The sequence below is a fragment of the Anopheles maculipalpis genome, chromosome 2RL (genome assembly GCF_943734695.1).
Source record: "Anopheles maculipalpis chromosome 2RL, idAnoMacuDA_375_x, whole genome shotgun sequence".
Classification (NCBI taxonomy): domain Eukaryota; kingdom Metazoa; phylum Arthropoda; class Insecta; order Diptera; family Culicidae; genus Anopheles; species Anopheles maculipalpis.
The window spans coordinates 92,296,897-92,368,092 of NC_064871.1; the positions used below are offsets into that span (position 1 = coordinate 92,296,897).

Here is a 71,196-nt window from a genome sequence, read left to right on the forward strand (position 1 = left end):
GTCACAGGACAGCTCTCGGCAGCATATACAGTTGCCATTTTTCGAGAAGTTTGGTTACCAGTTTATCTGCCTCCTTTTCTTCCAGCCCCCACTTCCCCCTTTCGCCCTGACATTGACCCGCCCCCGTCGCCACACACATCCCATGCCGGTGCCGGTTCAGCCAAAGTCATGCAGAAATTCAATAAAAGTGAAAACTTTTATGAAATGTGCTCGTAAGTAGAACCGTATATAGAATATTAAGGACCCATAATCTTATTTATCTTCATCAATGTGTGCCGGATGAATAACTTAAACAGTCGGCCCAAACACGCTACGCTTTCGGAGGGGAAGCGTGTGAGAAAGGTGGGTTTGAAGTGGCCTACTTACAGTCGCATACAAGCGCACACCCATAGAAAAGGGATACGCGTCCTTGGGCAGAAATGGCCGTTTCCATATAAAATATGATAAACTCTGGACATGGGAAACAATGCCGGACCTGTACAATATCCTCGCTCACAAACTCAAACACACACACACACACACACACACACACACACACAGGCACACACCAAGGTCGGAAGGAGTTAAGTTGATAAAGTGTCTGTTTCTTGTGTTTGCCGTAGGATTTATGTTTAGCTTTGTATGTCGCACACACTGGACACAAACAGAAACTACACACATGAGCTTTTAAACAGCAAAAAAAAAAAAAAAGGACATCATACAAAGGAAACGAGCAGCACCAAACGTGACCCTCTGCTGGCAACAATTGAGCAACAAAAGCAAGCCAACGGAGAAAAACCAACGGACCACTTGGACACTTGGTTCCAGCAGTTTCTGCACTCAAGCTCAGGGGTGAGTGTGAGATGGGTTTTGTGCTGGCCGAGTTTTTGCCCGTGTCCCGCCTGTTCTGTGTGCAGTCGCCTGACAGACGGGGCAGGTCGGTTCGGTTAAAGGGGTTTAAGAATAAAAATGACAACTGTTAAATAATTTCCTTTTCAAGTTTCACTTCCGGTTTTCGGAGCAGTGGCGTGGTAACGTGTTTCGGAGATCGTCGTTTTTCGGTTTCGCTGTGCCTCGGCCTGCCGCATGCCTGTCAGCATGCCTTCTCAGTCTTCAAACCCAGCCTTCCTTTCGTATTACCGTGTGTTGAGTAGAATGTTTAATTGTCCGGTAAGGAAAAGTTTAGATGAATTTTCGTCTACCATGCTGGTCTGCTTGTCGGCACTCACACGGCACAAGCTCTAGCCAGGAAGAACCTTTATCCGGTTGTTCTGTTTTCTGCTTCGCTCACTGCTTTTGCCACCCCACTTAAAGAACTTTATTTAGACAGCTTTCGTCTAATCGCATTCTGTTTGAGCGATTTATTACGGTCGGGTGTGTCGGGGCTGATTTGAGAACAATAGTTATTTGCTCTCGGTCTTATGTACCGCCGAGCCGCGCCGTCCGAGCGCATTGTTTTGCGCCGCGTGGCGTATATCTGCAAATCCTGCACACATCCTGCTCCTGTTCCGTAGAGGTATAGGGCTTAGAATGTAAGGGCATCTCTTGTTGTAGCTGTAGCTAATGCTGCTGCTGCTGCTGCTGCTACCGGTGCAGTAATCGTACATGCTTTGATAATTTATGAACGAAGCGTTTGTTCTAAAGCGATCACGATAGCAGGATTAAATTTGATGCAAACTTTTTGCGTTAAATTGCTCGCTTTTGTATTGTCGCTGACCATGAGGCAAATGCAGAGAGTGGACATGAAGGAATACTTTTTTTAATTAAGGAAGCTGAAAGAAGCTTATGAATTAAAGTGATCACAAATGCCTTCATAAAATTAATGTTTAAAAAAGAAGGTTTCGGACGTACACGATCGATCTTCTATATGAATTCAATAAACTGGCCCTTCGTCTTTAAACAATAAAACTTTGACCTTGTCCTGGTCACATAGCTCTATGCCCTTATCGACCACTTTGCCTTCCCGAGGTAGCTCTTTGCACTCTTCTGGACTCTTCACCCTCACGAGATAGCTCTTCGCTCCCTCATTGACCGCGGAGCTTTCGTGAGGCTTTACCTTTCACATGTTGATGAGCAGTTGCCCTGTCGTCTTTAAAAAGAGCTGCTTTACACAACTCTACCGATCCAACTAAGGGTGCAACCAAGTTATTAAAGTGAAGAATATTTATTTAAATATTCTTATTTTCTTCACAATACATCGCCAACGAGCTCTGTCCTATAAAGCTCATTTATTTGTCTAATTTTAGCCTAAAAAATGTACGATCTTTTAAATAATTTTCACAAATTTGATTAACTTATGGTGCGTGACATGTAAATCCATCCTTCCGAAAAATGCTATTCCATGCGATATTGTCATTACATCCCCATAATCACACATAAATGAATGCAAAATCACGTGATTAACAGCTTCACCATTCCCACCACAAGCTTTCCACGACAGCAACAAACAAAACAAAAGGGCAACTTCCACAATAATGGCGCTTAAAACTCATTCGCTTGACGCTACTACACCGTATTCGGACCTCGGTGTGTTATTGAGCTCATTACAATCAATTTTCGTCAAAAGCCTCGCCCCGCGATTCTTGGGAGGGAGAGGGGAGAGGGGAGAGAAACAAAAAATTCATTTCATCGCCTCCCAAAACCCATAATGACCTCACCGAAAACGCTCAAACGGAAGGGAAAAAAAGCCCATTTCCATTTACCAAAGCGAGAACCACTTATTGCCATACTGAGATACGACGGGCACGATTAAACTCATCTCGTCTGATGATTTGATCCGCTGCCGGTACACTCGTCACGCACCAGCAGGCAACACGGCAAGGTCATGCCACTCCAACTCCTGCCGGAGCACGTGTGCACGGTGCACAGCAACAAAATCCCCTACCCGAATCCTCGAAACAATATGGAGTGCCAAACGGCAAACAATAAATAAAACCCCGGGACCAGAAGAGCGCGTAATTAATTCTCTGTTTTCCGCGCCCTTTTCACTCGCGGCTAGTGGAAATCTCGACACGATTTCTTTGCCTCGAAGCGTTGTGGCGTTTTGTGGGGAAGGGGAGGGCAGAAAGGGGTGGATTTTGGTGAGCCAAACCGTTTTGCCCGCGTGACCGAGGAAGGATCTCAATTCTGCAAAAATCGCGAAACCAATTTTGAAACCATTTTCCGGTTATGGATGTGTATTTTGGTATTTTGTAGACTTTTTTTTTTCTTGGGGTCTCCAGGAAGTGTTTTGTTTTGCATTTTATTCGCTGGACGTGTTGGTGTGTGGAGTGTTGAGAACGTTTCACCGTCTGCAGATTAATACGCGACCGGATGGTGGGTTCGTTGGTTGGTCATATTTATTTGTTTCTCTCCCGTTTTTTTTTTTCGCCCGACCGTCTAGATGGAAGATGGTTCCTTCGCAACCGCGATCATGATGATCTCCAGCACTAGCAACATATGCACGAGAGCGAGGCCTTTAAGAACTGACAGTATGATTGCCGCTATAAATCATCCGCACGAACATTGGCTAACACGAGTGTATCGAGCTGATACAGAATGGTGATGAAACCGGGCACGGCGGTAGGATTGCAGTATCGCTTTCCTTCGTTCGCCTTTCACTTCGAAAGCCAATCTTATCCCGGGGCTATAGTTTACTGTTTACCATATCTAAGCCGCGTACAGCCACATTTTCCATCGCCCTCTAACGGCTGCTACTGTCGTCACGGCAAACCGTACGCACATCTAGCCAATGAATAAATATTTGGCACAATTTTCCACGCCCTGCCAGAAAACGTTTGGAATGAGCATGCAGGAAGGAAAAATTTAATATTAAAAAGCATTACAATCCATCAATCATGTGCGCAACATGAGCGGCACCAGAAGCCCGCGCGACCGACCGCACGACCAAGATCCAACTACAATGAAGCAGAACAAACCGGGCTTGAGGTCGAAGGCAACGGCCAACATGACGTGCGGGTGACCGATGGAGCGGATTTTCATTTTATGATGCCTGTAGTATTACAAAAATTACAACCAGATGTCAAACCGCGATGGAACGGATTTCACCTTTCGAGTAGTCTTGGGGCGCACGCGACATAATGCCCGCCGTTTGCCATGGCGAGTACTGTTTACCGAGGTGTGAAGCATGGTGCTCCCTCGAAGAATCCATCCTTTTTTCCCATCCCCAAAAAATGGTACACATACGCTCGTAGTATCCGCTTAACCGGAACTGTGAGACGCTTTTCGAACGACACCGGAACTCACCAGAAAACCCGTAACGTCGGTGGCGCACGGGAAGGCACATCCTGGAAACATAAATCATTTCCTTTCGCCTTCGTAAGGAAGCGGCGGAAATGTAACCTTCTCACTAGATAGCGGGAAGATACTTTCCTCAACCAAGGGAGGGAAAGAAGAAAGAACAAAAATAAATTCACATCTCTGCCATTTTTCGTTACGAACGTGGGAGGGAACAAAATTGCGGCCCAAAATCTGAGAAATTGCGAGCTGTAAGGATTGGACTTTTGCGCCAAAAACCCTCTGTCGCCCAACCACAAATCGGAAAACGGGGGCCGGAATTGGTGCGCGTAACACACACACCGAGCCACAATTAAACGCCACGCTCGCCACTGGGTGCTTGGGTGGAAATTAAGTAATTTTGCACACTTAAGCACACGCAAAAACAATGAAACAAAAATGTGTTCGCCGCGGTCAGTTTAATGTATCCATTGCATGCGATGCACTTTTCTCCATGAATGGTTTTTGTTCCTTTGTATGAGTTTTTGGTGAGTGGAACTGAGTTTGTGTGTGTGTGTCTGTGCGGCATCAGTACGGGGTATTCCACGCAACGTACGCCCACATTGGTAATTGAAAATTTCCAATTATTTTCATTTCACGTTAAGGTAGGAAATATGCAAAGCCGATACGATTCGGAACGGGGCGGATTAAACGGAAGAAATGGTAGGCGGATTAAACGGAATAGGCATAGTAATTGAGCCAATTACGTATTACCTCCTGAGAAATATGGTCGCTTGTTTTAAATGAGCTAAGGATGTGTTGGGGAGCACAGTTCCGGGTAACACAAAGTCAAGGAAAGCCAGCAATGGAAGGCCCAGACCTATCGTGGCTCTAGAGCTAATTGTAGAAATAATATTCTTCATAAGTTTTTGTTCATGGAAATATGTTTTTAATGCTTTCAACGTTTCATGTCTAACATTAGCTTTTTAACGTTTCCGGTTTCAAGTAAATTTTAGAAGAAGAAAAATACGGTGTTCTTCCTTTTTATTAAAAATCCATTAAGCCACACCGGATTGAAAGCCGATATATTTCAATTAGTTATTCTAACCTCTTATGTTCTATCTCCGGTCCTCAAGACGGTTTTAGACAGCCATTTCTAATTGTCTTGACCCTTGCAATTATGTGTATTTTATGATGATCAAAAGACGATCAAAACATTTAGGACAATCAAATAAAAATTGTCTAATTCATCTTCTTCTTGGCTAAACGACCTGCTGTAGGTAACGCAGGCCATCAAATGGCGTAGCTAGAAAGTAAGTCTTCACTACGGGCATACGGTCCTCCGAATGGGACTTGCATTCTGGTCCTGCTTTAAACTGGCGGCTACGACCGGGTTGCCTCTTCACCGGACCGCTTCATCAGAATCTTCTTCTTCTTCGCCTGCTCAGGATTGAGCACGTCGTGTCCACATGGCCAGCTCTCCAATCAGTTTCCAGGAAACTAGGTCTAGGGCTGCAGTCCTCCATCCACGGCTGCATCCGATCACTTCTTGGTGGGACATGAGTCCGGCATCCTCATCACGTGCCCCAGCCAACTTTTCCTTCCGGCTTTGACTACCGGCAGGATATCTGCACCGCCAAGCAGCTCAGCTAGCTCGTGGTTCATTCTCCTTTGCTACACGCCCTGTTCGCACACACCGCCAAAGATAGTCCTTAGCACCCGCCGTTCGAAAATGGCGAGTGCATTGGCGTCCTCAAGATCATTCATCAGGATCATTCGGATTTTTTTTTTATAAAAATTTTTTTAATTAAAAACAACTTAAAAACTAGCTAACAAAAGAATAGTGGGGTACATGAAGGGACGACGTACAGGTTGTACAAAGAACACTTAAGGATATTTTCATCAATCACAGCATTGTTGTTTGCAACAATGTGGATGATGTAGTTTGCAAACAAACGTAAGATAGGAATCCTCTTACTTATGCTAATGTGACTTAAAATAGGTAAGAGGAGGGAAGGGAAGTTGAGGTTGTTATTTGGAACAATGGCTTCCACAGCCTGCATCAGTATGCTCCAAGCACTAGACACCCTGGAGCACAGGGCAAACTTGTGCTCCAGAGTCTATGACCGGGAGCAGAGTGAACAGGCTGAAGGAGCCCGATTCATCCTGTCGAGCAGCATTCCGTGTGGCACCTTGTTGTGCACCAGCAAGTACAGCGTCGAGCGTTGGTCGGATGAAAGTTTGTAGCTGGTGACGTTTTTCCAAATCCATCGCCAATCCGTGGAAGGTGACTTAGCCACTTTGGAGTCTGGAAGTCTGTCGACCATCATTTGCCGCAAACTTTTGGTTGAGACTGTAGGTACCGGATGGTATGCGAGCTGCTGGATTACCATCCGAAGGCACGGATAAGTTGTGGCAATGGAGCCTATATTCGGGGGATTCCCAGCACAATCTATGTGCTGAGCCCCGATTTTCAGGCAACCCTGCTCTGCAACGTACCTATTCACCAGCAACGCTGTTGTGGTAATGGCGGGAATGTGAAGATTGAGTTCACCTCGGTTGCGTGGAAGGGCCAAATGGGTTAATGGGATTCGAAAACCCCCAGATCCGTCCCACAGGTAAGACCAGGATCAGCATCAGGATCAGGATCATTACGCCTTACTTAAACTGTCGGTAATACATAAGATTTACCGTTGAGGCTCATTATATACTGCTTCTTCTTGGGCTCTACGACAGTTCTGCGTGCGCAGAGACGAAAAGAGACAAGCAGGACACGATATCCGCACCCAGTCCATGCTCTAGAATTGGACTGTAAATATTCTTTATGCACCAGCACCAGTTAAGTGTCAGGATCAAGTCAGTTTAGATATTATCTAGCAGCATTGAGAAATAGTCATCAAGAATCAAGACTATTGATCTTGACTTAAACCTGATATCAGATTTATTGAAAGCTTTTAAGTTATTAAACCTCCTATAGAGGCAATTAAACCCGATTAGTGCACCACTATGCACCAGATCACACAAGACTGAATTATCAATCCAAGATATCGAACGAGAGATGGTTAATGAAATTATGGACTTGCTATTTGCTAAGCCTTTTCATGCTTGTAAATTTATTCGAGGCTCAAAAACTGCATATAGACGCGATTCATTGATCATCTCTATGATTTAGCTGGTTAAACGAGATTCTAAAGCTGTCACATACTGCTTAATCATATGTTCTGATGAACAGAAGTAACTTCTTTAACAAGAATTAACAGCAGGTGGAATTTGAGGAAAAACAAATTCCTGTATTCTGCGTTAGCAAGAAATCATAAATCATCAAAGTGTTCGTCCTGTTCAGTAAACAAAACTTTGAAAAAAAAAAACACACACAATTATAAATCGATTGCATTCTGTAGGTGCAAATTCTTAGAAACTAAGCCATTCGCCATCATTCCGTGAACGTATTATGCATACGTTCGTTTGCACATTACACCCACGGAATGTTTCGGTAAAAGGTCATGTGTGTTTGTGTGCACGTTTGCGTTGATTGGAGAATTTTAATTGATAGTCGCCGGTTAATTGATTGACCACGTGAGAACCAGTCATGCGTAGGTATTTGCATCAAACGCATGCATTACACTAATGAATTCCGGTCCCGTGGATTGGGATTAATACGTTTGCTGCTGAGAGCATTTTGAGGGTCCCAGCCAGCGGTGCAGGGATAAAGCGACGCGTATCCCAAAACAGGATCAGGAACAGGAACAGGAACAAAAAAATTGCACAGGCAGCGCTTGTTACACTTATTACTGGGCTTTTGTTTTTCCTTTTGGCGTAATGCATTAAAGTTAATTAATCGAGCAGCAATCGCGAACGTTTGGTTTTCGGTCAGAAGCAAGTAAATAGTTTTTTTGTTTTGCATAACCCTGAATTAACATTTATTTACCCGAAAAGCCTGAAACGTGTAAGTTTTTAATTGAGATTGACATTCGGTTATCTTTAAAAATTTGTCAAAATAGGATCGATAATGAGTGTTCCCAGTAAACCGGCGTTCGGGTATGGACGAACCGATAAGGCACATGGTTGTATTTTAACCTATAATTAAAATATCACATTGCATTGCATCAACATTGCATGATCGTAAGCATGAGTGAGCAATGATGCTATCGAAACAACTTCCCGAGTTTTCAAACAGTACGGAAGGGCAGTGTTCAGTTCCGTAGAAAACAAGCTTCTAATTGTATGTTATCATATTTATGAAAAAAAGCGTTTTTTTAGCGATTCCATTTTGCAAACTCCACCCTCTCTGCATGGGTTCAGGACTTTCATGAACGGTTTCGACCATTTGTAATATACTAAGAACAGTTCTTTCGCGTTACTAAAATGGCGTCCACACAGCCAATAGTAAAGGACCACTCTTGTTTCCCATGAACAGCAACAACAAAAAATCCCGACACACCCAACCGGAGACGTTGCCAATTTATACCACCATTGTGTTCTTGCAAATTTACAGTTCATCCAAAGAACAACGAAAGCTCGAGGCTACCGTACCCATACAAGCACTTTATCAAGTATATCGCAAAACAGTTAACACACAGGGCAGGAAACTTACCTTCGCATCAAGCGCTTGCACGAGCATCCATCATTTCAACACCTCCAACGCTGCCGCCCCCATTCCTGGAACTTTGTCTTTTTGTGCTGCTAGTGCCACTGCTGACTGCTGATGAATGAATATCTGGATGGCCTGCGGTTTTGTGTAGAGAGTCTGCTACCGGAAATTGGTTCCTATCAAAACACTGCCACCGGCACCGATCTCGTGCTTTGGCCGTTGATTGATCCTAACGAGCATTACGGTAGCATCCTGCCACACACGGTCCACGGCTTGCTTCTGCACCGCTCGCTAGCCTCAGGCAAACAGGAATCCTCTCCAAATGCATCTCCACTTTTCTGTACTATGTTCTGTGAAGCATGGAGCATTTTTCGACAATCAAATCCCACAGTTCATGGCGAGTCTTCTCCACAACCAGAAGCATAAGAAACATGTGCCAGCAAAACATCGTCAAGCTCGATAAAGCAGAGCAAAAAAAAAAATCTCTGTAACTAGTGTCACTGACAACATTGGCCACAAGAGTGTGTGCGTTTGCCTGTGTGGTAGTTAACATAAGGGTGTGTCTTTATCGTACTGCATGAAGAGAGTCTCTTTTTTTTCGCTGCTGCTGTTGTTCTTCCCTCGACTGTTCCTAAATTGGGCGCTTGGTAGCGTTTCCGAACGAACGGTTTTTGGAAGAAGAAGTTCTTCCCACGTCTGGATCTTTCCCAGCAATCAACGAACGATATGAATCACAAGACTTTATCTTCGGCCATCTGTCCCTCCGAAGCGGGCGAGCGCACGAAAGGAAACACAGGTAATCCGAAAGGACGAGAAAATATGACTATTAAGTATAAGTATTTATGAGTGGTATTAGTTGATGTATAGAAGCGAGATCCGTATGCCGGGTAGATAAGCGGGACGGCCAGCGGGTGAAAGTTTTCGTCGTACGCCCTATCCAATGGACAGGTAGAACGCTGCCCTAAACCTCCTACCAAACCCCGTACATGATAGCATCTGGTAATCGTTTTCTTACACCTGCCGCGGCTATAAAACCTTGTAGTCCTCGCGCTCGCTGTGCTCTCTCCGGTTCCAATTATCGTCCATATCGGTGGCTCAATTCCGTGCTAAGAGTGGCATCGGGCAGATGATGTACACACCATCCGGATCGTAGGAGCAGGATAGGTTGAATGACACACATTTGGACATAGATACCAAAGTTGTTTCCTTTGTGTGTGGGGCGTGTAGCATGCGCTTTGGCTATCGAGTCGTAGGTCGGGGTAGCTAGTCGAGCTCATCACACCACACCAGACGGTTCTAATGTGTAGCAATCGAGCTACCTCGAGGACCAAGAACGACAAGAACTGCTAGAGCATTGTGTGGCATGTTTTTTTGCTGTTGTTGTGCGGCACATGCAACAAACTCATGGACGCAGTTAATAAAACTATCGACACAAACGATGTTCTGCTAGTGTAAGTGGCTTAATTTGGGCAGGTCAACATTTTTTTGTGAGGACTAATGGAGAAACGATGGATTGGACGAATCGTGCTTTTGTATTGGACATAAAACTACAATTTTACTGTCAATTTATTGTATTTATGCAATAGTTTAAATGCTGAATAGCTATTCCTGGACAACTAATACCTTTTGTTTGAGTTTTTTTCTTTATAAATAATCATCTGTTAGCATATTAATACAATAATTATTAGAGAATATACAAAGGTAATATTTTTCGTAATTGTTCGTAATGAAAAATTTAGAAAACCGTCTTTTCATTTCAGTCCAACATCAATAGGTTTGCAACGTCCATTTTGAATTGAACGGCCATCATTCTCAGAACGACTAAACTCAATCCCAGTCTGAAATGCATTTCAAAATGACTTTTACTTTCGTTCCTGCAACTAACTATATTAGAATATGCAAGAAAAGATTTAAAAAAATCCTAAAACCCCAGCCATGAATGTACGCGACAAATGCCTAAGCAATTCCGTATCTCATATCTGGCCCTTTAAAAAGCTCACTGCTACCCTGCGTTCGTAAGCTTCCTGCAGGTTCCGCCACACAAAGGGGAACGCACTTCACAACACATTACACATCCAGATACGTCCTGATGGAAAATGGCGAGTGCACTTTCCATTAGAGAGATGTACCCGGTCCCGACGCAACAGTGCCCTGAGAAAAAAAACAACCTACCGATGAAAGAAACCATAAAAAAGGGACCGATTCCACACCCACAAAAGCTCATCGGGAAGAAGAACACACCCACACACTCACACATACACAAACAAATACAAACACCCATATCTAAACTGGAAGTTGGTAGGACGGGAGAATCTCAGTCCCCCCCCCCACCTCTTTTTTCTCCCGCGTTACAAGCGCTTTTATTCGTTTCGGTATCGGTTTGTTCGTTTGCCAGCTCGCTTCTCGGATTGTTGCAAAATCACTTTGCCTTCTTGTGCCGGCGGTAGCTGGTTTTTCCTGGGAAAAACTTTTGTTGGGGACCCTTTCGTTGGCTTTTTCCATTTTTTTTTACTTTATTTTAACTACCCAACCACCTAACTCTCTGCACAGCAAAAGGAGATCATTTTTCATTCGAATTGAAAGACGAGCTTTCAACGTTATTTCCCCGACACTGATGGAGGCGCCTGGTGGTGGTGGTGTATGGTGCCGAGCTGGTTGTACACTTCGATTGACATTGTTGCAAAAATTGACCCAACCGGTGCCGGCAAATCGAGCTGTGTGTTGAAAGGGTTGCAAACTTCAGGCGTGTTTCTGTGTGTGTGAGAATATTTTTTCTATTTTGTTGTTTCTCGCCCAAAACCCGTTGGATAATGCAAACAAGTACGCAAGTAAGCTTATACACACGATCACGCTTGAGCATGACAATTTGGATGGAAAATATTTCGTTTCATGATGATATTCTTTATTGTTACATGTCGAATTAATTCAATGAAAGATGTTACTGATTAGGTTTACGTTTGCCAAAGAATTAATTGGGGAAGTACCAAGAAAAACAAACGAAACACATTGAAACCATTAAAACAAACTTGAATCCAGCCACATCCAACGAGTCCTTTCCCGCCTTCGTATAGGTCATACCTGCCTTAAGCACTCCTACCTCCTAGAAAAATCCAGTCCTCCACTCTGCAGTTTCTGTGGTGTTGACATCACCGTCCGCCACATCCTCACCGATTGCCATGGATACACGACACACCGAGCCACCTGTCAACTAGAAACTGATTTAACGACAATCCTATCACCCGACAAACTCCAGCAGAACCGCCTCATTAGATTTTTACGCATCAGTCATTTATACAAAGAAATTTAAACAATTTAAGTTCAAACTTATACGATACCATATGCCATAATAGTTTTCATATTTTTATAGGCAATAGTTTTCCATAATATTTAATCCACATATGCCATAGTTTTTTATTAGATTAAACCATCCTTTTTTTATACAGTAGAGGGGCGAATGTAGTCTCTAAGACTCAAAGCCTCTATAAATAAACGAAAAAAAATTAAAACAAACTTCATACGGACAAGAGATGAACCGCAAAATGAACTGCTATCATGAACTGGAACTTCATAAAATGAACACTTAAGTAATCTGAAGCCATCAGTAAATAGAAAGGCTAAATATGAAAATATCCAAACAAACATATCATAAAACTGTTTTTCTCAAGAAATGAGAAGAACACTCACACACACACGCTTCCTCACTCTCTCAAGATACACGAGTTGACCGATAGTGTCTTAATAGATTCCATTCAATAGCTAATGTTAGGGGTTGGAAGGTTTACGATCATCCCCATTCATCCCTTACTAAACACATCGTTGCGGGAAAATCCGACACAGCCGTGCGAACAGACAGAGCCGAGAGACTGCCAGGAAGATGGCCGATAATTAATGACCGTTAAATACCATCAGCTGTTGCGATAAAATAATGTACGTCTTGCTGAAATCGGAATCCACCGGCCCGGCACGTTTCAATTGATCCACATTGGGGCCTCGTTTTTTTTTTCCTTGTCCCTCGCTAGCTTTGCCCACCGTCGTCACCCGGTACGACATGTCGTCCAATCCCGTAAGCCAATTTGAGCTGTTAAATTTATTTAAATCTAATTAATTCTTCGCATTTAACCCTTGGGCCGTACAGATGGCAAAGCCCTTTTGTAAAGCGGAACGGCCCATGTGACTGGATGGGTTGAAGATTGGAAGGGCTTCTCCTAATTGATATTGATTCAACCGACAACCTCTGCGCACCATCGGACACCACCACCGCCACCGGGTCAAAGCCATTTACCATTTCGTAGGACATTTAGCATCGGTAAAACTTTCCAACTGAGGCCGAGGGGTCTGGGATTTTGCATGCAATTTGGTGTCCGTTTTTCTGCTACTGCTACTGCCATAACCTCCATCGGCAACTAAAACCTAATGAGATGAGCTGCAAATGGATATTGGGGGATAGTTTTTGTCGTTCGTTACTTTAATCACTTTTCTGGCGGGGTGCGGGAATGTGGGCTGTAGGGTGGTTGTTATGTTGGGCCATAAAATTGACCAGCAACCACATAACGCAAGCGTACGAGGCAGTGAGGAAGCCTTTAGAAATCGAGTTCAAAGAACTCATCCTAAATTTAGAGGGACTTTGATGGTCATTTTGAAGAAACTACAGTAGCTGGACGGTGGATTAGGAGATGCAAAGAATTTCAAATTTGGTTGCAAGTTGAAATTATTTCGGGAGTCACGATACGGCATTTTTGAGTGATCTTAAAACAGAGAAACAGCAAGGTTGGGATAAAAAGCCTTATGGTAAAGGCGCCGGGGATTCACACGGTAAGATTTGACATAACTGTTTGACATCTGAACTGTTACGTGGAGGTTGCAATGATGTAAATGCATCAATAGCATGGCCTCCTAGTCAAGAACTTAAATTGACAGACGCTGCCACTTTGTAGATCGCGTACTCTGTTGATTGGTAGGGTATACAAATTGGTGTCTTCGATAATTTTGACTTTACCAACAGCAATATCTTTTTCTGAGGGCTTCCTGTGACCGAGTCGAGTGTGGGAATCAAATTCGAACCCTTTTTCCTTAGTGTGGACTAACTATCCAACTAATAATTGTATCTATGGTGGTATCAATAACTTACTAGACAGTCATATGGCCGGAATGACCTTACAAAACAAAGAGAAAAAATATCCTTTTTTGATACGGTGATGTTGATGCCAGGCTCATCCTCCTTCAGGAAGGTGCTCGCCAATGATTTGATGGGCACGCGGCGTAGAGGAACAGAACACACGTTATCTGGTAAAACCTGTTGAAGATCAGAAGCAGAAGTGCAACCTTAGACTGAGTTTTCTGGGAACGAATTGGCGACCTCTCCATGTTATCATGACGTACGCAACCCTGAGTAGGCTAGTATGGAGAAGACTTATTGATACCTCGTAGTTGGATACTCTGTCCTCACCATTTCTGATTCTATTTGAACTCCACTCCTATCGTGTGAAGACTTTCCGTATTGGATGTTTAGAAAGATCATTAATTTTAGTCTAAAATATTCCAGAAACTGCGCTTACTAAAGTGACATTTATATTATGCGAAGGGCAAACGATGCAACAAACATTAGTCAACGTTCCAAGAAATTTCAGACATATTGATAGCTTTGAAACTGTTCAAACAAAACAACAACCAACAGCGTGACCTTTTTTCCCCAACCTATCTTTTGGCCTTTTGTTGTGATGCACAAACACGAAAATTAATACAAAGTAGCGTGTTTGCTTGTGTTCGCTTTAAAGACAAACACCCCCAAAAATTTCACACGTGCTCCGTCGTAGCGGGAATCGGCCCGGCCGTGCAACAACAGCAGCAGCAGCAGTTTGTGGTTGATTTTTACGATCGGAAAATCTCATCCCACCACACACACAAACACACGTGCCCTCTATCTCCTCCCAAGCTATCTGCAACTATCTGCTGAAATTGAATCCGTTGTTCAACATTCACCGAACTGACCTCTTGACCCCAGGCGGGTTAACCTCACCAGTACGGCACACGGAAGGCCAGCGGTGTTTAAGTGCGGTGTCGAGCGAAGGTTACATACCAGGTTGTAATGAAAGTTTAAAGATTCATCCACCTTATCCCTAAACCCCCAAGCCACACAGCCCAGGAAAGAGTGAGAGCGAGAGAGAAGAAAAAGCAACGCAAGTTAAGCTTTAGAGGGCTCTGTTTTTTTTTCTTTTTTGAGAAGAAAACTCACGTGCATGCCATTAAACTTTCTTCCACCGCAAAAACGCTTCGTGCGTCTACCGTGTGCAGTTCGGGTGGAATAGCAAACTGAAACCCCTTTTCGTGGATCGTAGTTTTGCGTAGTTTTGTTGAAAGTAATCCTCAACCCCGACGGTTAGAAATTGCTGGATTAGATAAAGTAAAAATGTCTCCATTCCAGTTTTTTTTGTTTGTTTGTGTTTTTAAATTGGATTCCAATATTACGAGGACTTTGCTACACGGCTCTATCGGCATGGCGTATTGAATATTCATTCATATCAGTGATCCCGATCCCATCCCACTAGCGCGCCGGTCATCCGGATACACGCTAACACATGGATGGCTCCTGTGGCGTGATTTTTGGGTCCCACTTTTTTCGCTTTTCTCCCTCTCCCTCTCGCTCTTAAAAAAAATCTCCCCATCCCGAAATCGATCTGCTACCGTGAAGTGTCCCGGCCACGATTGGAGCGAACGCAGGAACAAATTTAGTTTGAACAAGTACACGACAGGTATCGTGTTATGCCTTTGTGTGTCGGTTTTTTTGCCCAAACCCGACAGCTAACAGCCCGTGGAACGGTTTCCCGTGCCCTGTCATCCCTCTGCGCTGGGTTGCAGCCCTTCAAACAGTTGCCCATTCCCGAGGAACAAAAATTCCCCCTTTTTACCGATGGAGTTGGTTATGGAATGGGAGGGAAAAAAAGGTATCGAGAGCTCCCAAGCATTTTTTTTTTTTTGGCAAAGTCAGCATTCAGCAGGTTCACCGAACCTACCAAAACCACCCTGTAAGCTTTGCCGGTTAGTGAAGCTAACCCCACCGCCCGGAGAGCTAAAACATGCAACCTCAATTTCGCAACTAGCAAACAAACCGTTAAAGCTGAGCCGTGAAGACGCGAAGGCGTGAAAATTTCCTTGCTTCGCTCACCATTAACGTCAGCATCGGTTTACACGAATGGAAATCAAATAAATCCGGACATGGCACTTGACGTTTTTGGCCCCTCGTGTGACGGCAGGTATGGCTGCGTGAACCGCCTGGCTGCTCTTTTCCCCTCCACATTTTACCAGTTTTGTTTCTAACTTTTCCTGTGTTTTTCTCGTTTGCTTTTATTTTGTTGCCTCGCTTCGAAACAACCTCACGCCTCACGAAGAGGGTTGCGAGAGATTCGTTCCACATGATCTTTTCACAATTTTACTCACCACATTTTCACGCTTTGTTCGGTTTTTGCGCACCCGTTTCCTATTATTTCCCGATGTTGGGATGTTGGTGGTAAATCATTCTCGATTTTTTTTTATTGTTTTTTTTCTGCTTGTTTATGCGTTTTTATTTATTTTCACTGCTCGGTTCAGCCCTTTCCTTTCAGTGGACCTGGTGGCTGGTGGCGGTGGGTTCGGTTTTGGCTGGAATGTGAAATGCTTGAATTGCTATCCAACAAACTGTCGAACGTAAAGTAAGTGTCGGTGTATCGATGAAGTATATTATAAATTGAATATAAGAGAAAAAAACACCGATGGGAACCACCCATACACACACGCACGGGAGTGCAAAAAAAAGGAAGGTTTTGAAAAACTTATTCAATAAAACTAGGCAGATAGTGACAAAAAAAAATTGACTACGAACCCATCTCGAATAAACACATCTGACAGGTTATTGCTTTTCCGTTATGTTTTTAGACATGAACTATATAAGTCCCCTTCGTTGAAATCGGATAAGCACGTGCAAAACACAAACAAAAACTGTGTGAAACATGAATAGGATTTAGAGAGATTTTCATTAAACATGATGAAAGGTAAGCGCTTTTTCGATTGAATTGTATTCTCTTTCGATAGTACAGGCAAAAACATTCATACTTTTTTTAGCAGAGACATAACGAAGCTCCAGCATTGAAGCATGTGGAAAGGTTTGTGTTGTATTTCTATTAGCTGTCTATGTGTCTATTGCATGCAGAGAAGCCGGTAAAGCAATGGAATTGTTGTACAATAGATGAATCAGGTTCCAGAAATTTTTCATCAACCCAAGCCTCCTGAAATTAATAATTAAACTAATTACACTACAACCGCATTGGGGCTTTAACCTGCTATAAACATCCTAGATACCAGCTGCGAAGAGACTGAGGACAATACAGTACCGTGGCAAGAAATTCACCGTAGCTGCAATCCGCTGACGATGGTCAATTGATCTAAATGCCATTGTTCTCCCGTACACCAACGAGCAACAATAGGACGGAGATTATTAGATAAAAAGCAAATATTAATCTTAAAAGACCATAATAGGGTCAATAAAGTGTCTCGTCACTTGTTCGGTGGACATAGTTGCTGTATGTGATTGGACAGACAGAAGAAAGTGAACATTGACGGCTAAGCCCGTTCAATGAGAAGGATCATCCAGTTGTAAAACTGTGAAAAAGGGTTCTTCTGCAATAACTTGTCAGGTGGTGTCGGAATCGGGGTGCCGTGTTGCACAAAAAGTTGCGTGGTTCAAAGAATTTTCCGTGAGTTTCGGGGACCACATAGGCCCGCAGAAAATTGGTGATAATTCGCTCAGTTTCGGTCCGATTTCTGTTCAATAGCTTACCCGATTCCTCCATGCGTCTTTAGCCTGCGAATTTTTTTAGGGAACACCTCACCCCGATCCCTCAAGCTTCGCTCAGTTATTCTACGAAAAATTTCCTTTGTTATAAATCCGATTACATGGCTTCACTTGGATAGCAAAATCGGAAACTTACCGAACTTAGATTCAATGTGATAGAGGGCTCCAATTTCCACTCCACTTATGGCGCCCCAGAAATACTATATTCGCCATTGAATATAATCGGTTGACGGCCAACTACCTTGCGCGAATCAACAACGGCGACGACAACGTTTGAGTTTTCTGCAGCGAGTTGAAAACTCTGGCAAACTCCTGTTCGGATCAACGTTCAGAACTTATTTTCTACTAATAAAAATCTATCTTGACATCTGTCTGGTTGCCGATACCGACAATTAACCTTCGATATGTGGAGCTTTGGACAACTTCTGTTTGAATGTTTATTAGCCCAGAAGCATTTAAGGACTTTGGATAGGCGTACTGATTAGTCCTGAAGTTAGCTTTAAATAATTTATTTCAACACAAGCTGTGGAGAGATAGCAACAGTTATCAAACATATGAATCAGACTTCATCAGGAAACGAACACGCTACGTATTTGCTTACCCTCATTCAGACTGGATTAATTAATGAAGGGCTTCAGATCAATCATGATTTGGTAGTATTTATTTGTACCGTTGCTACTAGCTTACTGAAACGATAAATTAACCCACCAGATACCGTATGGTTGTCATAACTCGAACCAGATAGACAAAAAAGGTCAGATAAATTTTCGCACAGGGGAGTAAAAAGCATACATCATTCGTACAGCAAAACAAAACAACCTGGAGAAAGCTGATCGTATGCATTTTTATGATTGGTTTGAGCTGTGGGGTACAAACACACAAAAGCTATGGGCATAATACTTCACAAGCAAAAACAAAACGGCAGGCCCAAATATTACCAAACAAACAAAAGAAAAGCTTCCAAAAATAAAGAGCTGTGCACCCCAATGTGTGTGTGTGTGTCAGCCCATTTCGTGACGACTGCTGGTACCATCGCCACATCCATCCCGCAATCGGCTGGCAATCTGTCGCGCGTACTTGCGGATGCGTGGTAAAATATTGTCCAAAAATGATTGCACAATTTCGAAACTTCAAAATGTTTTCATTCGGACGAGCAGTGAATGCAGATAAATTCTCCCAAAAGTATTCCCACCCTCACCGGTGTGTGTCACCGGTGCAACATCCGCCCAATCGATCGCAACGGGGATCGAACCCGATGGGTTGCACTTTTTGAACCGGTGTTTCCCATTTTCCCGTCGTCCATGTTTTGTTGCACGCTCGTACATTATGGCCGGCTGTTCCGTTTCTCCGTTCCATATGGCAACGGGTTTTATCTTGCCAGTTGCAAAAATAGTTTTATCGAAATAACTCGTAACTTGGCCGCGTGTTTCCAGCGCGTTGAGCGTTGTGATTCTTTTCATCCTCAAATATCGGAACGTTTGTCGGTAAGGTTGTGTCCTTTCGCGCATCAGCAGACGACGCTTATCCGATTGCAACGGGGCATGGGACCTGGAAAACGGTGGCGAGGGGGGTGGGGAATCATGTCTCATTCCATCCTGCCGGGTCGAACGTCACGGATATACATATATACACACACACACAAACCGAGGAATCGTAGCACCGCGTGTAGATGGATTTTTCCAAACCACGGTTCCTGCCTGATGGGAACGCAAACCCCACCGCGTTTGGCGTTTGACGATTTGCCGTGTTGACGTATCGTGGATTGGCTTCTCGCTCGAAACAACCATTTGCTACGGCTGCATCGCCGGCATCGCGATCGCGTGTGCACGCATTTGTCTGTCCCCCCTGTTTTTTTGTTTTGTTCCACTCTTGCTGTCGCTGCTGCTGTTGTTAATGCTGTTGTTTACCAAGCGCTAAGCAAATCGGAAAATGGGGTGGAGGGGGGGGGGAATGAACAGACATTGAGTGGAAGCGGGAAGTTTCGCGCTAGGTGCCACGATACAAACGGATAGCCGCAGACAACCGGTAGCAAACAAACATAGCCACAACCCACCCAGCCAGCAGTGTGGCAGCGTTCGGTGGTGGGAAGTGGCTTTCTGTCGCGCGTGTCCACGGTGAGACACAGCTGGAAAGGAACATGGGAGAGCAGTATAGAAGGATGTGAAGAAAAAAAGACGAGGGAATTAGAAGTACAGTATGATGGGTTATTGATTGTTATTACTTCAATCCAGCAGTCGTCCACAATCCATCCGCAAACAGAAAAGGGGTTTTGATTTTTTTTTTTTGTTTGCAGATTTGTACATTTTATTTGCTGTACATTTTTTTTTGTGATTTCTTTGTGACTCATGCGTAGACCTTTTGATGTGAGCGGGTGGGGCAAAATGAACAAAAACAACTGCCCCGGTTTAAGTGGGTAATCGTTTAGAAATCCGATTATGTCTGTATATGACAATGCAATTTCCAGTGAAAAGACAGTGAGGAAAGCTGATTCAAATGAAGTGTGCCTTTTGGGTTCGATTTCTGGCACAAGCTGTTTGATCAGACTATTTCTACAATATTCTTAAAATATTTATTTTTTACCTATTCAATTTTATTGCTTTATTTACTCAAATGGTCGTGGGTATGCTTTCAATCCGATCGCCTGAGACCTGAGTCCTGTTTTAGCTCTAAATTGTTCAAAAGTCTGCCATGCTCTAGCTTCCTCAATTTCAAGAACTCAAGAACAATTTCCTCTCGAACGCGGCGTATGTAAGTTTTCTTCTTCTTGGGCTGCTAAGGCTAAGGGAAATGATCAGGTCGCTGATGCTTTTTCCAGGACATTCCGTCCAGGGCTGTAGTCCTCCATCCACGGCTACATCTAATCTCCAACCATGAATATTGAAACTATTCTTCGCGACAGATGTTTCGAGTATAAAAGATTCATCAATCTTTAGTAAGCACAGCTAGAAAACAACATAGAACGTAACTCAACATCTATTTGGGCTTTGGTCCCAGATAAGTAAAGCTTTATACAACTTCACAGGTGTGATCACCAGTGGCTGTTCTTCTTCTAAGCGACCTGAGTGGCTGCGTGGAGCCCTGGCTCAAAAGGGACCGTATAAGGGACCTAATATCTTCATGTTAAATGCTCCGGTCACACTATGAATCGTCGTTAAGGGTAATCAACTAGTTGTCATTCTGAAAAAACTTGGGCGCGATCTTACCGACCCGATTGCCGTTAAGATGCTCCTTACAGCTCCTTAGTTCGGTCTGTGGTGGAATATTCATCCGTGGTGTGGTGACCCATATCGGCACGCTCGTTGGCGCGCCTGGAATCCATCTAGCGCAATATTTACACGGTTTGCGCTGCGTGGATGGAGTGTCCTGAGGTGGACTAGTCGCTGAAGTCGCTGAAACAGCGGAATTGTAACGCGCAGAGACTTTTTGTCGCAGGTCTCGCCGGCGCTGCTCTGTGCTATCAACAATTACGCCCCGGCAAGATCGCTCCGTGCTAGATCACTTCTTGACGTAGGGGCACGTCGTACTCGTTTCCGTTCCTCGCCATGTGCCGCGAATTTAACGCTGTGTGTGATCATTTTGAACCAGACCTGTCGCGCTCTGCGTTCCTTAACTGTAGACGTACAGTGCGGCCAATTACATGTTGAATGTAAAAATGTAAATGTTAACTGTAATTGTAAAAAGTAAAAAAAAGACGCTCCGAGGGGGCCATATATGGTCCGTTGCATGAAGATTTCATGTCCTCCCTTCGGGACGCCCCAACAGACTTTCCGCCTGGGGCCTCCGAAAGGCTGGATTCGCCTCTGGCGATCACTTATCTGTACATTACCCTTGCATTGAACATTGCATGTTTTAGCAGATTTGTTCGTCTAATCACAATCATTATGGCGATCTTAGTGATCTTTGAACCGAGCCTAGCAGAGTTGATATACTGAAGATGGTCCTCGAGGTTTCCATTAGTTGACTGACGGTTCACCAGCACCAGGTTGAAGAGTAAACAGATAAGACAGATCGCCCTTAATATTCCATCCACCTTCATATGAATTTATAATGCTTACAATAACATAGTTTTGCCTTGGCATTGCAGTAATATGTGGCTTCAAATTCAATGAAGAGACGGCAAGAGTATAGCTGCTGCTTCGCCATTTTATTTTCCAGAAAGTGACCACATGGAGAGTATATTATATTAAAGGCCTGGACAAGCTGGACTTAATTTTAGTCCCAGAAATAGTCCTAGACACGGTAGAGTGTTGTGTCAGACTTTTGATCGTCATCTTTCACGTTATACATTGAAGAAAGTAAATAAAAAGTAATAGCACAGTGGACATTTCTACCACACTTCAAGCAAAAGTTTCGCTCACTCTCACCCTCTCTCTCTCTCTCTTGATTAATTTAATTTCGTGCATGTTATTCAATCACTTGCCCTTCGGTCGAATATCATTTCTCATCTTCATAATTTAATTTTGCTCACAAGAAAGCAGAACAAATAGTCAACCAAGTCAACATGCGAAATCAACTTTTCGTGCCAACCGTTATCGTGGCGGGAATGGTACCTAAATTAAATGCTTTCTTGCGTTGGTGCTGTGTCACAAGACGGTGAGCGTGTGTGGGTTGTGTGACGCCGAGTGCACGCGGGCTGCAAACAAATTACAAGAAAGTGTGAATTACCGTTCAGGTGAGCGCCCTATGACACACCAACAGCAACGGGGGGATGAGGGCACTTGTTTATAATCGTAAGTGTGTACCAGGGCGAAAACGAACCACTACAACTAAGTGTAACCATAAGTTAAATTAGCACCAGTACTGTTCGTGCGCGAGCAAGTGCGCACCTTCCGTACAATCAACTCACGCATTTGGCTCAAAACCACGCCAAAGTGTCCTTTTTTCCTCGAGCAGCCGGTCGACGGCGATACCGAGGCGAAAAGTTTCAACGACAACAGCACCAATAACGTGCACACTGTTTTGTCAAGATAAAACTTTTCTCCCTCCCCAAACCTTCCCGTGCCACCCGTTTCACTAGAGCAGTCCCGTCCCAAAGTTCGGAATCGGTATTTGTCGATGGAGGAAAAAAAAAAGCATGGAAATTCTGCACGGCAAAAATAACGCTGGAATGGGGCGGGAGAAAATTATTGTCCATTTTGGCCCCCGTAAGTGTCCAGAGCGAATGTGTGTGTGTGTGTGTGTGTTGCAGCAGCGATCGAACGGAATGATGCGGGCGTGTGAAACCTTCATGAACTTGTAACATTAATATTGCTTCATGCTATCATACACGTAACATACAAAGTCACTCCGGCATTGGAAAAGTCGGGCCCGGGCTTTGGTCGGGGCGCTGTTGGACTAACTTTTGCCATTCCGGGAAGAATGTCAAACAGTAGATACATTGGAATGGAGCGGTAGGAGAAGGAGAGGAAGTGAAGAACAGAATCATAATGATCCTATCGCACTTTTTTGGCCAAACTCTCCCACACACATACACACTTAAGTGGGAAGCGATGGTAAGTAAGGGAGTAGGTGGTATTACACTAGCCCTGGACGGAAGCGTGTTCGTGTTTGTGTTTCTGCTCAGCGCAATAGTTTCGCCATGATGCATTTTTCATACTATGTTCGTAAAGGATTATTATTGCTCATACATATTGTTTCCCCAGAAAAGTGTGTCTGTTTTTTTTTTGCTTTGTTTTGATTTATTTAGTTTAATGTTTAGTGGCAAAAGTTTTTTGAACAAAGTTTTTAAGGCTTACCAGTAGCCGGTACTTGGTTTTTCGGAGTAAATCTTTTGAATAAAAAAACATTAACATTAAATAATAAATAGCTCTTTTCAAATATTACTATCGTTGGGTATGTGGAGCTTCTCTTTAAATAAACACGTTATTTTGATCTGACTCATCAAAAGCTTGAAATGATGTTATTTTTTGCATGATTTGTAATTTTTTCCATTCCATATTTCGCATTTTTATTTGCCCTTTCGGAAGAGATTAACGACATTTTGACCAGTTTGGCATCTGCAGCACGCCATCAGTGCTGGGAGTGCTGTTTTATATTCGAACCATGAAATCCAGCAGACACCCAGCCAGGGTCGGCTATTAAGTTGCTCCAACAAGCAGTGCTCCCGGTCCCGGAAGCAAAGCGGAAACTGCACTGACCCTCGCTTTTTTTTTTGTCCTTCTCTTCTCACTCACTTTCCCACACTCAACTCAATTGTCGTTTAAGGAAAAACGGAAGCTAGCATGAACAAAAAAAAACCTTCTTTATCCAGCAAAAATATGTTCCAAACTCACCAACAGCATGAGTTCGATCATTCGCTGCGTGCATGAGCACGGGGCACTCGTGTGCATGAGTTTGCATTGCTGATGTTTTATTGATTTTATCCCCAACTCTGGCCATCTTCTTGGTTAAACCGCCCTGTAATGTTCAATAAATGGCCACCCTTGGTGGGTGGAACATCTTCCTTCCCCCCTTCCGCGACACGAACATGGGAAATGAATTCGGTTCAATGCAAACAAATCACCCTCACCGCCTCAGATCTGCTTCAATGGCAGCGCGTGAATCTAAAGTCCATCAAATGTAACCGAATGGCACGCCTGAAGGTATGCAAAAGCGCAAAGGTGGAATAATTATTCCATCAAATGGCTACAAACTATGGTTTAATTAAAATTTTACCTTTCTCAGCAGAAGCCTTTGTGCTTTCTCCTTCTTCTTCGCGTTCCCGAATCCCGTTGCATTGCTTGAACCCCGCTCGCCCCACACGAACAGCGGGGGGGCGGTAACCCTTCAACGGGCGGACCATGCCAATGGTTCATGTACACGTCCGAACGGCAACCGTGCGTGCTGTCAGTGGAAAATTGCTCTGACAATCGGGACAGCAGCAGCACAGAAATAAGTAACATCTGTGGTACAAATTTCCTGCACCATTGTGTCTGTATGCCATCCCTTTTTGGGCCAAGCGTAAGATTGTTTTAGAGCAGAAAACTCAACCCCGGGGCCACGCCAGCATCGGGCGGGGTGAAAGTGGACACAATGGTGTAAGCGTGGAAGCTCATCTCCTTAGCCCTTGGGTGGACAGCAGCCAGCATTCGGATGTGGTTTGATGTATGGAGATTATTAAAATATAGTGTTGGTGAATTTAATTTAATTTTTTTTCGTACTTCCTAGTTTTACTCAACTTTGCATTTCCTCTTTCAGCTTCTTTTTTTCTTTCTTTTGTTTTCCTTTTTTTTCTCCTTATTGCTCTTCTTTCTTTCTTCTCCTTCTAGTGCTGATTATAATTCTTGTTACATATTTTCTCTTTCGCTTTAATATTTCTCATTACCTTATTTGTGTATATTGTAAAGTTTACTGTTAAAGCTACTCTTTTATGATTGAGTGTTTCAGTGATCTGTTGTCATCTTTTGCTTCATTTTTATCTTCAAATGCTTTCCCATTTGTTCTTATTGTTAGCTGACAACTGTCCTAAGATTCACTCTCATTTTTATGGAGCTGTGGTCCAATCGGCTTTATTATTTCCTCTCTATCTTATGCTGCTATGTAGTGCGTTACACATTGTTTTGCCTACCAATTAAATTCATCATTCCTCTCCGTCAAACCCAAGATGCAAGCGTAACGTGTCAGGCATATCAAAATTTATTACTCATGTTTTCAGTTCAATTTAATCACATAATCTGTTCTACGAACACTAGCCCAACTTTACGATAAAACAACCCCATTATACCAACCCCAGCACCCATCAAGCCGCACACACACGCAAACATTAAGGGTTAACCGAAAGTTTCATCCGCTTGGAAGCTGGAAACTATGGAAAAGGCTTTCCAGCGTGCAGTGCGCGGCGCGGCCACAGCACCCCGAACAAAAGTCAAAAGAGTAATTCATAACTTTTGCCAAGTATGTTACCGAACAGAACCTTGGCAGTTGCTGCCGCTCGTTTTGCCACCGTGTGCCGTGATCGAGCTGTAGATGTAACCCGGTCTCTACCGCACAGCTGGTGCGCCCGTTTGCACAAGGAGTGGTTCATTTTAATTCAAAATTTAATAAGATAATACGTTAAAATTAATAGCCCCAGTGGTGGTGCAGTGTAGAAGCCTTCCCGCGTGTGTTTGGGGGATGATTCACCCTTTGGACACCGGAGGATGACACGCATTGCCGGCGACAGACGACACGGCGCGGATGGGTTGACAATTTTTATCCAAAACCAGAATGATTAATTATGCATCGTTTATTAAAAATCGGCCTTTGCCCCGTGTCTAAAGGTGTCTTCTAGCGAAGTTAGCCACCCGGAAGAAGGCACCGGCAGGGCCATGTAATGGAGGGGTAAAGAATTTAAATGACAAAAAATACCAAACCGGTAAAAATGTTCAAGAAAATTAGAAGAAAAACACACACACACACACACACCATGGGATAACATCAGCAAGGATCGCTTGGTTTGAGTTTGTTCCTTAATCCCATAACTCATTGCGGAATGAGCGGGCGCGCATTGTACTGTCAGTTTCGTTTTCGCGTTGGGTTTAGGCCGCTGTTGGCGTGTTGGGGGCCAAACAAAAACAGAAACACCCACACACACACACACAGGATCAAGCGGTTTTTACTAATCGAAATCATTACAGCACAACTTTTCCACCTTTAACGCTGGGATTTTTTTTTGTGTGTTGAAATTATGCCCTTTTCTCTGGTTCTCGATCGTGGGAAGAAGACTTGAAGCGGAAGTGGAAGACGCAAAATAGGGAGTGGAAATGATGAGAAAAAGTTTGCAATTGGTAGAAAAGCACAGAAACAAGAGAAAACCCCTCGTTCCACAACTCAAACCCGGCGCATAAAGTGACAGGCCTTTGGAGTTTGTTTTCTCTGCGTTGGAGGATTGGCTTTTGCCACCTTTTGCGCCAGGTGAACAGTACAATGCTCACCGGCTTCGGCTTCAACTTTAACTTCGGATGCTGTAGACATGAGGATAAAGGCGTATCCTCTAATCCCAAAACCACTGCCACCGCTTCTTTCCCCCGTTTGCTCGCGTCCACCCCCCAAAAAAACACACGACATGACACGATTCCGGCTTCGCACACCAACCAACCAAACTGTGAAGCTACTACAGGTTAATTGCGTTTGTTTGTTTGTTTGACTTTTGGACTTTTCCCAGGCTTACTTTTGTTTATTGAATACCATTTTGATGCCATTTACGGTAGTCGCTGGAAATTGCTTTCGGTTGTTGGTTTTGTTATTCACTTGCCTTCTGTGCTTTGTTTGTGTGCCCGTTTTCCACTCGATTTGGGATTCGGTTCGCGACGCTGCTTACCGACAATGTGAACGCTACTGATTAAACGATTTTCATTGAAGGGCGCTAGTGGCCTTAAGTTTGATAGACTTTTGAATGGGGAGGGGGGGGGATGCCCGGTGTGTATGAGTTGCACTTCGGATTCCGGTTCCTTTTCTATTTAACGACCAGTACAATGCAGCTCGACTGGGGCAGAGATTGCAAACTGAGGTTTTTTTTTTTTTTTGTTGTGCAAAGCGAGAAAGTAATAGTAGTAATTTCACAACCGCTGTTGTGAAACTGTCGGATTATCTGTACCCGTAATCGGTCTCATTAAGATGAAATGGGGCTCAGTTACAAATTGCTAAATCATGAGACAAATTACGGGACGCTGGTTCATTGTCAGTTTGTAGTAGTGTCGCTCGGTTTATCGTAATGGGTGTCTTTTCGATGTCATTCATAATGAAACATTTTTAAAGAGTATTAAACTGTTTTTAAAGAGTAAGAGTACATAAATATTAAATGACTCTTTACCGGGTATTTTATGGAAGTTAATTTTCAAATTTCGAGAGCTTTGAGCGATTTTTGTTCCAATCTTTGACACGTTTTATGTAAAGAAAATTGGAAAACTATTGGACAACACTGATGCAAGTCAAAACAGGTCGAAACAGGTTCCACAGGTTGAGAACAAACTGCACCAGAAGCTGCCAGAACATCAAGATAGCGAGGGACTAAAGCCAGCTAGAAAATAGCCGCAATTTACTAACTTCATAAAAATCACATTGGTTTGAAGTCATTTCCTTCTCGAAACCGCGAGAAGGTGCCTTATCGCGGGAGGGCACGAACGATTCGCTGATAATTCCAACCGTCATCCAAGATTTTATATCCCTATTTTTACTGAGGGTCTGCATCATTACACGAGAGGACACCAAGTCCCGAGTGTGCCTGAGAGTGTCGACTGTGTGTAAGGTTTGTTTATTTCGGGGACTTGAGCGTGGCTTGTCCGCAGATCTTGCCTGCATAAATACAAGCGTGCTACAAGATTTTATAGGTAGACTCAGCTCACAAAACTCAAAAAAGGTCCGAAAGTAGGCATCATTCCAGCCCAGCCCAGCAAATCACAAATAGGAACATTGGGCGATCTTCCAATACACCACAGAAGATGATTTATGTCATCCGAGCATATCGCTGGAGTTGCGCATCCAATGCAAAATGATTAGACCTCATCCTAGACAGCATCTGGAAGAACGCAAGTTCTCCTGGGATGCCGTAGAATAAAAGCTTCAAGGACACTCCGGAAGGAGATCGAATTCAAGAACCTCTTGCAATAAAATTCATGTCTTCAACACTTCTATTTCATAATTTTCTTATCGATTTTTTACTTAATGTTGTTATTTTTTTCTGTTATTTTTCCAGCAGAATATCAACCGTACAAGTTTTCTATTTCTTTACCATTTCACAACAGTTAACAATTATTATCGTTAACTCGTTAACAATTATTATCCTCTTCACACAAGCTGCACTTTCCGCTAGAGTTTAAGTGCCCGTAAATTGAAATCGCAAAAAGCACTCAAAAGAAAACGCGACATTCAACAGACAGACAGACCCACTGGCTAACCCTAATTGTCATAGCCCGACAGCAACAACAACAAAAAAAAAAAAAAAGGTAAATCTTGGGAGCCAAAAGCAAGAAACCAGAAATTGGTAGCCACAAAACATCACCTGCCAAAACGGAAGGCGCAATAAATGAATGAGTTTAGAATCTTTCCCACCGGCAAAACCCATCTGGGACTCGACCATTCGACTCCATTTTCCGAACCAAACCATCAGGAGAGCTTTCCATCAAAAAGATTATCTTGTACCTTTTTTTTTTGGGGTGGGGGGGGCGGTTTGTTTTGTTATGATAATGGCAGAACGAAGGTGAACTATAGACAAACCCCCGAAAATACATCATCATGAACCTCATGAAACCAAGCGCGGTCAGCATTAGTGCAGCGGGATGGAATTTATGTGTTCTTCACCCTTCCCGGCGGTGTCGGAAAATCCTAACGCCCGTTCTCGTTCGTCCCGAGGAAAACCTCAGCAAAACAAAGACGAAAAAGGAAATACAGACATACACACACACACACAAAACGACAAAACCGGTTGAACACAGAATAAACGGCTGTCCGATTACTTTATTTGAACCTTACCCTTAGCCTCCCTTCCACATAATAATTAGTTACATTCTTTTCCTGGGGTTTTTTTTTCCTATGTCCGTGAAGCAGCTAAGAACCGCAAGGCAAGGCAGGCAAGGCACTAGAGAAATAGACCGGGGGAAAAAAACTAAACCTCCGAAACATATGCTAAACTGAAATGGTTCCGCAAATGGAAGCATATCATTTGAAGCTTCGCTTTTTTCCTCTGTTGCTGATCGCTCTTTTGCTATCGGTCCGACGTCGCAACGACGGGCAAAGCGAACCAAGCCAAAACCTTAATGGCAAATCACGAGGACACTTGATTCTATCGGTTCGCCTGTTCGCCGAAGCGCACATGCAACACACGACGCTTCCAACCAGCACTGGCCGGCACCAAAGAGAGTAGGTGGACCGAAGAAATGTATATTAACAACAGTAGCACAAGAGAAAGCAAGGGCAGAAAGAAATGGAAAATTGCAACACACAAAAAAGAAACATCAGGAAAAACACTGCTCCACCCCTGGTGGTGGTGGTGGTCCGCCCGAGAAAATGGTGCAATTATTCGGTACGCTCCATTTAGCATATTAATAATCTACGTTTGGCACGAACGAAACCCGAGCTCGAGCTAGTTCCTGCTTGGTTCTCGCTCGCCATTCTCGCCGGAGGAGAGCGAGCGATTTAAGCGAGAACGGAAAATGCGCGTGCATATTAGTGCACGAGGGCAAAACTGGCCAGAGCCGGATAATGCGCATGGGTTTGAGTAAAAAACAAAAGTGAAATAAAAATTCCAAGCCCATAAATATTCTGCACACTACCCCCTAAAGCTGATGTTTCGTAGTGTGGCCCGGGAAGTGGCCAACTAACACATTCGTGCCTAGAGCACGTAGATATGTATGTGTGTTTGTGTGTTTTTTTTCAGAGAAGGAAGTCGGAAAAATTAAGTAAAATTCCTCTCACTCAGTCGTTGTACAAGTGAAAGGGGTGAAGTGAAAATAAAGGGAGCAGGTGGAATGCCTTGCACAAAAGCCACAGATGGTGTCATTAAATTTAAATTTGCACACATACAAATACACACACACACAGAAGAAAAAGAAGAAAACAAGAAAGAAGTACCCAAAAACCCGAGTTCTCAGAGTTTTGTTGCTGCAGTCCAAAGCAAACAACTCCAACAGCGGTTTTCTAGGTTTGTGGAGAGCTTAGAGAAGAACCGTATTACCTTTCCTGGGGGAGGAGGGGGGGGAAGTATAGGGTGGCAAGGTAGCTGTGAAAGAGAGGGGGAGAAGGGGTTAAGGAAGGAAGGAAGCGGTAATTTGCTCTAAATTTTGCTTGTTTCTTAACCGAAATCCGCTGGACTGGCTGCTGCTGCTGCTGCTGCTACTACTACTGCCGGGTGGCCAACGACACGACACAAGCAAGATAAAATGGTACTATCCAGGGAAAGTACCACAGCAGTTGTTTTAACGTGACTTTTTCTTCTGCGTCTTCTTCTCCTTTCTTCCTTCTCCCACGTGATCAAAGCGACTTGGTGGTCTTGGTGCAATCATTGTGATCTCTCTCGCGCGCGCACCCTGCCTTGGGTTTTGCGGTTTTGTTGTGAAGTTGTCCTTGGAGGTTGTGTGTGTGTGTGTTCGTGTATGTGCGGGGGGGTTTTACTACGCTATGGACAACAAAATTAAGTGCCACCATCTTCGTTTGCTTTATCAATTTGGCATTAAGCATTTGTGTCCCGTTTCATTTCGCATTCGTAAATGAGGGCCGCTTGTAACAAACCGTTGCAGCTGCAACATAGCAGGAAAATTGCACTCAATGCAAGTGCAGCGTCAAACGAGTCAAGTAGTGATACAAAGTTTTCGTACTAGTTTGGCGTTTGCAATAAGCAGATGTTTTTGGAGAAGATTTATTTTATAGAAGAAACAAGATAGGATGCCTCTTTTTTTGTTCCCTTCTCTCTTTCCAGTGTGCGTCGAGAGCTGAGAGGGTGCGCCAACTTTCAAATGTCATGTGCCGTTGCATTGTGGCACGTTGCGGTATTCAACCGAACCTGCCCTGGGTGAAACTTTGCATCAGGACTTTTCAAACTTTATTCAAACTTCTGCGTCATGGGACGGGGGGAATGGCTTTCCTTTGCGTGATCCTTGTGGTGTAATATGCTCATACATACTAAAAGAGAACTATGTATCAAAATTACTATCTAATAAAGGGAATTATTTCGTTCCTGATCATATGAAGATGAAGCTTTTTCTTTTTGGTTTATTATTTAACATTTTGAATGGTTAAAATATTGACAAATTTTAGTAAATATTATGCCCTGGCCATCACTGTTAAATAAACAAAAATGTTTCGTTAGTGAACAATTGTCCAAAAAATGCTCACCAATGGAGGCGCTCGGTGTCTTACCCATTGGTAGTTCAATGTTTTAAAAAATATTAGTGAATTTTTCATGCAAAAAAAATGAATAAAACTGAAGCAGAAAATATGCTACGAACGCTCCCGGAACGAACGAATCCAACCATAACTCTGACCGGTTGCCACCTTCATACACAGAAATGCTTTCGCACCGAGAGCAGCATTTCAATAATTACATTCTAACGTACGACGGTGTCGAGGGCGGGTGTTGGTTGTTCAAACCAACCGAAATAACAAAAACAACAAAAAAAAGGCCGTGTACCAGAAATGTGCATTGGTTCCCAGCGACACATATCTATCTCGGGGCCAGCGTCTGCCAGCGCTCGGGCACGTATCGTGGCACGTGTATCGTACAAGGGTTGTTGAATAGAAAAATTCATAGCTGGAAGTAGCAACAGCAACACACCAAAAAAAACACACACACACACATATTGTCCCCTCCGAAACATTCCCGTTTGCAAGTGTGATGTCATATTTTCGGACCAGAACAAACATCCCAACCCGTTTGGGGTGGGTAAATGTAACAGCGAGAGGAAACAAAACAATATAAAATGAAAATAAAACGAAGTAAGACACGAAAGCTCGAGACAAAGTTTAATTTAAACTTATCACTCACGTGGGGATATTCGACTGCTGTCTGCCGAAACCAGCATCAACCTTACCAGAGCGTGGCCAGAGCTGGAAGGTGGGAGTGAGTTTCAAAATCGACAGCGGGTCGGTAGGTTTTTGCAGATGGAGAAAGAAGCGTACCGTACGTGGTGTGTGCGACTTGTGTCTCACCCGGGAAACTCTGGGAACCGAGCAGATTATTGCTTGTGCTTTGTGGACAAAATTTTGCACAGCAGCAAACTAGAACCCAACAAAACACGGAACAGTAGCTTTACACATCGTACGACCAATCCTGTTTCATAATTAACCTTTGACTGGAAAATGGTCGTTGTTCTACAATAATGGTATGCCCATTTTCAATAAATTAATGGCATCTCTCCGTGGCGGATTCGGAAAAACAGAAGAAAGACACGCTACATCCGCATCTCTGTGTGTGATACGTGTTGAAGCTTTTTCCGATTACACACCGAAGAAGGTAATAACAATCATTCATTTTACACCGGCTGTGGTTTGCTTGATGGCTAGGTGGCTGTAAGCGGCACCAGAAGCAGCAGCCAAACCCAGCCAAAACCCATTAATTAACTGTGATGAAGCTTTGCAGTTTACACATCTAGATTAAACCGTTTGAAAACCACAACACACCGTCACTGCTTCAAACATTTATGAGGGGATTTTTTTATTACTATTATGGCTGTTTCATTCACCATTCTAGGAGGGGATGGAAAACACATGAAGGAAGGATTAAGATTAATTTTTAATCGGTTGCGTTCGTAAATGATTGTGCACAATTTAGTTCTTAAAGCGTTCGTTAAAGCATTAATACAACGTAAAAACTATAGTTAAATTTTAATTGCTTCCAGGAGAAGCATTTCTCATTTTCAAATTAAAGCAAACTGCTCTTCAGCAGCAACCGGGCCACAATCTAAAACCAAACCTTCGCAGAAGACTCGTGCGATCTTTGATAAACTTTTAACCAATTGCTTGATAATACGCCCCACAATTCTCTAGACACTCTCACACGTGCTACACAATTCTAAACACCAGAAATTAAGTTTCTCCTTCCCTGTGGGATTTCTTACCAAAAACTATCCCATTGTGACAATTTGTGGCCCTTATCGGCGTCATACGCCCTATGGCTTCATCTTTGTTCCAGCTGCTTCCAGTGTACGTTTAGAAATTGGTTGGGATAAATAGACATAATCAAACAAGCGGTACACATCGTGCGACAAACCATGTGTTAATAACGAAATTTTCACCTAGATCTTTAGCAAAAACTACAAAACATCTGTCGTCTTCATTTGCCAATCTGCCTTTCTGGTTCGTTAAAATATTTTATTTAATTTTTTTATGAAAAAATTTTCCAAAAACTTTGAAACTTTGGGTGTTTCTGTAGCTCGGTTTGAAAAAAATTAATTGATTGAAATTTAATTTTAAAAACAATTTTGCTTAACTTCCCTAACGGGCAAACCCAAAACACTAGGCACCAGGCGTCTCCATCGGTCGCTTCCTAATTGAAGCTTTATTTATCTCGACTTTTTCTCATTTATTTATTTAACAAAAAATCTAATAATTTGTCTGTCAAAAAGTAAGCAAAACTTCCCCACTGTGCAACCTTACGAAACGGGAAAGCGCACTGTACTGCGGCCATTGCAAACGCACATCCGAGACCCTGCCGACTCCCAGAAGCAATTTCTTCAGGAAAAATCACGTACATCCCGCCTGCCTCACAACTGCTACACATTCCAATCCTTTTTCTCTACTTTTTTCCTTGTACTTTCCGTCCCGAAGCCATACACTCTTCTTTTCTCTGCTCGGTTGCGGTAGCGATTCAGTCAGTATTAACCCAACCTAGTCCAGTACTGAAGCACACGAAGGCCAAGTGGAGGGTTTAATTACGATTATTAAATTTTCCCGCTCCCCCCTTCCCACCGTAAGATCTCCCATCGTGAAGTGCACACGCGTCACGATCACGATCGTCGTCGACGCAGCTGTGCGTGATTTGCGACGGCTGCAGCGGAAATGAAAATGCCACCAAGCGCCGCGAAGAGATGCCTTATATTCTTCGCTGCAGCTTGTGAAGCAGAAGACGTCGGTCTTATGGTGGTGATGTTCCACGCGTTCGCTTTCAGACGATCGTTTGTCTTCATTCGGGCTGATGCGATGGAGAAAAATTACCATCATCACTTCATCAAACGCGGTAGTACTGGGCGGGTGCACCAGTTGGCTGTGGAACGCGCTTGAGTGAAACGAAACAAAGCTGAGATTGGTACAGCGAGAACAAAGAGCAGGGGACGAACGCTACGAAGCACACCGCGAAACAATACTCTCGCTGCCGGGCTTCTGGGTGTTGGTTTCGCCTCGCACATACGCGTCGAGACAAATTATCGCAAAAATGGATCGACTTTTATTAAATTTCACCCCTTTTCTTTTCGCTTTATCGAACGTGCCTGTCGGACGGTGGCGGGATTGGAACGCGACATGATTGATGGTGATGGTAGGTATGGCCACGGCCAAGGTTACGGTTCTACCGATTGCGTCTAATTTTTCTCCATATTTCGATTATTGTACACCAAAATGAAGCCACCACCTGCTTCACAAAGCAACGTCAACAACAGCTATTAAAAGAACGCAAATCTAACCAGATAAACATTTTCTTTCGGAAAAGTGTGGAAACTATCGTCTTCCGCTAACTTGCCCCATAACTCGTGGCTCAACGTAAGAGAAGAAAAAAGTACATCTAGCGCTTCTTCTGCTAGCATCGCGTATTTCTTTTCCATCCAATTGAAGCTTATTTTCTTTTACTCATGTGTGCGTGTGTGTGTGTGTGAGGAGTTTTTCCTCCATTTTTTGTGTCCTCTCAATTTCACCTACGATATTTATGGTAACCTTTACCTAAACGGTTGGTCACAACTTAGTGTGCACTTCGTGTTTCTTTACTTTAGTCGGCTTCCATTTTTTTTTCCTTTTTTTTGCCTTCGTCTGGTAGGTAAGTTTTCCTCAGAAACCATTTTCCCTACATCGACAAGATGAAGGATAAAGTTTGCCGCTCACTATCGCTACGATCATCGGGCGGTGCAGCGGATAGGCTAAAGTGCAGCAAAGTATCCTTGCAACTCCCCCGAGCACTGAGGAACAGCAAGGGGAGGGTGGGCAATTGATGCTGAGGAGGGAAGCATTAGTATTGATGTTTCACTCGTAAGTAGTTTTCTTACGGCAACTACCACCACGGCACCGGTGGTGCGAGTGCAATTTTTCACTCCATTCTTTTAAGCTCTGTTTTGTTCTGTCTTTCTCTCGGTGGTTGTGAGAGGGTTCGGATGTCGGCATCACGACGACAATCCTTTAACGTACGTTTGATCGAGATGATCATGAGGCGGTTTGCTTGACAGCTGTTAAAGTTGCGGGTTGCAACTTTTCTCTGCCCGTACGAGGTGCGCTTGTTGGAGTATAAGTTTTTCGGGAAAGTTTTCGATACGTTTTACCTTTGCAAGAGCATGCAAGCTTGTGTGTGTGTGTGTGTGTGTGTGTGTGTGTGTGAAATGAAGTCATTTGCTCTTAATTGATTTCAGTTTGCTTTTTGTTCACTGTTTGTCGTCAAAATACTATCTGTTCGAAATTCTGAAACTGGGTGTGATAGAATGCGTGAAAGATTAACACAACGATTGGGGGAATTTATCCTGCATTGAGCGGGATTAATGAGTGGCGGAACTTTTTGCCGGTTCGATTGTCGGTCTCTTTTAATTTAAACTTGCTTTTGTGGTTCTTTGTATACTTATCTGGATTATTGATGCCAAAGAATATGGGATAAATAAGGGGAAAAAGAGTCAAGATCACAATACTATCTCAGGGTTTAAAGAACATAATGAACGTATTAGTTCAGCAACATTCTCTTGACTTGATGAATGACTGAATTGGATACGCTTGTCTCACCTTCATGTGAGATGGAGTAACAAAACTTCAGGAAATGTTCTCGTCTGCTGACTGTTGTGCCCCTAAAACACTTCTAAATTTCTTCTCTGTGTAGTGTCGTAAGTCGTATCAAGGTGTGTGGCTTGACGAGACACTCTCGTGCAACTCCCTTGTCCATGATGTTATCAGCAAAGCTAACAAATCACTGTGTCTAATTGTTACTCTAACGTCCTAAGACAGAGATGATCCCGCTGTATGAAGTTCCTGTATCTCCTGGTCTTCTCCAGACGCGACCACGATGGCCAGAATGGAGAGCTGTTCGCCGCTTCCTTACCGTTTATCATCTAGTTCTCCCTCACTATTCTGTTCGCTGTCGGCTCCTTCGGCTTGAGCTTATTGAAGAAAGACATTTTCATATACGGTTTCATCGCAGGTCTCCTATTCCTTCTTTCTGGTTTATTTAGTTGCAGTTGGATATTTTATCTTGAGTACAATCTCAGAAGATGTGGGCGAAATTTGAAATCGATCCTAATGTGTAAGAAAAGGATACCAACTACTATATACTAAAAAAATATATTCAATTCAAACAAGTCCATTCCAATGATACCGTTCACTTCTCATTGATGATGATGTGAACACTTAAATATGTGTGAAAATTTTTCAATTGAAAAAAGGATAGTATTAAATGTTGGAAATTTGTCATTTTTGCAAATATAAATTCAAATTATTTTTAAAAAAATAAAAGTCCTCTTCTGGTTTAGATCAAGCCCACTGTCCGTGTTTAGATCGTTTCCAACACTCCCGTCACTTTGACAACCGCTACCGAAACAGATCTAAATCTGACGAACGAAGAAAATATCCGATTCAGCTGAGACTGCCAAGTGTTTTTATCAACTTGTGCAGCATTTTTCGGTCCCCGTAAGCCTATTCTGTAAGCGATTTCCTTCCGTTTGGCTTTTCTGCTACACCTTATCCTATCCTCTCGCGCGTAGGGTGTGCGTATATTCCTCAGTTCGTGCCTAAATACACTGTCCGATCTTACGTAATTTCACTGCCACCGGGAGAGCGTTTGTAATGTTTTGATTGTGTGATCCGATTTTTTCTTCCCGTCCCGCAGCGCTGCAACAAAATGTCGGGTGTTTTCCGTATCGGAGTGCGCCTGGTGAAGGGTGCGCCGGTGGCCGGTTCACCGGTCAGTCCGTTCTTCATCGCGGCACGCAACATTTCCGGCAAAACGCTGCGCGGTTCGAAGCTGAGCAAGCCGAAACCGTTCCCGTACCTGGAGAAGCAGTACACGGCACTGAATGCCTGTATGGACGTGCTGACGAAGAACACGACCAGCCGATTCGATGAAAACACCAAGGTGTGTGTGTTTGGTAGAAATATTCTTGAAGAACCGATTAATGAACTCCGGCTTTGTTTTAGGTCGTTGTGGTGGACGGTCCGATCGCGGCAGGTAAATCTGCTTTCGCGAAGGAGCTTGCAGCCGAGCTGGAAATGAAATACTTCCCGGAGGTAACGATGGACAACTACTACATCAATCCGTACGGTTACGATCTGCGTCAGCTCGATCCTCAGCTGCCGGTCAACATGCAAAGCTTCGATGTGACGAAATTCCACCAGAACCCAACCCATCGCAATGTGGCCACGTTCCAGGTGCGCATGATGGTGGAACGTTTTTCGCAGTACGTGGACGCACTGGCCCATCTGTTCAGTACCGGTGAGGGTGTTGTGCTGGACCGTTGCGTGTACTCTGACTTTGTGTTCATGGAAGCGATGTTCCGTAATGGATACATCTCGAAGGGAGCCCGGTCGGTGTACTATGACATCGTGAAGAATACCTTCTGCGACTTGATGAAGCCTCATCTGGTCATTTATCTGGACGTTCCGGTGAATGTGGTGAAAGATCGCATCAAGAAGCGTGCAAATCCAGCCGAAGTCGGATCAAAGGCCCTTACCGACCAGTATCTGAAGGATATCGAAACGATCTACAAACAGCAATATCTGAAGGACATAAGCACGCACGCCGAACTGCTGATCTACGACTGGTCGGACTACGGTGAGACGGAGGTCGTTGTCGAGGACATTGAGCGTATCGATTTCGATCGGTTCGATAAGGATGATCCGAAGATGCGCGACTGGGTAATGGAGAACGAAGAGGACTGGACCGAGGCCCGGTGCCGGTACATGAACAAACCGGACCTGTTGAATTCGATGAACGTTCCACGGTTTGACGTTCCCGAGCTGACCGTCTCGCCGGACGACTTTAAGGCCTGGTACGATGTTTGGTTCTCCGCACCGGGTATGTCCTACCGCAAGGGCTACAACGAAGAGTGCGGCGATACTGGCATCCTCACCAAGATGAAGACAGACTTCCGCAATACCCTGTAAAATATGTAATCCTTCTTTCGGAGGAGACGCGCAGTGTAATAAAATTAAATTGTTAATCCTAAAATATCCAGAGGATTGATTGTATTTCGTTCGAAATTAGCAGGATTCTTGCATCTGGCGTCGTTCGAAGTAACGTTGACGGGCTGCTTCAAACACATCACCCACGGTACGCTTCTTCCAGATGTCGATCGGTGGTGGTTTGGGCTTTTTAATTTCCGGTTCTTCTGTATCTTCCTTTGGTTCCGTTTCTGAAGGCAAGTCCTTCGAAGTATCCGCCGACTTTGTGTGGCCATTCGTTTCCTTAACGTCTTCTGCGCTCTCGCTCTTGTTTTTATCATCTTCCTCACTCTCAGAACTATCGCTACTGTCCGAATCGATGCTAAAATCTGAATCCGCGTCTAGATTTGATTGCAAATGTGTCCTTTCCGTTGGTTCACGATCCTCCGTTTGGTCGTCATTTTCATCGTCCGACTTTCGCTTGCGATATTTACGCTCCCGCTGATTCGATGGCTTTGGTCGCTCATCACGCTTTTCCTCACGCTTTTCCACACGCTCTTCACTAGACGACCTGGCTGAATCCTTACGACCTACCTTCTCTTCCTTCACCTCTTCCTTAACAGCTTCATCCTTTACTTTCTGCTCGTAAATGTGACGATAAAATCCACCCAAATCCGATTGTTTCGTCACATCACCGATCGTTTCCAGGTACTCTTCACGCTTCTCCTGCTCCTCCAGCTTCTTCATCTCTTCCAACTTGGCACGATAAGCGGACGTGACGAACGATTCCTTATCCTTGAATTTTTCACCCTCCGCGTCACGCTCCTTTTGTACCTGCCGTTCGATACGACGCTCCTGTTCCTTCTTTCGCCGTTCCGCCGTTTCCATCAGCTTGCCAATGTACTTCGGTTTCCGGTCGACCGTTTGTTCCTTCGCTTGGGCTGAGCTTTTCTCCCTCTGCTCTACCATATCGTCGTACAGCTCATCGTACTGGTAAATGGTTGGATCTTCTTCGACTGCCTTTTGCTGCATCGCTTGTGCTTGCCGCTTCTGTACTGCACCCAGCTCGATGCTTACCTTGCTGGTACCGGCGTCATCGGAATCGGAATCACTTGCGAAGGCTGCATGTTTCTTTACCGGACCGGAGTCGGTGCCACGTTCAATTAGACCGTATCTACGAGGAAAGCAGCATGGTTGATTATCGATGCATTTATAGGTAAATAACAATAAAATAGACTTACTTTTTGGACATTGTGGAATGATGCTGGCGAGAGGAACGTAAACAATCTGATCCGGCCAAACACAACAAGAAAACACAATGTTGTAATGAACAATTATTTTGACAGCATAATGGAGATGATATTTTAGATGCTTTTAGAGAGTTTTCATAAAAATTCTTGTAAAGGCAAACATGAATAACAATTTTAAGAAAAAAATCAAACAATATTTTATGCTTTTTGTGCTATTTGTAGTTAATGCATGCCCTAAAAAAATCAAGTAATTAAATTTACAAAATTGTTTTCTTGATCACCATAACCAACCACAGTGTGCTGTGATGTCAAAACTACACGAATCAACCACAGCTCGCTTGCTGTCAACTTACATAAGCCGATTTTCTCATTCTCGCCGAACGCAGAATCACACATATTTTTGTCCGGAGGTGTACGAATATTTTGGAAAACTCCCGCGATGGCTTCTCGTCGTATTGCTCAATCGAGCGTAAACTGGGCGGCGCTGGCGGAGCGTGTACCGCCGAACCAGAAGCCCAACCTGGCGGCGTTCAAAACCAAGAGCGACAAATATCTGCGCAGGTTAGTGAAAAGATCCGGTCGCCCTCGGTCACACACGCACATCCACCATCATCCATCCATCTGTCAGTGTGGGTCGACAGTCCGTCGGTCCCCCCAGTGCAAAAGTCCCTGTGTTTCGTAATCGTTTGATATTCATAATTTTTCCCTTCCGCAGCGTTGTTGCTAATCCGGAAACTCCGCCAAAGATTGACTGGACGTTCTACAAGAAGAATGTCCCGGTCGCTGGTATGGTTGACAAGTTCCAGAAGGCGTACGAAGCCCTGCAGATCCCGTACCCTGCCGATAACGTGACGAAGCTGGTGGAGGCGCAGGAGAAGGAAGTCCAGCAGGAGATTGCCAAGTTCGTGAAGGATTCTGAAACACGCATTGCCGATTTCACGACCCAGATCGCTACCCTGAAGGCGCTGCTGCCGTACGATCAGATGACGATGGAAGACTTCCGCGACTCGTTCCCAGAGGTGCGTATTTTCGGGGTTACCGTGTATTTAGAAGTTGTTTCTAATGCATTTTCTCTCTTCATCTCCCCCTAACAGCAAGCTCTGGATCCGATCAATCGTCCATCGTTCTGGCCACACACTCCGGAGGAGCAGGAGCCTGGTGCACCGAACGCCGAGCCGCACCATTAAGCAAATGCTCGCCCCACAAAGCTTGTTTGATGCAATCCGGGGTAGTTCCGGTATAGAAATAAAGCAGATTGCTGTTTACTAACACCCGTAATACAGCCCGAGTCGACTGAACAACCAAGGAAGAGGAATTGTGCAACTAGAAAGAAGAAATGTTTTCAAATCTGCCGCAGTAAACTTTGCTTCGATCGATTTATTGTTCTTCCTGTGTTTCCCCTTCCGGACTTCGCTTGCGTTTGCGTAAGTTTACGGCAATCTCGGTCGATTTGATGTGTACCTGTCTTTCCTGGAGCCAATCATCGAATAGTTTGTTCGTTTTGCACCCTTCGTTGTACAGTAAGCGTTCGGTAAATTCAAATTTGCTGCTCGTGTTCAGGCTTTCAGTTCCTACGTTTTGACACAGATCCTTCAGTCCCTTCATGCGCTCCTGAGCCGTAACGTGCAGCATTTCCGCCACACTGTTGGTGTTATCGTAGCGTGTAAGGTACATGCCTAGCTCGTAGTAGAATTTGCACAACGCACCCAGTTCCACGTAATTGGCATCGGCTTTGTAGATTTCTTTATACGCCGCACTGTAAATGTCCGGTATCTGCGCTCTGCGAGTGAAAGAATCCTTTTAGAAGAATGGTCAATGAATCAGTGTCGGGGGAAGAAAACAGACTTACTCAAAATGAGGGTTTCTCTCGTCTTGCTGTAGTACGGCCCAAAGTGGAAGCTCCAGTGAGTGGTTGCTGCTGAGGTTGGGCGACTTTCCCGAAGGGTCCAAAAATCCTGCCGGAAATACAAGCATCCCATTCAGTACAATACAACACAACCAGCATATCGAGTTCTACCTTACCCATCATGTAAAGATCCTGCGTAGTTCGGCATGGTATCCGTTCCTGGGTGACCGTTATATCGTCCAGGCTATAATAATTCGGTCTGTAGCTGGGAATATTCATAGCGTTGCGTTGCGTTGTTGAAAAAAGTGCACTCACAGACTTTTTTGTTTTGATCGTAACGATTTTTGCGCCCTTCCACCCTCAGCTGTCAGCTGTTGTGCGTTTCGAAGCCCCGAGTTCGTTTCTCAAGCGTTGTGCCTGCTCTAAGCACTTTTCAACCCATCTTCCGTACGTTGTCAAATTGCTGTCACCCGTGTTTTTTGCACATTGTTTAATTTCTTGTGGCAAATGTGGTGTGTGGAAGTTGTTTCTCAGTGCCAATAATCTTTCGCCCTACGCCGCAAAAAAAGCTTATTTAATCCCGAAAATACTACACAAAACTTTTGTAAACTCAAATAATATAGAGCTGTTTGAAAGTAGTGTTGAAGCAGAACGTGCATTTATCCCGCATAACCGATTGCCATTCCCGTGCTTCTCAATCACCACGTGTTTTTTGCGCAATTCTCAAGTGTGAATTGACGAGCAGCAATTCGTGGCAGGTAAAAGCGAAAGAACGTAATTCCCCACCGGTACACCGTAGAACACAACGATGGAGAACGGAACTTCCAACAATCTGCAGGATGGACTTTCGTGCGAGGAGCTGTTCAAGAAAAGTGATGGTCTGACGTACAAGTAAGTGTGGCGAAGGGAAGCGCCACCCAAAAGGGGAGGCCCGCTGTTAACATATGTTTTGGTCGGTTATTAATTTCTTATACATTTTCCCTCTTCCTTTGCATTACATTCCGATAGTGACTTTATCATCCTTCCCGGGTACATCGATTTTACTGCCGAAGAAGTGGATCTTTCATCACCGTTGACGAAGAAAATTATGCTGAAGGCACCGCTCGTATCCTCTCCCATGGACACGGTTACCGAAGCCGAAATGGCAATCTCGATGGCGGTGAGCATAAACACTTTTTCTCTCGCTCTCTCTCTCCCACATTACTTGCGCTCTTGTAATGTTTTTCCGCGCATAATATGCACATGTGTGTTGTGTGAGAAACGGGCAGACAAGCAACAACAAAAATACAGGGTTTTCCTTGGATACTGTAAAAACAAATGATTTTTGGGTAAAAGATTCGAGTAACTCCCCCTCCCCCACCTAATTGATGGCGAAATTTGTTCATCACTATGCGAAAAATGCCAAAATATAAATGCAAAGCGCAGTATGTTATAAACAGGAAAACCCTGTAATAATTTAAACCCCATGACCCGGGACTGAACTTGTTGAGTTTTGGCAACCGTTCGTTAAAAGGCTTCCCCGGCCGGCATTATGTTAGACCGAGCGATACAGGGAGAGAAACTGACAAAGAATCCCTTCAAGTTGCCACAACTTGCCATAGACAGCCAGATGAGACCGTTTACTAATTTTCTAACTCTATACTTTTCACCCCAGCTGTGTGGCGGAATTGGCATTATCCATCACAATTGCACGCCCGAGTATCAGGCAAACGAGGTGCATAAGGTGAAAAAGTACAAGCATGGCTTCATCCGTGACCCGCTCGTCATGGGTCCGGAAAATACGGTCGCCGACGTGCTGGAAGCGAAGCGCAAGAATGGCTTCACCGGGTACCCGATCACGGAGAATGGTAAAATTGGCACACGCCTGGTCGGCATCGTTACGTCGCGCGATATCGACTTCCGCGAGCACGATGTGGACATTAAGCTGAAGGACATCATGACGAAGCTGGAGGATCTGATAACGGCCCCGAACGGGGTGACGCTGCAGGAAGCGAACAGCATTATGGAGAAAAGCAAAAAGGGTAAACTGCCGATCGTGAACAAAACGGGCGAGCTGGTGGCGCTCATCGCTCGGACAGATCTGAAGAAGGGGCGTACCTATCCGAATGCGCTGAAGGATAGTAACAAGCAGCTGCTGGTGGGTGCGGCTATCGGGACTCGTGAGGAGGACAAAGATCGGTTGGAGCTGCTGTACCAGAATGGGGTCGATGTGATCGTGCTGGATTCGTCCCAGGGCAATTCGATCTATCAGATTAATATGATTAAGTTCATTAAGGAGAAGTACCCCTCGCTGCAGGTGATTGCAGGGAATGTGGTGACGCGACAGCAGGCCTACAATCTCATCACGGCCGGATGTGATGCGCTGCGTGTGGGCATGGGTTCGGGATCGATCTGTATCACGCAGGAGGTGATGGCTTGTGGATGTCCTCAGGCGACTGCGGTGTATCAGGTGTGCAATCTGGCCCGTCAGTACGGTGTGCCGGTAATAGCGGACGGAGGTATTCAGTCGATCGGCCACATTGTGAAGGCACTTTCGTTGGGTGCATCAGCTGTGATGATGGGTTCGCTTCTGGCTGGAACATCGGAAGCACCTGGCGAGTACTATTTCAGCGATGGCGTCCGTCTGAAGAAGTACCGCGGTATGGGTAGTCTGGAAGCGATGGAGCGGAAGGATGGTAAGGGTGCAGCCAGCTCGCGGTACTATCACACCGAGATAGAGAAGATGCGTGTGGCACAGGGCGTCAGTGGTAGCATCGTCGATAAGGGTTCGATACTTCGCTTTGTGCCGTATCTGCTGTGTGGACTGCAACACAGCTGTCAGGACATTGGCGCACGTTCCATCTCAAACTTAAGGTAAGTGATGTGGCGAAAAATTATTCTGGAGCTGGAGAAAATTATACCATTATTTTGAACGAATATTACAGAAAAATGATCTACAGTGGCGAGCTGCGCTTCATGAAGCGTACCCATTCGGCCCAACTCGAGGGTAACGTGCACGGTCTATTCTCCTACGAGAAACGTCTGTTCTGAGACCAACCCAACACCCAGGAGCACCCGTGAGGGTCCGCCCAAGTCGCTCACCTGCGACCCTTCTGACCGGTTTGGTTAGGGTCCCCCGGGTAATATGAGCGGAGGACAAGCAGAGTGGCACAATGACACTTACGCGGTTAACACGGAACGTTTTGGTGTCTACGACCGCCGCCACTGTTGGTTAAGAGGAAGTTTTGTAGTTCGTAAAATGTGTAAGCTAAGGATTATGGTGAGACCCGTGCGTGCAATACGCCGAGGATTTAATCGCAAAATAGGAGGAAAAAAACAAGATTTAGTTTTAAGGATCTTCATTACCATCCACTGAAACCACTACACGGAACAAAGGAAACAATCAACCGGAATCGGAAGGGCATTTTGCGTTTTTTCCCCCCTCTTAAAACTGCCCCTTCTCCATGTTGGAGAAAGCACTTAATCAACAAGAAAAGGCTACGGTTTAGTAATGTCTGTAATTTCCAAGTAATTAAATCATAATTTACTTCCAACCATACAACAGCAGCAAGCAGTTGAATGTAGAAAAAGATAATGTAAATTTATTAAAACAAAACTCTCTACTGAACAACTACCGTGACGAAACAGAAAAGCTTCGAATCTGTAGAGCAAAAAGGGGACCCACCTCTATGTTCCATATGGCCTTCACACAGGTGTAAAACACTTTGCAAAAATCAATTTCATACCAGCTGCTGTCCGTTTTGTGGAGAGAGCATATGTTTTTAGCAGTTAAGAATAGCATACCGTTTGCATTTTTTGGCGAATAGAAATCCGGCATCCTCCCGCCTGTCCGTTAAATGGATCGTGTGACTTAGTGTGGAGCGATATCAGCGCGATATTCCGACCCAATATGACCGTAACACATTGCAGATTTATTTATGAACTTTTGGCTATGAATGTAAATTGGTCCAAACAATGTGCTATTGTACAGAAATAGTGTGAAAGATACTTAATTGGAGCTTGTACTGGAAAATAAAATTTGTGTCTATTGTTTTAGAATTGGTACCACCACAAACAAAAAGTGGTGCGGAAAATTGTAATGGAAATAAATGTTGCAGAAGGAGGAAGGAGCTACGAACCGATTTAAGATAAAACTAATTGATCCGTTTATTTCTTCGTGTTGGTTTGATCAGAAAACCGGGAGTCCGAAACCGAAAGAAAGGGCACGGTGGATCGAAAGGATTTTCTAAAGTTCAAACGCAGTCGTTTTGTGGTTTCTTCCACGAGGTTCTAAAGGCTCAAAGTATTTTAGTAGGAAATTTAGTTCAAAGTTTTAAATGAATTTTACTTCAACAAGATTCATCACCCAAAACACGCTTGCTAGCGTTCAAAGGGTTCCGGAGGTCTACAGGGATCCGGGTTTATAAAACGGGGTCCCAAATTTGAATCCTTCCGGTGTAAAGCACGCACATGGTGGGTTCTAAACTTTTGATTTGAAGCATGAAAACACGAGGGATTGATTCCCATAAAGAAGAATCCTGGTTGTTTAGTGGAACTTCAAGAATTAATCATTCAGATGTGGAATACAATAGACCTGAATAGACCGAAACGTTGACAACTACAGTACGAAGTTTACTTCATTACGACGTCCACAGACTACATACAGGCTCATGGCGAGACATTGGCCGGGTTAGACGCTTCAGCCTCGTCTTACAGGATTTGTACAAGAAGCGCCGTTTGGGAACCATTCAACCTCAAATTAGATGCTGATTATTCGGCTAAAGGTAAACATTTTCACCCAAAATATCTCCAACATATTAGAAGATGTCTCCAAAGAAGCTGTCGTAATTGAACGGCATAATTGTAATTGGTTCTTCTTTTTTGGATAAAATGTACTAATACTTTTTCTTTTTTCCTTCGCGAAAACTCACCATTTTAACATCCAAATGTAAAATCGAAATGTCTGGTCGTCGTTCGCGCAGTGTGCACCGAACCCGAAACCAATCTGCCAATTTATTTTCTGTCTGCGGAGCAAATACTTCAAATCTCTTCGTTCATTTTCCATCCAACCCAGGGCACTCCTCCACAGGACACAGGCAAACGCTAACGCTTGTGCCACGTTGCCACTACGAAGGCACTTTATTTTTCGCTCGTTAAGCACACAAACCAAACCCGGTCGACCAAACCGGTGCGAAATGTCATTTCGCGCGAATGGTTGTACTTCGTACGGCAAAGAACGCCAAAAGTTCCACGTGCCAAAGCGCACGTTTCGCTTGTTTCATGAGCGCGCGCGGCCGCGAATCGATAAAAGTTGATTGAGTTGTGTCCCGGCACTGACTAATCCCCTGGGGTATGATAGCTACGAATTGTTGTGGTGCGACACGCGATTTGTGATGTTGACAGATTCGAGCGAAAATCACAAACCGCGCGAGAACACATCACACACAACTCGACAGAGTTCATCGCAACCTGAAGAGAGGAGTCGAGGAGTGCTTCGTTTTTGTTAGTCCATTGGCTTTGCCATTTTCCAAAAATATACACCAACCAGAGACGCGGGGCATTGATGTTTCTCGAGCGCCGGAATCAGCTTCTCGGTGCATCTACTGAAGAATTGTCCGCCCACCTGTGAGGACACTTGAACGGTCGGGTCGGGAATTGATCTCGTGTTTCGTGTGAAAACGGTGTAAATTATTCGTCGTTCAATTAATGCGAGTCACCTTCACTGTCAATCAAAACAGAAAATTGGTTTCGATTCTGGTCGGTCTCAATGCGTTTGATGCTGCTCTAAACTTTATGTTCAGCTGGTTCTATATTTAACTTTGGTAAGAGAGAAAAAAACATTTATGTGACAAGTAATCAATAGCTTGAGATCTTCTCTAACCGTTGAACTGAGTATAATATTTCTAAAATCTTTTAAATAGCATTTATTACAGGAATCGTTTCAAAAATGTTTATGTAATTGGACAAGATATGTAATTAAAACATAGAAGGGCCTCTAGACTGTCAGTACATCCAATATATTTGGCAAATACTTTGGCTTACAAGCAGTAATCATCGCCATCCTTATCCATGGTTACTTGCTTATGAAGAGTTACTTGCTTAAGACCTTCTTGTCGACGGTCAATCTCGTCGTTAAACTCGTAATAATGGCTAGGGTCTGATACTGACTCTCTATTACAGTTGCTAAATTAAATTACTCAGAAGGTTAGAAACAATTTCATTGAAAGTGAAGAGAATAAAACGAGTTTAAATGATATTTTTAATGGAAATTGAGGACATATTTAATCATAAGTATAGACTTTGAGTATCAAGATTGTCCGGCCATCGAATGACTTACTTGACTTGAGTCTCGGATCTGTCGTATGAAGCCTCCTATTGAATCATAGTTGTATACTATGACACATCTATCATCTATGGCGACCTTCAACATGCTCATTTTCCTAAGAGTTCCTGCTACTTGAAGGGCTAGGACCCGGACAGGGCCTCGCTTAGTGAATCCTTTTGTTAAGGGGCTTATCTTATCCCAATTATAAGTAGACTAAAAATATCAAGACACGACAGATTCGCAGTTGAAACTGGTACCAACAGGACAGCTTCTCCACAGTGACGATCGAATATCGAACTGCAGTGACAGACCATAGTTTAAGACCTATAACAGGTTATCATTTTCCATTGAATCGACCTACTTTTTTGTGGCCGAAATGACGTACGATAAATCTTCAAATCGATTCTTAAATCTCTTTTTGCATTCTGGATTAAAATATGACCAAAGCAAAAAAGAATGGTCTTATGTTTTTTAAATTCAATCAACAAATTCTTCATAGTTTTGGCCATCTTCTTTTCACTTTTTTCGGACGCAAGAATTTGCTCAAAAGAACTCGGAAGCTGTACTGAATATCATCATTAGATGTAAAAAAGGAAAAGCTTGAATAATGAAACAATAAATTACTTCTTTGCTCTCACTGTTCGAGACTATAACGCGCCAATCAAGAACTGCATCTACATCTGCACTACAACAGCAAAAAAGTTGATAAAAGAAGAGTAAAACAAATTTCCAAGTCATGTAATTTTTTTCATCAAAATGAGTTGTTGATTGTTGATAAGTCGTCAGGAATAGTAAGTTATTTCTAAAAAACACGAATTGGATAATCCTTTTCCTACGACAGCAATACCCCTTGGGATCACTAATTCGTCTGTGTTTTTTGGAACCATGTTAAGGTTTTGTACTGAATTGTGGTACGAAGTTTGGTACGATTATTAAAAATAATTTCATCATGTTATAATTATTATTAACAACCTTCAGCTGTGGAAAAAGTGATCTGCCATTGCATATTTACTTAAGATAGCGTGTGAAACACAGCTTAAGAAAATAATATAATCATTAATCCATCCCATTTTGGGTAAGCCAGTTTCGGAGCAAAAACATTTTTCGGACAAACAATACACACATTAAGTGAATGATTAAAACATTTCCCAGCCTTTTCCCTCATCACTATTATCACTGAGACATGCACATGCCCGAACAGGCTTGTGGTGCCAATGAAGGAGAAGAAAAAAACATTCTTTCCACCTATGCTAGCGAGACACCAACCTAGTCTTCAGGCAAAGAGTCGCTCTTTACGATCGATTAAATATTCATAGCGTTTTCATATATTCATAGCGTCGACAAGATCAAAGACCACCGTATACGCGCTTCCACTATCCGGCGGTCGCTTTTCACCGTCCTCCCGGTGCCGGCGGATGTGGAAGCTTCATCGATAGGAAATGGTCATAATTTATAGCAGGAGTCCCATGTGTGACCATTCCATGGACATGGAATTGGTGAAATAAAGCATTATTTTATTGGACATTGGTGGTGATGGTGAGCTATTTGAAAACTGTCCCATTGCAAACCCTCCCAAAAAAAAACCGAATGATTCAATCCGTTCCTTACCGGACAAATTAACCAACCAACCCAGAAGGAAGAGTTTGTTGGTAATGCACGAGCAAAAAGCTATTTGATGAAAGATCGCGAACGAAAATAAATCAGTACCTCGTTATTATTCACCATCAGCCTCATCCCATTCACGGTGGGTCGGAAAATTCCGTCTGGAATGTAGGAGGACAGGACAGCAACCGTACCCATACTACAATAAAGTACACGATTGGTGGTCCCGGGATCGCTTGTCACTCTGTTAACAACCGTCAGCCAAAAATTGGAAAAGAGATTTTGGGCCAAAACAGAAAAAAAATGAGACTCGGCCACCTGTAAAGCATAGTTACATCAGCTAGCGAAAGGAAAATGTGCTTGGTTTGGGGTTCATTTTCCCGCGCAACGGTGGGGATGTGGTGGGGATAGCGAGTTGTTCAGTGTATTTTACTTCCTTTTTTTTTGGTTCTTTTCTGGTTATGTTCTACACGACGACCGCTCGATATCGATGGTGAAATCATAGCCCCGGTATCATCACCATAGGCAAGAGATGACCTCATTCGTTATTCGATGGTTTTGCAGGTCGCAAGATAATGGAAGATATTGTACAGTAATCGGGAGGAAGTTGTGGGACGAATTGTCATTTGGTGGGATTTTTGGCTTATAGTTGTGCTTTACCAATCGGGGATAAGTTTCCGTAACAATTGAGGAGGCCCGGTGGTAAGGTGACAATGACGCCGGTCTTCAAACCTCAGTACCGGTGTTCAAATCCTATCCGGACCGTGAAAATGTAGTCCATTCACTTTGGACAGTCTTTGACTTAATTCTATACGTAGTATAGAATCAGAATCAGTCAGGCTGGCGCCACTACCACTTTGGTAGTGACGCCGGATCGACCAAAAATTTAACCCAAATTTCGTGTATTAAAGTTCAATTTAAAGGCAGTATAAGATGCTATTGATACTACTATCACCATCGAATAATAAAAAGAATTTTGTCTTACAATAATTTAGCTGGAAACGTTAGAAATTCTATATATATAAGCCTTCCGTTCAATACTTTGTTATGCTGCCTATCTACTACATACTTGTATTCTTCAAGGCCCTTAAGCGGTAATCATTATTTCTCTTCTATATAGCTAGACTAAATAACAGGCCAAAGTCTCCATTCAAATATTGAGTCTTCTAAATGCTGTAGGGCTGATTGTCCAGCAGCAGGTCAGTAACATGCTATACAGTTAGAAAATATCATTAGACAAAGGAGTCTAGAAGATTGATACAACGGAAAGCCACTTACCAGGAGCCACTTACCACTTACTTAGCCAGGAGGGTAGCGTAGATTGTTCAAACGATTGTCAAGAACAAGGACGATATTGACTGGACACCGTACCAGAAAACTCATTCAGTTACTCCTTTTGACGAGGTTCAGAAGGTTTGGTAAGGGTTAGAAGTCCAAAACTTGAGATTGAATGGTAATATTGATACATACGTTGAGCATTGGGGAGGCCGGGTGGAGTAGGCGACAGCGGCGCCGGTCTTCAAACGGGATGACCGGGGTTCAAATCCCATCCGGAACGACCCCAATAATAAGAAGAAGAAGACATTGAGCACCCGCGACGGAAGCCGTACTGGCCACTGGACAGCTGCGGTGACTCAGGGTCTCTCAGGTGGTAGTTGAGGCGAACACTCAGGATACGCTCCAACACCTTCACAATTGTTGGCACTCCAGGTATCTTCTGATTGCTTGATGTCTGCGACAGTAAACACGAAGTTCGCCGGAATCGTGTCACGAGATCAAGTAGATAGATGGGGACCAGATTTTCTGATGATCCTCTCAACAATCTGTCTCGGGCCTAGACATCACTCTACGTTCCCATCGGCGACGACCATCAGCTCTTGGCACTTCCTCTTTGGGATCGTTTTCCTCAGGTTCCTCTTGACCAAATTATGGCAATGGAAAATCACACTCAACTATTAAATATTTTTCGAAAAACATTTTCCTATGTTGATAACTTTTTCCAAGCCGAGTTCATCTCAACCTACACCATACACTGTAGCGCCACGGCCAACCAGTAGATAAACACCGCAAACCAACGAAACGCAAACCACCGACATCAAAGTCCTTGCCGCCCGTTTCCCCCCTAATCCCATAACCTTCCCATCCCAACCGTACTCAAGTTCATTCTTCTTGCATGACCGTTTTGAGAGTGTGGTGAAAAATACAGCCCCCACCCGAAGAGGGTTGGGATTAAGGGGTGGTGAATTGTCTTCAAGTGTTTTCCACCCCTTTTGACCTCCCTCCTCAGGATGGTGGTTTTGGCGTTTTGTGGCTATGCAAAAAGCCATCGACTTACTGTAGTGTGTGGGCTGAGCTGGCCGATCATCATACACCGTTCATCCTCTCGCTCTTCTCACTCCCTTCCTCGTTCTCCTCGAACTTCCCTCAATATACCGACCCGATTATGTTGTCGATCCAATTTTTCTTCCCATTTTGTGCTGATGGGATAGTACACACAGCGCAACAAACACATTTCGCACCACCACACACACATACACACACACACACATAGCCCACTTTCTCTGTATACGTATAGTAAATGTCGGGGAATTATCCTTGCTGAAAACTCAACACTCCCGTTTATCTTTTCTCTTCGCTTTGTTCTCTTGTGCTTGATTTTCCGTTTTCGTCGTGGCACACACACACACACACACACACAAAAAGGCGATCTTTTCCTTTCTCCCCGAATTACGGAGGCCATTCGCGTACGCCATTGGATTTTTCCGACCTCCAACAACCACACCGAAGAGGACTCCCATCTTTTTTTTGCTATTTCCCATTCTGTTTTGCTCTCTCGCTCTCGCACACTCGCCAGCGCCTGCTGCTCGCTGTCGTCTCGCAGGAAACAAGGAAAAAGCTCGTGTGCTCCATCGTGTGGCATCATCATCCATCGTTGCACAGCACAGCAGGCGTCGGAAGAGTTGAAGGTGGAAAAATATAGCAAAATGCTGTGTGTGTGTGTGTATGTGAGTCGCCCGAAAAAAAGAGACACACCGGTGCGTGGGCGTGCGTGTGAACGGAAAAGTCTACCAAGTTTGGGTGGTTGGTGTAGTCACTGGTAGTGACGATTCGGACGAGTCGGTCGAGCCGGTCGGTCGGTAGTGGTAATAACCAATCTATATGCATAGATTTTTCTGCTCCTCTCCCACACCCCACCACCCTCATTGGTGTGCGAGAATCGAAGCATACTAAGCGTGGGCAGGTCGGTCATCCCCGAGATGCAAAGGGATGAAAACTACCTCCCAAAACATTTGCCACCAGCGTCGTCGTTGGTGTCGTTGGTGTCGTCGTGGTCCTTTGGCATGATGGTGGCGCAAGGATCGAATGTTTCCCCCGTGGGGAAAACGTGGAAAATATGTACCATTGTGAATGGCACCCTGTGTGTGTGTGTGTGTGTTTCTGCATCATTGTGAAGAAGCATTCGGAGGGTTCGTGAGGAGCCTGGAAAAGGAAGGAAGGATTATGGCAAGCAGCAAAACGAACGCAAACGGGATGGATGAATGAGTTTGCAGGACGAGGAGAAGAACGGAATGAGGGGAATCCGAGGAAAAAACACCCAAAGAGCCCCAGCATAAATGCTATTTCTGTAGAGGCAAGTGTGAGAGAGAGAGAGAGAGTGTGTCGTAGCGCACACGAGGGTCGCCAATATGATTGGTGTCGCGGGTGGCGGCGGTAGAAGTTTGGATGGGAAAGATAGCGTCCCGGCAGGCAACGGCAACCGGCAGGAAGGATGATGATGATGGTCCCGGGCATTCGGTTTTGGAGTGAGAGTACATACCGTACCTACTTCCAGCGTGTGATGGAAACTGAACTGAAATTTCATCTCCGTGGCCACCTGGCGGTGTGCAACCGAACTATCCAAACGCTACACTCGTTGGGAGGGGATAGGAGGGGGGGTTGAGATTTTCAGCTGTGGTGATGGTTGCCCAATCCTCCCAGAGGATGCGGGTTCAATTGAGCGAAGTTTTGGTCCTTTATTTTCGGCACTGTGTGGCAAACAACACCACGGCCACTTGCCTAGCGAACTAAAGCGCTTCTCGCAACAAACGATTCTTCCACTACAAAGTTGTGTAATAGTATTTGTCTTTCTTTTATTTTCCTCTGCTTTGGATTTTTTTTCTTTTTACTGTTTGGTCTTTGCAAGAAAGGATATTTTAATACGTACTTTATATTCATCATTTAGGGAAAATAGAAAAGTTCTTCGAAAAGGTTAGCTTTCTTTTCGTTCTTTTTTTTTCTATTTTAGATCACCTTTTCAAATACACTTTTATTTTCTACTAGAGATATTATCTTAGTTCAATGTTTCTATTGCCTTTTTTCTCCTTTTTTGTTCTTCGTTCTATGTAGTACATATCTTTGTTCATTTTTTGCTTTGTTTTGTTTTACTCTTTATAAGGCAAAGGATCACTTTGTTTAGTTTCATTTTATTTTATCAAAGATTTAGCTCTTTTTAACAACAGTGCATTCATTTGCTTTTATATTTTTATTGTATTAAGAGTTATATTTCATTATATATTTCTTTGAATGGAATTTAATTCTGTTTGTCACTTTGTACTCTTCTTTTTTTTTCATTAAACCATGGAATGAACTGACATCTTACAACAGTAATAATAAAAATAATTGACTTTTGGATAATGTTACATAATATTTCTCAAATTTTTTTTTTACTCTTACTTGTAAATTATTTTGTTTTTGCAAACCAAAACTAATTTTAATTTTATTGCAGAAATGTTTCACAATTTTATGTATTATTTTAAATTTTCGTGAATAAAAACACGGTTTTTATCTTTCATCAAAGTCCATTATTATAGACTTATTAGTTTTTCAATTCCTTTTTTTTATTTGAGTTATTCAATTTTTTTTTATTTGTTAGAATTTAGTTTTTAATTACTTTTTTGTTGTATTATATTGAATTTTAGTGTTTTTTGATAAATTATGCTTTTCAAAGTAAAAATAAGTTAATATTTCTGATATTAAAATATGGTACAACTTATTGCCTTTCTTAGAATTTTTATTTAATAAATTTACAGCATATGTATACTTCTATTGAAGTACTAAAATATAACACACATTTCGTCAAAATTTTGCTCCTTAGTATGACAGTAAAAGCACAGCGACGGGAAAAATAATATTTCATCAATAAAAACGAGCTCTTAAAGCCACTTTTCAAATTTGTAGCAATTATTCCATATTCTCACAGCACACACACACACCCACACATATATCAGCCAACGGCCGCGCACATCATTCATAGCAAAATAGCACCACCGAAAATTAATACGTTACTCTATCAAAACGGACTCGTTCTGGATGGAAGGAAAAACGCGTCCTAACTACCTTAAAGCATTCCATCACACTCTAATCGTGCGGGAAAATCGTCCCGGTGCCAAAATAAAACAAGAATGTCCCTACACACTCACACACACACCCATCCAGAAGTCAGCTTTAAACACGGCAAACCCATCGACACTGGTGGGTGGGTTGGGTTTTCCATTTTCCCGTCAGTATCAACCGATACTGTCCATAAGCCCGTGGCTCAACGCGCGCGCTTTTCGAGCCGTGGCCGCGTCGTGCTGCGGTGTGTGCGCAATCGCTCCCAGACCGACAGCGAGGACCTGAAACGGTGGCGGAAAAGCCAAAGGTACAAACCGAAAACGAGCAGAACAAGAAAAAAAAATGATGACAAACGAATTTCCTCGCGGCCCGGGAGGAACTCCCGATTCCGCGCCCAGGGTTGTTTTTTTTTGCTGACAACCACTGCTGGATGCTCGGGATGTACATAAACCAGTGGCATTATGCTTTTTGTGGCGGGGGAGAGGGGGCGGGATAGGATCGAGCATGCAGGGCGGTTTTGTTGAGTTAGGTAACAGGCCAACAAGGGCACGTACACAACAGGAACGTGCAGTACCGAGCACACCAGTGCGCACCATTGGCCAATGTTTTATAGCATCGCGATACACAAAGAGAACGAGCGAGCGAGAGAGCAAGAGTGAGGTTTACTTTCCAAGTCCGATTCCGATGGGGACTCCCGATATTGCCCCGGGATTGCAAGATACGGTACCGGTGCTAGCGCGTGTTCGGTACACTTTATGCTCGAATTTATATCTCGCTCACTCGCGCTTTCACGCCAGCCAGCCATCTTAATCCGCCACCAGACATTGGAAGTTAGTCGGCTAGGGTTCTTCAGCGCTGATCCTTTGCAGGCTTACCAAGGCACTGTTAGGGTCAGGATTGGAAATTGGAGCTACGACTGAATTGGGACTCACGACAACCGAACCGTTGATGATACAGGCCGCTCACTTTACCTCGGTTCAATTTCTTGGCGATTCCTCCAGCAAACAAAAATAAAAAAACCTTCCCTCCCGAACGCCACAAGATCAAACGCTCTCTCGTTCGATGGTGCAATTTTATGTTGCGCCCTTTTTTCGTTGTTTTATTCTCTCGTCGTGCTCGGTTCTTTCTTTGCCATTTTTATGCTGCTTTACATAAATTATGTCTAACCTTTCTTCTACCTTTTCGCCGCGATCTTTTCGCCTTACCAGGCGCTTCAATGTTTCGCTTGTGCAATGGGGTTTTTTTTTCTGTTTTTGTTTGCTGTTTCTTTTGTCTCCACCCTACTTCTCCACATTAAGAGGTTCCATCTTTTCTTGTCTTTGCTTGGTTTATGTTTATGTACCGCTCCGCACCTCTGACCCTTACCCGTGCGGTGCGGATTGGGAGAATTTATACGTGATTCCATGCGCTCGGAACTCGAATCGAACAGAAAATGGCTCATCGACCGGTGCCACTGTGTACAAGATTATTCTGAGCCTCGAGCCCTCCCCCCCAAAAACTTTATCCCTTAAGCATCGCACATCTTAGATCCGGAGGATTGCTTCGTTCCAACAGCACGTTCCGATTTCCCGTCCCGTCCCGTGCACTCGGTTCGTATGTCGGTCGGTTGCGCTCGGTACCGTAATTTACAGTTTACCATCCTACAATTTACCGTCGCAATCCTGTCCTCACGTTTGCGTCCCGCACCATGCGGCCACCGTTTCATTGGTGGATAATTTAAAGTACGACACAGGCGCACCCTAAAGTGCCGTACAAAATGTGGCTTTAAGTGGGTCTTACACGCTGCCGTGCTGTGGCCGTATGCGGTTTTTGGTGCAGGGTCGTGCCGAATGCGACCAGTGCTTTTGATCACAATGGTTTTTGGAGCAGGATTATTTAGCTACGAGAGCGGCGAGGGAATCAATAACGGATTCCAATTAGACGTAGATCGGTCGCTAATCAACCGATCTGGATCGGGTTTTGCCATAACAAAGCTCGCACCGGCAGAGGATTGCATCCGTTACGATCGATTTAAAGTCGGCTCTGGGCACTGGCAACAAGCACACCAGAAGGATAATGGTTTGCGCTCCACGGCTCACAATAGAGCGCATCATTTAGAAAGGATTTAATTGGAAGCAATAGAGACTGTTCATCAAACGCGCTATAATTAGTCGCAATCGGGTTTTGAAGTTGAATCAACATGATTAGTTCGTTCGGTTATTGTTACAGAATTGTGGGAATTGAGCTATTGGTGAGAAACTACGCCAAACTGGACAGAATTTAACTAACTCTTAATGAATAAATACATTTTCCGTGTTGAATAAATGTCCAATTTTTTTTTTTTTCAAGCATTAAGCTTGTTACATCATTATACATCTTCTTCTTGGATTAACGACCTTCTGCTAGATCAAGTCGACCATCGAGAGGTTTACTAGAATTATATTTATCGATAACACGTAGTATAACAGATAAAAAGGAATTCAGTCCACACTACGAGGGAACGATCCAGAAGGGACTTGAATCCTGGTCTTGCCGTGCAAGCTAAAAACAGTATCAGAAATAATTTCCGCACCTTAACACATCTTACCACGATTGGATAATGAGCTGAAATCTTCATTAAGATTTGAAGTAGATTTTGCGGCAATAAATACAGAATAAAGTCGTCACTTCAAACAGAATTGATCAAACCACAACGAGTCATAATATTAATCACGGATCAGTCACGGAGCTGATCTTTACATGGCAGGAAGTGGACTCAATTCTCATCCAGACCGTTACCCCGTAGGGAGGACTTACGTATCCAACTACGTGTTATCTGCAAGTCTAGTAAACCTTTCGATGACCGGCATGACATGACCATGAGCTAGAGGGTTGTTATGGCAAGTAGAGCAAGATCTTCTTCATTCAGAGAGCGCGCGGGATCAAGTTGTATTGAGACAAGTCAAAATGTGCAATGGCGAACTAAAATTTACTGTCCAATTTCTTGTTGATCGTAAATGAGAAATTTAATACCTATCAGTTTCTTTCAAAATTGATTGCCTTTTTCCTGGAGTTCATTGGAGTCATTGGAGTTGAGCTGAGGCAAAATCTCGATTTTTGTCACGATTGGCTTTCCGTAAATTATTTGACGGAAAACGAAACCCCTAACTTTAACATAGCTTCACGTTACAATGAGTTTAGTACATCACAGCATCCCACAGCACTCTGAACAGTACGCTATTGCTAGGAAAAGCGTATAGGACATACTCTTTGATAAAATGAGACAAATTCTAGGAAGAAAATGTAATTTAAAATCAATAAAAATGTTCAATTATCCATAAAAAATGTAAATTCAATCGGCTGAAAATTTGGACATTTCGCTTTTGCCAATATTACGAACCCAGCGGAATCTGTTTTCAACACAACCATTAAACACAGACTTGAAGATTTATCGCCCTGTATCGACATCGGCATCGAACAATGCCAAACAGAAACAACTTTAAACGTTTGATATCAAATAAAAACGCTTCCCTCAAACCCCTTACGAGCCCCATTTTCCAATCCACCAAACTTTTCGATTCTTCAGCTGCTTTGTTTTGACAAGAAAGCTTCTTATACGCCCTCCCAAGTGCAACGCTGCTGCAAACTTGCAAACCCAAAAACTCATGCTTTAGCCAACATAATCTCGGGCGGCCTTAATTTCGCGAAACGATGAAAACAAAAGGCCTGCCTCAAACTGGCTGGGGAATTAAATCTCCCAGAATGCAATCCACCCAACCGTGCGCCACCATCGTCAGCGGTCCTGCCGCCGCCGCAAGAACTTCCAGATAATAATCCATTTCCCCGGTGGTTCCGTGTTTCTCGGTCTGATGCTTTTCTCCGGTGCAAAGAGAAGGAAAAAGATGGGAGTAGTGGTTCACTTTGATATGATTTTCCCACCACCTCTCTTTTCCACCGCAGGTACTAGCACCCAGCACAAGAAAAAAAGGTACTCCAAGATCATCTGCGGATCGTCGTCTTGGTGCACGAGACGACGCAGAGTGCATTTGTCTTCCCTCCTTTTGCATTCGGTGGCATGGAAGGCGTGGTATGTGGCATCGAAACCCTCGGCGACTTCGCGCGATGACTTATTTCCTTTTGCACCGAGCACCCCGGGGGGAGGTTTACGTTGCTACGGCTGTGCGTTCTTTGCCGTGCCGGGTGTAAAGAGATGTGGGGAGTGCAAGTCCGGGAAAGTGAAGCTTTTTCGATTTGGAATCGTAAGCTACCGGCATAATCATGGCAATTCCAGTTTTCTCTCGATGCCAGCCAATATCGGTACTCCGTGCCTGCCGCTTAGTGTCCTCGATGGGTTTTTCTCCTTTTTTTTTTTTTCGCTACCCCCATTGCTACTACTCACAGGCAGTGGGTCGTGTCCGTCTTTTTTCTCATTAGTCTTGGCTTGGCTACATCCATCATACAAAGCCCCGTGTTTGCACGACACGTTGCAGCTTCTGCAGCAAGCTGTCGTTGGACGGATTGGACATTTTGTTTTGTTCTTTTTGTTTAGCACAAATCACCAACCAATGGCTGGGGAAACCCTTTCGGAACAATGTACGAGATTGATTTTGTGCAATTCTTTCCATTCTTTTGCCAGTTGCCAGAGCGATGGCAAATGGGGAAAGACAATCACAAAATCACCATCCAATGTGGCAGTGTGTATCTTTCCTCTGGACCGAACAGTTGACATCCAACTATTGATACATTGATGCCATTATGCGAAGAGTTCAAAAGATCACCTAAGGTAAATCGTTGTGTAATGGAAAGGAAAATGGGAAAAGATTGATTGAACTCAAGTGCATTATCGGGTTCCGTTGTACCGTTGCACCGCTACGATACGCGACGCACAGTATATCATCCTTTCATTTGTGCGTGTGATTGGCGTGGCTTGTATAGAAAATATAACCAACATACAAGGTGTTGAGAAATATACCTCAATGGGGTTATCCAATATTCTAATCTTCGTTGAGGCTCCTCTATCCATGTGGACGACCCAAAAAAAACTCTGTCGAGCTAGGTCGTTCGATGCCATTCTCATGACATGACTAACCCACCGGACCTTCGTAAATTTAATCACCACATATCGATTCGCTATGGATTTTTCCATGCTGGGACTCTAAATGTCCTGATCTGGCTGTTGAAATTAAGTCTGGCATTTCTCCCTGTATCTGTACTGGGAAAGCTGGAAAAACTCTATCCAACAGTTCCGTCTGCACCCTATCAGAGACCTAAATTTGGCGCAGTAGGTTGTACCATTCAACATTTCCACATTCCAGTCATAACACACAACAACGTTGCCAGTGAATCGGTTCGTTGCTGAACAAGGATGTCACCTTCCACTGATTGGTGATGGATCTGGAAAAGCGTTTCCAGTTACAGATTGTCAACAAGGTGAATATGTGATCCCTTAGTCAGCGCCCAGAGAAAGATTTTGGAGCACAAGTTTTCCCTGTGCTTGGAGTATACTGATGCAGGCTATAAAAGCCATCCTCCCACAAACACAACATTAACATCCCATCCCTCCTCTTACATATTTTAAGTACCTACATATACCCCGTCTTCCGATTTTACGTTGGCTTTCAATTTGTTTTGTACAAAAAAATTTAAAAAAAATGCTCTGATCTTGTTTTCAACTGATCTTGTATCAACTCTGAAGTCTTTTCTGTCAGTCAAGTCGTTTCTGTTTAGTGCTAGGACTTAAATGACCAACTCCGGGTTGGTTGAATGTAGTATTATACTAAAGTTACCCAGATTGCTGTACAACAGCGGCAGTGCCATAAAAATCCGCATCACAACATCAGTGTTCCTCCAGCAATCGTGGCATGGCTCAATATCACGTTGCATCGATCAGCTTTGCTTTCGTTGGATAAATTCTAAATGACCTCATGCTAAAATTTTCTTTCTTTCTGCCTTCACTCACTCAGCTTTGATAAGAACCGTGTAATATTCGCTCCTCCTTGATCAGTACCAAAACCCCTCAACCAATCTGCTGAGAACATAATTTTGGTGTGGCTTGCGATTGAACTCCGCGATTCGTTCGGTGGTAACTGGTCGATTACACGGTAAGCGAACGAAAATGGGAAGCGAACGTTGCTTTATTTTCAATAGCCGTTTACCAAAAATAAAAGTTAAAAAAATAAAACAACCGTTCCAACAACATCCGGCCACGCACCACCGCGTGTAAATGCATCGTGTACCGACGCAGCATCCGCACATCCCGATCATCATCCGTAGCAGCCCCCTATGAATGAATGGAGCAGTTACGCGCCGTGTTTTCTTCTGCTGAATGCTGAGGAAGCATCGAAGATCACAATTTCGTGGCTCCGCCAGACCACGACACGACCGTGACGTTAAATTATACCTTCGCGGATGGTTCACAGCCAAAAACGGACAGAACGGGGAAACGGGGAAGCAGAATAAAAGGGGGAAAAAGCGTTCTTAAAAGTCGAAAATAGGTGTAAACGTTTCGGTGCGGTGCCGTGCGGAGCAGCTAACACAAACGAAAGCAAAATCGTAAAATTGGGATAGTTTTAATACTTCCGATATGGTTTCGGTTCGTTTTGATTCGTTCTGGAGGTTTTGTTGTTTGGAGTGTTTTTTTATTTTCATGTGAAAACGGCCACTAAAAAGGACGTGTCGATCAGAATGGTTTGGGAAAATCATCACTAGCACTGGTGTGTAAGGAGAGTTTGCGGTGGTTTGAACAGCCCAAAAATACACCTGTCTACAACATTGTATAGCCTAATTTTGAGCATATTTTATTTTAACATAGAATTTTCCATTTGGTAAAAGTGAATACATTGATAATAATACTTTAGCAACACCAGTCCTTACAAGAAAGGATAGGGCATCTAATCCCATCCAACCCAAGGGTAAAATTTAGTCAAGAAAAGCAATTAATGCGGCAGATCATGACCCTCTTAAAAATTAAAGGCAGAACAAATATATACTGCCTAGAGGAGAAAAGGACTTGATCTTGTTTAGCCTATCTGTTTTGATATTTGGTTGCATTTATTTTCTTCTTTACGGTTGCGAATGGCTATTTCTGCCATTTATTTGCAACTTTCTGAATTACATTTTATTTTAATCAGTTTTTAAATTCTTTTTTAAAATTCTTTATGGACAGACTGTACGTTTCTCTATTTTTTTCTCATTAACTATCATACTTGTTTGATTTATTGCTGTTTGAGGTTAAAAATCTTCACTTTCATTCCAATTTTAGATATTTACAAGTGTGTTTTTTCCAAGTAATCAATTTCTAAACAAATTCATGCTTGACACATTTGACAGATTTTACACACCTATTTTTCCCATGTCAAAGCTCGTTTCAACGAGCTCCTTCTTTGCAGTATTTGTTTTAGCGCGTTTCCCTCATTTTCTTCCCATTCCCTTTACAATGTTTCCGAAAGAAGCAAATCCCACCGCAGCGGCCATCATCGTGTGCACGCCTGTTATGCCACTTATGCCCCGTTTTCAGGGCAAAGTTTTCCAAATCAACGTCACATCATAATTACAGCGCTGTCTGTCCCCACCCTTACTAAAAAAAAAAAGCATAATAAGCTCTCGGGGCCCAGCAGTCGTCACATTGCACACGACGTTCCCAGCACCAGCAGCACATTCGATGAACCGCCGATGTGGCTTCTGCTCGCGGCACCCTGCGTTTTACACCACCGTGCCAGTGTTGGTGTGTTTTTGCTTATACCTTATAATTTTTATGATCACTCCTAAACGCGCTCGATCACACCCGCCAGCTCGCGTTACCGCCACCAGTCCAGCAAGAACCTTCACCCGTACCGGCAAGCGTGACGGGTGGATGGAACAAGGGCTCGAGACCGCTAGCGGTGTTTTTGCCCCACGGCGGCGGTTTGGAGTAAGGTGAGACATGGGGCGCTAGTAAGGATTACAATTTGAAAGCAGAAAAACGGATATTATGCTTATAATGACCATAATTACAAATAATTTTGTGAATTATCGAAAAATCCACCAGAGACAGTGCGTCGCGGATATAAAAGCGCACACAGGCACACACACACACACCTGCGAGGAGGAGAGTAGAAAATAAGGCCACAAACGGTATCGATTCCAGTCGGTGGCACTATTTGAAGGTATCCACCGTGTCCACACACCACGGTCCGGGCCGCGGGATCGTTTACTCACTTATGATTGGAACATCGAATGCAGCGAGTAAAAAGCTAATTATCTTCGTAATAGGTTGACCATACGATATTACATCGCGACCATCGGACAGCACCGGGGCACGTTTCGTGTCCGATATTCCGTGTCTCTAATCATGCTTAACTCCATCCGGTTACCCCGTGTGCCGCGTGTGTCGATTGGCTCAGTTCATCCGGCGGATTTCCTACAGCCGGTACAGAGCGGGAATTGTTTTTGTTCCCCCTTTTTCTATTTCAAACCCGCAAACCGGGTCATTTTCTCTAACGATTCGGATGTGATCATCGCTGTCAGTGACTCGATCGTGTGCACTTGTGGCTCGGAGTGAAAATTGTGGAATGAAATTCGAATTGCTTGCTGACGAAGAAACGCTATCAGCACATGCTCGGGTGTGGTGTAAGACATAAAGCTTATCGATAATGGGATTACTACTAGCCGAGCTAACTAAAGAACTATCCAGAATCCGCAAAAATCGCTCGTCGTTACGCCACATTGCAAGGAAGCCATTAAAATTGAATTCAACTCCAAGTCTGAAATTGATCCGCGAAATTGAGAAAAAACAAACAAACAAGAATCGTGCTGCATTCATTCACGGTCAACCGAATGGTGGACACATTCTAGGAAAACACAACCCAGGAAGCCCAGTTACCTGCCACCGCAACATTTGGATGGCGCGCTGTTGATTTTCCTTTCCGAAAAACGAATTATGTTTTATGCCGCATAATGGCTTTGGTGCGCTTGCCCGTATGTCTGTCCGTCTGTCGCCAGTTTTTTCGATCGAGAACGGTCCCAACGATCCAATTATTAGTTTGTGACCCGCTGATCGGTACACTGTGGGGAAGGACGCGAAATTGGCGCTAATCGTTAGGTACGGGAGTCGATCATCCATCCATCAATGGATTGCATTGATGTTGTTCTTCGATGGTTTTTTCGCCCAAACCGATCGATCGTATCGATCGATCGATCCTTCCGGAAAGCGCATGGCGCGACGATTAGCAACGATTGCACCGTGACGGATGCAGGAAACTTGGTTCGTTTACGAAGCTGCTGGATCAACAGCACAGGCTATATTTACGACAGTAGGTAGGAAACAGGTTGTATTTTTTGAGGAACATTTAGGGAATAACGTCTTAAACTGACGTTGTTTTATGCTGACAATGCATCGACATAAAGATCAGCTATGTGTTGATTACGTTACCGGTTAATTTCGTCGAACTAGGACTTAGACAGTAGAGAAAATTCGTTCGAATATTTTATCAGCTTTAAAGCTTGAAAAATCAGATGGACATCACGAGACGATTCGGAACCGCAGCGGAATCCTAATAGAGACTACAGGAACCTATTGGAGTCTCCGAACTCTCTAAGAACCTACCCCTCGTCAGCAGATTCGATAACGCAAGGGACGTCAACTATTCCGCTTAGGGCCTCTATGCTATACAATTGCTAGAGCTGCTCTTCGATTCGAAAATCGATTTTAGTCTTACTCATAAGGTCTCAAAGAGATCTTAATATCGGCGTGATTTTAACTTTAACTGTTAAATGTTAAATAGAATAGTTTTTAACAAACATCTTTGCAAAATCGTTCCATCTTCGAATTCCCCTTACAAAACAAGTAAAAACGTGATAACTTCTTTCTCAACAGCAACCGATCGTAGAAACGGCAAAAAAAACGCTCCTAAATCGATCGCGCCTTGAAGATTTCCTCCGGCGGTTACTGTCCAAAGGCTCTTGTTTCGGTTGTCGGGCCAAAAAATCCTGTCCCGTCACCGTCACGCCACGGGGGAGCCCGCCGTTGATCGGTGTGCCGCCATACAGACGACCGTTAGCGTCGGTCGACAGCAGGACTCACCGGCGAAACCCGAAAAAGCCGTCAAGCCGCACCACCACCGGTGAAAAGCCACCGAAAGGTAACTCCGCTGACTAGTGGCCCAAGGTTTCACGATGGTGACGAAGCAAAACAGTGGCCCTTTTCTTCGGGGTTTTTTGAACGTGCCTCACGTGTACGAGCCGAGGCACAAAATGGCCGCCAGGGGCTAGGGATGGAAACAACGTTGCGCTTGTAACAGAAGGAGCTACACACACCCTAGGAGCCGATGACCCAGAAGCTAGAAAGAGAAGCCGGCTTGTTGTGGGAAGATCAAGAAGAAAAGTGAACCAAAATTACGTTGTATATTACGACTAGATGACGGTGCAACAATTTTCGGCCCAGCGCAACCAATAGAGGGAAAGGGACTTGATCGGAACCAACCACCAAAAAAAAAAGACGGCAGCGGCCAAATCGAAGGCCAGCCAGAGTCGAAAGTCGATCAATCGATCTCGTCGCGGGCCAACCCGCAAATCATGCTTCCCGGCCTCCTGGTTGTGATTCGTTCCCAGGGTTCCTCTGCACCGACCATGTCTTCGTTACCGCATCTATTTCCAACCGGGTGAGTGGACGAAAAAACAAAAGACTTCAATCCCCAAACAAACGCAGACACACACACACACACACACTCTCTCTCTACCAGCGCCGGACACTTTGCCGACTTAAGAAAGAAGATTAATTATTATTTTTTTCTGCTGCTTTCGGTTTTAATCCGGCCATTTCCATACGGTGGGTGCATCCTTCCGTTCCGTTGCTGCAAGGTGGCTCCCACTCCATAAGGTGGAAAACTAGATCGCGTCTTCCAAGAGGGAAAAGGAAAAGCCCAGACCGAGCTGCTCCTACATACGTAATCCATTGTTTCGTTGCGAAGAAGCACAACCCCTGTGGGTAAGCCTTTTCCGAAAGGCTTAAGCTAGCAAAAGCACAAAAAAAACTCCACTTAAATGGATCAATGATGACGCGATGAAATTTCGAAAAACAAACGTTTGCTCACTCGGTACCGATGGACTTTGCACGGATCGCTCGCCACTGGATGGTTTGTTGTTACGACACACATGCACCGCAGTGTTGCGGCCAAACATCAAAGTTTCACCTGCCCGCTGGGGGGACTCGGTTTTGGCCAACTCATTCACCGGGACGGCTTTCGTTGAATTAATGATGTTTTCGGTTATTGAAAAATTTACTACCCCTTTAATAGAGACGGGGACGAAGATGATCCGTGAGGGAACGAGGGATAGAGAGAGAGAGAGAGAGGGTCATCTGAAGAAGATGTAAAATGGCAAAACACTTCTTTCGAGCCAAGGTAACTCTAAAGATACTACGTCCTTGAAGAAGACCACTGTAAGGGTCTTTCAAATGCGACTGGATAATGCAAGATTATCCATGCTTTTAACTACTTGTAATACATTTTAATTTGAAAATTAAACGATTGTTTTTTTTTTCACACAGCCAAGCATTAATATATCCACCTTTAAGTTAAACATCAGACTTTCATCAGTGAACACGGTCACAACTGTCAAACAAATGGTTTTTAATTTTTTATTTTCGAAATTGAATAGTTTGTCTATACTACTAAATGCCAAAATCAACGATTTAAGGTACCTTCATCATATTTGTACCTATTTATTTATTTGTTTTACTTAGAAATGACCTTCAAGATGGCTTTAGTGTGATTAGTTTCCCAATGCAAGCAGGAAATGTTAAACTTTTGGTAGGCTCTCTGTACTATAAAATTCGTTTGTCACTGCCACTTCTTAGGAAAAGAACACGGGATCTGACTCTTTTCCTCTAATGCTTCTACTCTATAGACTTTCCTGTGTAAAGAAGTGCCAGAATCACTGAGTAAGTAAGCGTAAGCATAAGTAAGAGCTACATACAATTGAGCAATTACTCTGCATTAAATACTAGAGAGGACAAAACACTTGAAAACAGACTTAACAACGGCCGTAACAATTAAGTAAATGGCTGGAATAATTGCATCAAACTTATTGACTTATCGAAATTATTATTATTGTTTGTTTTGAGTGGATGACAAATTGAAATAAGTTCTCGTTAATTAAAAAACAAATTCCTTTTACCTCAGCTAATGTATTGATGACCGTAAATAGCTTGGCGTTTGATTTTTCACGTCGGTAGGACTTAAGGTAAGGTTGACACATTTGCTCTACTCAGATCTAGCTTAGGTTTGGCCTGAAAGCTCAGCTCAATCTTTTTACTAAAATACTTAAAGCTTTTGTCGGAAGAGGCTGTCGTTTAAATCCTCAATTCACAAAACCGTCTATTAGATTAGGCGAAATATACATTGAAGTAAACCAATCATTAGGCTTTCATGGGCAGCATTTACGCAGATTGTAGAGCCCAAAAACCAAATTCAAACTAGTTTTGTCTCATAAAAACCTCAATGTTCACCTTCAGATCATAAAGAACATTGTCAAGTTGAGGTAAATTTGCAAAGAAAGCAAATATTCGGAAACAGTACAACATCAAATTTATATCCGAGGTACTTAATTCTACACGCCATCACGCCTTCTGACACATAGCCCTACGTAATCCATTATGGATTATAACTCCTCCACTGGTCGTGTGAATAATTTCATCGATTTTTTTTTCTTCAACAATTCCTTCCACTGGCTACGGAACATGATCCCAGCATCCTGACGGGGATAATCATTCATATCTGACCGACATTGCACGCGCCCTACCGACCATGTCATCCACAGCCATACAGTTTCTTGCCCATTTCCGGCCCAAAAGCCGTCTATCACGAAAACCCATCATTTGCTCGGTCCGCCCGGCTGGGAAGACGTCACCGTCGATGAGCTTGTGTGCACGGAAGCGTGCATGCGAATGTCCTCGAGCACACGATCCGGCCCGACCCGGCCTATCGCTTATCGCTCCGCTTTCCGGGTTGACGATTTTCAGCGTCGGGGCGCAATATTCGTCGCCTGTCGGGTTTCCGGTGAAACCGAGGGTGTGGGACACACACGTGACCGTACCCACCAGCCTGTACCGCCGTAAATCAGATTTCTGTACCATCGGATTAGTCGGCACCTCGCCCGATGCCCCGGTTCGGTGACTATCTAAATCCTTTAACGTGACATGATCGTGGATAAAGGCTGACTGGAGCAGTCGCTGGCCGCTTCACAGAGGAAAAAAAGCGTCGCAAAAAAAATATATATATATAAAACACAACACGACACGGTTCCCTGGTCAAAGCAGTCTCCGTCCTGGTATGAAATATGAAGATTATCTGCGCGTTCCCAGGTGAGTGGCGGCAACAATCTCAGCGTTAGGGAATTTGCTTCCTTCGCTCATCGTTTCAGCTCCACTATCCGGTGCAGTTTTCGTTTTGGATTCGCTTTTTTTGGCCCTTTTTTGAATTGGCCTTTGTTTTTCACTCAACCCGCAAAGGAGCTGCACCGTGATTTGTCTTCCATGCACTCGAATGTCTTATGTCTGTCCGTGCGAAACGTGAATACAACGCCATCGCCAAGGAGGCAGAAAGAAAAAGGATTAAAAATGTGCAATAGACGGAAGTGGGCTGGGCAACGATAAAATCGAAGTTTCTTCGTTTGGCTTCTTTTTTTTCGTTGGCTTAAAGTCGGAGAGACTTAGCATTTCGCCCTTTTAGTCCTTACCCTGTTACAAGCAAGGAAGTTAGTTGGCACAATATTGTGCATTTTGGGGAACGTAAAATCCAGCAGCGGTTTTTGGGAAATTTTGGTTTAGGATTTCTTCTATGTCGTTCGATGAGCTCAGTGATGGCACAGTGCTTCAGCAAAGCTTAACGGGTGGACAATTTATTTGATTTAAAATATTTCTTAAGTTTGGCCTATGACCATGTTACGGTAATGTAGTCCAGTTGAGTTGGACAACAGTATAGAACCAATGTAAAGAATTCTCGAATGAAATATTTATGGCGATCGAACAGACAAAGTAATTTAAAAAAAAGATCGTTTATCTCAAGGCCAATGGACATCTAAAAGCTTCATCTACATTCTAATGAATCTGCAGTCACATGAAAACTTTAATTTATTATGAGGCATTCACATAACTGTCATTAGATCCCTTTACGCATTACATAACATAGCTTAAAGAAGATTTATTTTAAGTTAGTTCAATAATAAATTCATACGAAAAGAATGTCCATCTCTAATCCACAATGCACGATTTATTTCTTTCTTTCGGTAACACCTCCCTTTTTTTTGCCTGCCAAATCTTCGCTGCGGTTCAGTGGTTTCATTCATGCCGATTTTCATTCATTAGAAAATGCTGTAACGAATGCTGGGAACATTCCAGCCGGCGAAGAAACCTCCCAGCCTGTCCAGCTGTCCAGCGATCCTGACACAGCAGGATATGGCGGCAATCGAGCTGATCGTCCGTTTGATCGTCCTGAGCACCAGAAACGTGAATCGAGGCTGGAACTTAATCAAAAATCGCTTGGCAAGTAGATTTCGTCGGATTTGGGGTTCTGGGTTTTGGTGCAGTCTTGCAAAAAGCGGGTCTGATATGGTTGCAGGCTAAAATATTCACGAGCTAAATGGCATTCCTCGTTGATTTATTAATAATCAACATTGTTTTGAATTATGCATAGTTCCACTTCATTTTGTTTTTGCTGCAGTTTTTTTTTTTGTAATCAAAATTATTTAAATTATTAATCCTTCTCTTCGTATTGGGCTTTAATTACAAATGGATCGAGGAAAAGCTGTCTGGATGAAACAATGCAAAAAATCACCCGAAAGCTCAAAAAAATAATATTGTTTTATTGCATCCCACCGGTTGGGAACACCACTCTGCCGAACAAAAACTTTCACAGCCAGCAATAATGCCAACTAACGCATTCATGTCGCCGTGTGCCGATTGAGTCAAATCCTGTTACATTCTATCATTTGCCAACGCAAAATATCACTTTGATCTTCCGGCATCATATCGTGCTATCGGGAGCAACAACACACAGACCGCCAGCGTGCGTCTGGTGTCTGGTGCTGATAAGCTTCATTCCACCATCGTTCCAGTTGAGTTGTGGAAACTTTTGCTTCTGTTTCTGACTGGCCAACGAACGTACCGGAACGTTTGGAAGCAACAGCAAAAACTCACCAAACGTCGGCAAACCTCGCTAATCTCGGCCCATTGCACCCGGTGCAAATAACTATATTTATGCACCCAATCTGGGGCGTTTGTTTGATAATTCTTGCACGTGCCCAACGGTGCCCGCGACACGTGACACGTGCGAGGACCCACCTCGCTCCGCTGCCAAGGGGTTCAAATTCACCAGGAAACCCGAGCGACACGTGGCTGCGTGTTTGCCATTGTTATCATATCATGTTCCACTTGCTCGATTTGCAGCGGTGTAACGAATGCACAAAGGAAAACTGTCTTGCAACCGATTGGTGGAAGCCGTTTTAAGATGGTCGCGTTCGTGTCTAAATCTTCTTGCACTTATACCGGAACGCGGGAAGTTGCGCTCAGCGCGCTCGGGGCTTGTTACGCGGCCAGTTAACCGTTTCGTCATGGAGAGCAGATCGGAAAGAAATAGTGGTTCTAATGAATAGACGACACTTGCCAGATTTCTTGCCAGAGCAAAACAAAAAAAGGGGACCGATCGGGAAAGCCGTTTCGGGTTGCCATTCCGGGTGACCGTTTTTCCGAGGGCCCAAAATGAAATTGGTAATGGTTTAGCACATTAGTTTCGCACATTGTGTTGTTTAAGCCAATTTTGGGATCTAATTGAGTTATCGAGTGGTTTAGAACGAGATTGAGGATAGATGGGGCGAGCCACTTAATTTTTAACGTATAAACGCAGATAATTCTTTAACGAGCAATCATTTTTGGTAATAATTGTGTTTTGTGATGGTTTTATGTTGATGTATCTTGAACAGTTAGGAAGTCTCTGTTGTGTGGGACGATAAGAAAGGTTGTATCCTGTGATCTCCAGCGCACAACCATTTGTTAGAATTGGCCTAACTTAAAACAGTAAATAAGCATCAAATAAGACTTGAAATCTTCAGGGTCCTTTGATTATGGCCCAAGAATAATTCTAATTACCTTTCCATACGGGAGATCTCATAGACTAGCACTTCCAATGCTCTTATCTCACTGCTCAATGCTCGAAGATGCCAAATCTGCATATGACAGGGTAGAACTCTTGTACAACCCTAAGAGCTCCTTGGGCCTCTTAGAATGTTAAGGCTTTTCATCTGATGGTGTATAGAAAACTCTCAAAGCACAATCCTCCATCCAAGGATTTACTGAACCACGTGCTAAAGAGAACCTTTCGACACTCGAAAGAACAAGCTGCAGGAAATGTCTCCCATCTACTATCTAAACAACAAAGATACATGTAATTCAATTTTAATATAAAAAAATCATTTCGCAACCGAACCCCCTTAGATATCTCCTATAGAACTGCCCTTTGGAAGGGATTGTATTTTCTTTTTGCAATTCCATCCCTCAAG

The 71,196-nt window shown here is 43.7% G+C and overlaps 5 protein-coding genes across 5 annotated transcripts; 3 read left to right on the forward strand and 2 right to left on the reverse strand.

Moving 5' to 3' along the window:
- The first annotated feature begins 37,047 nt into the window (after positions 1-37,047).
- LOC126568258 (NADH dehydrogenase [ubiquinone] 1 alpha subcomplex subunit 10, mitochondrial) lies at positions 37,048-38,400 on the forward strand. The gene is made up of 2 exons (XM_050224704.1): positions 37,048-37,308; positions 37,371-38,400. Exons 1-2 carry the CDS (start codon positions 37,075-37,077, stop codon positions 38,334-38,336), a joined length of 1,200 nt encoding a protein of 399 aa, XP_050080661.1. The 5' UTR covers positions 37,048-37,074; the 3' UTR covers positions 38,337-38,400.
- A 32-nt stretch (positions 38,401-38,432) lies between these two features.
- LOC126568303 (nuclear speckle splicing regulatory protein 1) lies at positions 38,433-39,634 on the reverse strand. The gene is made up of 2 exons (XM_050224758.1): positions 39,575-39,634; positions 38,433-39,507 (listed from the first exon to the last, which is right to left on the reverse strand). Exons 1-2 carry the CDS (start codon positions 39,583-39,585, stop codon positions 38,433-38,435), a joined length of 1,086 nt encoding a protein of 361 aa, XP_050080715.1. The 5' UTR covers positions 39,586-39,634.
- A 298-nt stretch (positions 39,635-39,932) lies between these two features.
- Positions 39,933-40,861, forward strand: LOC126568536 (ATP synthase subunit d, mitochondrial). Its single transcript, XM_050225030.1, has 3 exons — positions 39,933-40,144; positions 40,299-40,602; positions 40,678-40,861. Exons 1-3 carry the CDS (start codon positions 40,023-40,025, stop codon positions 40,768-40,770), a joined length of 519 nt encoding a protein of 172 aa, XP_050080987.1. The 5' UTR covers positions 39,933-40,022; the 3' UTR covers positions 40,771-40,861.
- Positions 40,862-40,957: 96 nt separating this feature from the next.
- LOC126568488 (DNA replication complex GINS protein PSF3) lies at positions 40,958-41,710 on the reverse strand. The gene is made up of 3 exons (XM_050224973.1): positions 41,606-41,710; positions 41,433-41,538; positions 40,958-41,363 (listed from the first exon to the last, which is right to left on the reverse strand). Exons 1-3 carry the CDS (start codon positions 41,706-41,708, stop codon positions 40,961-40,963), a joined length of 612 nt encoding a protein of 203 aa, XP_050080930.1. The 5' UTR covers positions 41,709-41,710; the 3' UTR covers positions 40,958-40,960.
- Positions 41,711-42,232: 522 nt separating this feature from the next.
- LOC126568138 (inosine-5'-monophosphate dehydrogenase) lies at positions 42,233-44,482 on the forward strand. Its single transcript, XM_050224561.1, has 4 exons — positions 42,233-42,320; positions 42,438-42,588; positions 43,084-44,282; positions 44,354-44,482. The coding sequence occupies exons 1-4, from the start codon at positions 42,238-42,240 to the stop codon at positions 44,457-44,459; spliced, it is 1,539 nt and encodes a 512-aa protein (XP_050080518.1). The 5' UTR covers positions 42,233-42,237; the 3' UTR covers positions 44,460-44,482.
- The last annotated feature ends 26,714 nt before the right edge of the window (positions 44,483-71,196 follow it).

What these genes read in the sequence shown, in the direction of transcription:
- LOC126568258 (XM_050224704.1), top strand. Translation starts at nt 37,075, where the DNA reads ATGTCGGGTGTTTTCCGTATCGGAGTGCGCCTGGTGAAGGGTGCGCCG. An exon ending in GATTCGATGAAAACACCAAG is followed by an intron (nt 37,309 to 37,370) that starts GTGTGTGTGTTT and finishes GCTTTGTTTTAG; the next exon opens with GTCGTTGTGGTGGACGGTCC.
- LOC126568536 (XM_050225030.1), top strand. Translation starts at nt 40,023, where the DNA reads ATGGCTTCTCGTCGTATTGCTCAATCGAGCGTAAACTGGGCGGCGCTG. An exon ending in AGCGACAAATATCTGCGCAG is followed by an intron (nt 40,145 to 40,298) that starts GTTAGTGAAAAG and finishes TCCCTTCCGCAG; the next exon opens with CGTTGTTGCTAATCCGGAAA. An exon ending in TCCGCGACTCGTTCCCAGAG is followed by an intron (nt 40,603 to 40,677) that starts GTGCGTATTTTC and finishes TCCCCCTAACAG; the next exon opens with CAAGCTCTGGATCCGATCAA.
- LOC126568488 (XM_050224973.1), bottom strand. Translation starts at nt 41,708, where the DNA reads ATGAATATTCCCAGCTACAGACCGAATTATTATAGCCTGGACGATATA. An exon ending in GCAGGATCTTTACATGATGG is followed by an intron (nt 41,539 to 41,605) that starts GTAAGGTAGAAC and finishes TATTTCCGGCAG; the next exon opens with GATTTTTGGACCCTTCGGGA. An exon ending in GAGAGAAACCCTCATTTTGA is followed by an intron (nt 41,364 to 41,432) that starts GTAAGTCTGTTT and finishes TTTCACTCGCAG; the next exon opens with AGCGCAGATACCGGACATTT.
- LOC126568138 (XM_050224561.1), top strand. Translation starts at nt 42,238, where the DNA reads ATGGAGAACGGAACTTCCAACAATCTGCAGGATGGACTTTCGTGCGAG. An exon ending in AGTGATGGTCTGACGTACAA is followed by an intron (nt 42,321 to 42,437) that starts GTAAGTGTGGCG and finishes ACATTCCGATAG; the next exon opens with TGACTTTATCATCCTTCCCG. An exon ending in CGTTCCATCTCAAACTTAAG is followed by an intron (nt 44,283 to 44,353) that starts GTAAGTGATGTG and finishes CGAATATTACAG; the next exon opens with AAAAATGATCTACAGTGGCG.